The sequence below is a fragment of the Alnus glutinosa genome, chromosome 4 (genome assembly GCF_958979055.1).
Source record: "Alnus glutinosa chromosome 4, dhAlnGlut1.1, whole genome shotgun sequence".
NCBI lineage: Eukaryota > Viridiplantae > Streptophyta > Magnoliopsida > Fagales > Betulaceae > Alnus > Alnus glutinosa.
Window position 1 is genome coordinate 12525672 of NC_084889.1, and position 72089 is coordinate 12597760.

Sequence of the window (72089 nt, forward strand, 5' to 3'; positions counted from 1 at the left end):
CCTTGTCCTTATCCTCAAGGGCAAAATCAAAAAATCCTCTTTGTCATTCACTTCCTAGGCAGATGTCTTGAAGGTGGGTTCACTTCCTCCTCAAAAAGCCGCTTCAGGTTCTGTCGTGGTTGGATCTCCATCTTCTCCGTGTTTTGTCCGCAAGTTTAATGATATGTGCAAAAAACTGGTGTGAAACATGATGCATCTTGTGGGTCTTCTCAAATAACAATTCTCTTCGTGACCTGCGTTGATGGTGCAAACTATTTTGTTCAAACTTGGATGCAGATGTTGGTGTGGCCTTAACAACGCAGTGGTGTGGTATGTTTTGTGCTACTAAATTTTCTACGTGGTGGAGTGGCTGTTCAGGTGCCTTTGCTTGTGATGGCGTTGGGGTTGACACTGTTTGTGGTTTATGAGGGCATGAGACTCCATTTTTTTGTTCATCCAACAACTTATTTGAGAGAAGACTATAGAGTTTTTTCTCCATTATTTCCATCCGTCATCTGATTTCTTGATAAAGCCTTCAAACATAGCCATGACACTAACAAATTGCTGCTTAAGCCAATCTACTCTTGAATTCACCATTGAACAAGAAATTAGCTCTGATACCAAATTGTTACGTGAATGATTTATCAAACACGGAACATGATGAATTGATAGGTTCTATGCCTTAGATTCTGAAGAAACCTAGACCTTTTAGATTTTGATGGAACCTAAACCTTTTCAAATACAAGATTTGTGATTAATTATGCTTACTTTTTATTAATCACTCATGCATATAAATAAGAGAATTACAAAAATATAGAATAGGAGATGAACTCCTACATCTACCCTAAGATAAACTCCTAATACAAATAAACTACTTGGAGATAACTCTAACTCTAACTTGGAGAAACCAAGTACTAAATTACTTCTACACCATAGTTCTACAAATAATTAAAAAACTTTGACTTAGATAACTGTAACTATCTTTATTTAATTAAATTAAGATTACCCTAAGATAAACTAATGCAAGTTATGTCAATGTCTTTTACATGTCGTACAATTTTAGGTTCATAACACTGGACAAATGGCTTAGGAGGGCATGATACCATGGGATGAGTATTTAATGAATGTGCGACTGTTATTGCGAGAGCAGTTCTTTCACTGTGCATATGCAGGATCAGGTTACTGGCTGCTCTGATTTCTTACTATGGCGATGACACCAAGCCGCTGCATGTTTGAACTTGATAAATCATATAATTTCATATATTTTAAGGTCAGATTCCTGTCAAAATTTGGTAGTGGTATTTTTAGATTGTTCTTAAATGATTTGTATAAATGGTTTTTGGTTTTAAATCTTATTCTTGTTGTCCTTTGATCATTATAGATCTCTAGTATCTTCAAACATTTTTTTGGATTTTGGATTGGATCTAATTTAGAATGGATATGAGGTTTTGGGTTTGTCTTCCAAACGAGTAATACCGTAAGGAGGACCCATGTTCTTCTTGAATTTTCTCAAAATTGATGTGGCATTTAAAAACACCACAAAATGTATAATAGATCACTATTGAATTTTGATTCAATCTTAATTTTAAAAGTCACATCAAGTAATGCTATAAGGAGGACATTCTCCTTGTGTCATCCCAAATGTCATATGGCTTTCAAAATTATTATTGAATTTGAAATTATTATTATTAGATTTTGATCCAATAGTAATTTTAAAAGCCACATGACATTTAGGAGGACGTCCTCCTTCTAGAATTACTCATTCACATAGAGAGAGAGAGAGAGCCGCATTTTTTGTGCATTTTGTCTTTTTGGGTTAGCTATAATTTGAATTGGAAAACTTTTTATGAGTAAAATTTTATGAATGAATCAAAAGTCAAAATTAAGTAAATTTAAAGGATTAATTACTTAATAAAAAATATAAAGTAGAGTGCAATTACAATTGTTTAGTGGAATCAATTGTAATTAAATAGTGACCGGGAGAGTCAAAATTATTTTGGCTAGTTTTTATTTTTCCTTTAAATTCTTCACGAAGTTGATTTAATTTAATCAGATCAGGCTTTTTATGTATTGAGCTGGTTATTTTTATTTAATAAAAAAACATGGAGTAGAGAGAAACTGTGCATCAGATGCAAGTAGATTAGGCTTTGGAATAAAACACTTGCCTACTAGCAGTGCCGTAGTTAATTGACGGAATTAAAAACTCAATTTGCTAATTGAAAACTGATGAAGGGATGTCTTTAATAATATTGCCTAAACTTAATTACTGGTGATGAGTTTTGTTTGCCAGAATTGAAAAGTTAAAAATATTCATGATTAATTGAGTTGGAAAAATTAAATTATATATGACTGACTAACTAATATGACGTACTTGTTTCTCTGAATTCGTTTTATTCTTTAGTTTCTAAACTGAAATAAAATGATGTTACCGTTGGGATTGTTCATTTGCTGACAATATTTTCTACTCAATCTTCACCAAGAAAACCAAAGGCAACCTCACCGATCTTAGACCTGGTTTGAACTACAATAGGAAATGACTTGCTGAGTATGTACTTCATAAAGTTGGTGAATATACATATATATATCTCCTTAAGTTTATCGGGTATTTTTTTTTTTTTTTTTTTTTTTTTTTTAAATTTTAATTTTAAAATGGTAAATTACACTTTACCCCTTTAAAACTATAGAAACAGCCTCTCCAGTTAAAATCGATTGGAGAAGTCCGTTATAAGTTAAGGGCAAAATTGTCTTTTCATATATATATATATATATATATATATATATATATATATATATATATATATATATATATATATATATATATATATATATATATATTGACAATTTTACCCTTTATTTATAAAGAACCGACTCCTCTCCGGTTGAAATCAATTACAGAGGATCCAAATCTGAAATCTATCACTCTATTTGCACTTGCAGCTCTAAACTATAACTCACTGCTATTCGACTTAATTATCACTACTTTTCATAATCAATCTTGTCCTTAACTTTATAGAATTCAAAGCAAACTTAACAACAAAATAAAACACACAAGATGCTAAGATTTAACATGGTTCGACTTAACAAACTTACATTCATAGGTGGAGATGACCATAAGGAAATTCAATATCAAAAGAAAAAAAAATAGTAGGTATAAAACCACTCAAAATTTAAAGTCTCAATACACCCAAATCACTCTTACACAAAAGAAATGTTATATGTACTTCCAAATGTTTATTCTCCAATGTGAAATTTATAGTTTAACCTGTTCAAAATTTAGCCGTGTGTCTAACTATCACATGTAGAATTTAGTCTTTAACGGTACATTTAGCATTTCATAACTCTAAAAAGAAATAAAAATAAAATAAACTAAACAACTGGTTGTCGCTAGCTTCAATACTTAATTCAACTATTCATTACAGATTTTTACAGAAGTCCCAATATCGTAAATTGGTTATCAACAGAAGATATATTGGTGAGATCTATGCATGTGTGTCTCACATACATAAGTCCCACTAACATGTCTGGTTGTGCAAATATTGTGTACCTTTATATTAGCAAAAATCATTGTGTAAGAGCAAAAATCATTTTTCTATCAAACATCCTCGTATATTTTGTGTTCATTGAAAAGCATAAGAGGTAAATGTTGTAATTTTCTACCTAAATTACTAGCATATGTAAGAGCCTACATGCCTGAATAAATGTCTGAACAACTAAAAATTTATTTGAACAGCTAAATTTCATATGAATTCACTCACAACATGCTAACCACAAATTATTAGAGATTCTATTTATTCTCACTCAGCAAACATGTATATCGCTTTGCCCAAAAGTAATTTTCAAGTACTTGCTGTCAAATAAACACTTTTTAAGGTAAAAGGAAAAATTACTATTTATAATTGGAGGTGCACGGAAATGGATCCCGGTGGCCGGCGAGAGGATCCGTTTTTGACTTTTGAGTCTTTGAAGAACCTAGGCGCCTTTTGGCAATTAAAGGTAGTTTACTTATTTATTTATTTTTAAAGAAACAATTAAAGCTAGTTTGGTTAAACAATCAGGAGTAATGATAGGTAAGAGCCATCTTGCCGGCCCCTGCTCAGCCCTTTCCTACGTGGAAAGGGCCATTTTAGTTTTACAGTATTTTTTTTTTTTTCAAAAAAAAAAAAAAATTCAAATTTTCTATTATACAGCAAAACCAGTTCAGGGGCCCCATTTTTCTCATTTTTGTCTTCCCCCCAAATTTTCTCTCCCTCTCTCCAGCTACCCCAAAATCTTCCCACCGTCGACCACCGTTCGGAGCTTCGTCGTTCTTCCGGTTCCGGCGACCAGTTTCGCACGAGCCCGCTACCGTCGTTCTCCATCTCCGGCCGTCTTTCATCTCCGACAGAGCGACCGCCGACGAGGTCCCCCACTGTCTACTTCCATCTCCATCTCCATCTCCGGCCACTAGGTACTGCCAGGTGCCATCACCGTTGTTCTCCATCTTCGGCCAAAGCCCACCCACCGGCCGTCTTCCAGTTCTAGCCCTCTTCCATCTCCGGCCATTTTCCAGTTCCGGCTTCCCCCCAAATCCGTCTCCTTCAAGTCTAGGTCTCCGTCAAGTATTAAAGCAAACACCTTTCCTTCATTTTCTTCCTGTCTCGTGTACTGAGTAATTAGGCTTAGTAAAATGCTCAATTATTATTCTGTGATGTTGAAAGTTTATTTGTTCTCTTGCTTCAATCCTGTGGCTTCTTCTGGGCCAAAGAAGAAAAAAAATTTCTCATTATTTTAATTTTGCTTTTTCATGCAAAAGTTGATGAAATTGAGATTAGAATAAGTTGTGCCTAACATGGACTTGCACAAAAGTACAACTGCTTTCCTTTTGCAAATTCTGCTGATTAATAGGAAAATTTAGGCTTCTTTTTGACAAAAAACAAAAAATAAAGTTGAGCTTCATAGATTTTTCTTTTTTCCCCTAAGGCTACAGTTATAAAATTTCCCAAGCATATCATTCTTAAATGTCCACCTGCATTGAGGGCTTAAAAAAAAAAAACCTGCAAAGCTTGCTTTTCAAATAATATTCTGTCAAAATAAATGGACTTGGTAAAATGCTCAAACATGATATACTGCTTCTTTTGTATCTTTCTGTATTTATGGGTCTTACAATTGAATTCATTCCTCTGCTAAGCTAAAGAATTTTTTTTTTTTTTCCTATGATATGTCATAGAAGTTTGCTCATATTGTCTTGTTTTTTGAATTTTCAATTGAAGCACTACTCCTTGGTTATTAATGGAGGTCATTTAGACAATTCCTTTTTCAACTGATGTGTAGCATGACCAAGTGATTGAAACACAAAATAGTGTACTTACACAGGTACTGAAAGGAGGGAAAAAAAGTTCATATACATGCATTCGATTCATACTTGTTGACGAATAGTTTAATTTCATATATATTAATCATTCGATGTATTTGTTTCAGACGTTTGGGAATTCACAGTCATCATGTATTTTCGAAGGAGATTCTATATACTTGTCGTAAGTGGTAAGGTCTCTTTGATTAAAGTAAATTTCTTTTTTTTTTTTCGGGGAGGTCAATTGTTCTTACTAAAGTTAGCTTGTGTGCTAATTTTTATTTCAAGGCTCTAAGTGGTTATGTTCTACATCTCATTTGTTTTACACCCATTGGCATTTATCCTTATTTGAGTCCATATTTTTTTTGTTTTGGTTTGTGTCAAATCTGATGCTAGATTTGAATTCCATCTAGAGATTAATAGCATATATTAAAGATTGGATACTATATAATATTCAAGTTCGTTTTAGCCAACTTTCTTTCATATTGAACATACATTAAAGACTTAGCCTGTTTGGTCTAATTACATTCATCTCATTCTTGGTATGTTTGCTTTACTCCCTAAAACTGACTCCTTATCAATAGGATTTATCATTCAAAAATTTAATTGCTTTTTGTTTAGCTTTGATGAGGTGTATATTATGCTTTCCCCTAGTTCTAGTAAAAGACTGTAATCATGCGTCTGGGCTCATTGTGTATATCCTTCTGTTTCAGCCTTTCATAATCCATTCTTTTATGACAAGTACTTGTGTTTCTCTTGACCCTTTACTGTCTCCTACTCACACTCACGTCAGAAAAGTTTCACCATTGTACTTATCGCAATAATTGTTTCTTTGGATTGTAACTTCAATCAGATAGCTAGAAGGATGTACAAGTGCATGTGTGTGACTATTCTTTATTATATCTTCTTTTGCATGTGACTTAGATTCTAGCCAATTGAATGACATTTTACAGTGCAATGATCAAATTTATGATTTGAGATATCGCAATGCTTAGAGATACATATTACCACTATTTTTTTATCAATCGAGATATCATTAAAAGTGTAAGGCGCCCTTAGGTATACAAGAAGTAGACAAAAGAAAACATATAGTTGGTAGGAGCAAAAAGAACAAGAAACATATTACCACTAATTGAAATAGATATGTTCATTCTATAATATGAGGATGAGTCATCTGTTTGCTGGAAGAAGGTTGATTGCTGTAAAGAGATCTCCAAGATTGTCTGATATGCTTTCCCTGAAAAGCTTTGGTCTGTTGGGAAGTTCTAGTTGTGAAATAGAGTTTCAATACTTTTCCATTGTTATTCAAGGGGCTCATTGTTATTCCAAGTATGGTTGAGTGGGGACAATTTAATTGCCCCCCATCAAATTTCTGAAACCTTTAGGTTTGTGTCATAATTTCTGAAAGTTTTACAATATTATTTTTGCACTGATTTTTTTGTTGGTTGGGGGGGGGGGGGGGGGGGGGGGGGGTGTTTCAAAACTTATTGTCAAACAAATTATAAGATTTCAATCAATCTTTTTGGGCCCACAAGTCTGTTTGTGTTTTTTAATTTAGGCCACATAGTTCTGACTCTACTCAATGAGCATAAACTCTCTCTCTTTGATAGGTCCAAAAAACATTTAGGCAATTTTTTACATCAATTTATTCAGTTTTATCAACTATTTATTTTTGTATGTATTTTTTTATCAGGCAAACTAGTGATCCTAGAAGTGGCTTTGTCATTGCGGAGAAGGGATAACTTAACTATGTTGATCTGGTTGCTTTGCCTAGAAGTGGATTTGTTCAACACCAGTTTCTACATTATTTTGAAACTTTTTCTATGTAAATTTGGATTTCACTTTATGAATACCGCATGCCTTTAGATTTAGTTGTTAATTGTGTATGTATATATATAGCAGCAATCAAAACCTAAATGATGGGGTCTTGGTCTTTTTTCTTTTTCTTTTTCTTTTCCTTTTTCTTCCCATCAAATGAGACGTTGGTTGTGGCGATTACTGATTGGTGTAATGGAGAGGATATTTTGAAGTCAACTTGGGCAAGTGTTCCACAGTAAATGAACTTGAAAATGAATGAAGTCTACGTACATATAGACTTGAAATTGTGAAGAAAAAAGGTTTTTGATAGATGGCCATTTGTTGGCACATGCAAGTTGCGGTTCATCCATATATGGAAGATAGAGAGAGTCCATTGAGTTGTGGGGAAGTTTTGTTTCTTCCCATGTCAATTGAGTTGGTTTGGTGCTAAGAGGGTCCATCCCAAGCAAGTAGTTCGATGGGGTAAGTGAGGTGTTTCATCATTTCAGACGTCTTTGAAATGGAAGCCACAGTCTCTTCCTAGTTCCCTACCACATCCACTCAATTCTTAACAATAATTTCCTAGTTTTAGGTCTCTAAAACTTACAAAACTCAGTTAAAGAGACCAGCCAAAATCACCCAACAACTAACCAAAAGACCAAAGAAACTGCAGGAACAATTCAGTTTAAGACCAAAAGACAACAATTAAGTTTAGCATACATTTAGGAAATTCGTACAAACAGAAAAAAGTCTCTTACAACTGAATTGTTTCCATAATTTCATTTTAACATCAAGTTAGTATGTCTAGGTTCACTATAACTACAAAAATAAAAGGCTAAAAGCAAAATGACAACTAACAACAAAACGCGAAACATCTTCTTATTATGTTGCGCTAATTGCTCCTTACATTTTTTTTCAAACAATTCCTCAACTTTCTCTTCCATTTCTTTCAAAAAAATCACAATCATCGGCTTTCTGCATGAAAAAAAAAAGGGTCAACAAAAATGTCATAAACTACTAATGACGAAATATAACATAAAGCTAATTTCAGAATATAACAAAAATTACCTTGTAGTTATTACATCCATACCACTTTTTAGCGGTATTGGATGTGGTCCAAGAGTTCCTTAGACGTGCAGGAATTCCACACTTACATAACGGATGACCGCTTGACAAATCACTTGTTGTAGACATTTACTTGTGCCTAAATTCAGAAGCACATGACATGAGAATCTTCAATATATTGAATTGGGGGGCTAAATTAATGTTACTCAAACAAGAAATATACAATCATAACCTTAAGATAAGTGACAAGCTCAGATTCCACCAAAATCCATCTAACATAATAAAAAGAAAAAAAATCCTCAAATTCTACCAATCTTCTATGCATGCGGTTATTAACGAATAACTAGGAGGATCAGAAAATTAAATAAAGAAATAACGAAGCACAAGCACATAAAAACTGATCATATGAAAATCAATTTTTTTTTTTTTTTTTTTTAAGATAAGATCATTCCATAATGCTGGACATGTCAAGTACATAAGAGAATATTTGTCAGAAGAAATCATTGAAAAGGATGGGACAAAATTACCGTATCAAGTCTATGCAGTTATACAACATTACAACCATGATCAGCTTGCATAAAGAAGAGAAGAGGATGGATGAATTATGTGCTTTTGACTTGTGCAATTAGAGACAGAACAGAAAACATACTTGGCATAGGATGGTTTGAAGTCCAAAGATTTAAACAGTACATGTGGAGCGAATTTAATAAGAACAAAAAGGTGGCATGGAAGAAAACCAACTTCTTTCACAAACTATTCAGATTGAAGGCAAATACAATAAGAACAACTTGATGCATGCGATTTAAGATGACCAATTAAATTTTATAATAATAGTAATAAGAAAAACGGCTATGAGTCTGGGCATTTGGCAAAGAAGCTGAGCCAATGAGTATAAGATATCAGATGCACAGATGCAATTGTGTGCATGAACATCTCTTCCAATCTTTTTCAGTTATGATTCAACTACTTTTATTTGTTTGCTAAAGTGCTATAATTATCTCCTAAAATCTTTTCGTCAGACCATAATATATTCAATGAGCAAACATGCTAAAAGGTGTTAAAACTACTATTTTACAGCATTATTGCTTTTTCTTTGCACAATGTGAGTCATTTGTTATCTATTTTGACTAGGTACGCAATATATAAGATGTATTAGGACCCAAATCAAATTCCCATTCACAAAACGCAGAAGATTTCCAGAACGCAACTCTGACTGAAAATTGAAGAAATTTAAGATACATAGAGTAAGGAATTGGCTTGTTAAACAAAAATAATGATGAAAATCATATGGAGACTTGGCATACATGACCATGAATAACTTGACTTAGCACAAACTCTCAGATACACCAGCATCAAACTCTCAGATACAATCAAGGTTTCACAATCCACATAACACAAACATGTAAGAAGGCATTTTATAACCAGAAACCCAATAGCAAAAAACCACAAATCACAGCAAGAAACTAAAAAAAAAAAATCTGAAAACAAAAATTATTTTTATTATTATGTTACAAAAATTAAAGGTAAGCATGAAGTGTCCAACATACCATTTTGAGGGTCCATTTCGATGGGCACAACATCATCAAGTTCAATATATGTCAATGAACAATCATCTTCGTGTTGTGAAATCAAGTCTAATTGTGATAAATCCATTTAAAAGTTTCTGTAACAAATAAAGATTCATATTAATGCATTATCATTTAGTTCATAATTACAAGAAAAGCACTCAAGAAACATAGCACTCAATAAAGGCCTAAGCATAAGAACAATATCAGGTTATTAATTAAATGGGGGAGGGAATCAAAAAATCGAAAAACCACAAAACAATATCCAATCAGGTGTTTTGATATATCCCCCATTTCAAATGCGTTTAAGCAACACAAGATCAACAACATTCAAAATTTAATGAAAAATGAATTGTCTAAATGACCTCCATTAATATCCAAGGAGTAGTGCTTCAATAGAAAATTCAAAAAACAAGACAATATGAGCAAACTTCTATGACATATCATAGGAAAAAAAAAAAAATTCTTTAGCTTAGCAAAGGAATGAAATCAATTGCAAGACCCATAAATACATAAAGATACAAAAGAAGCAGCATATCATGTTTGAGCATTTTACCAAGTCCATTTATTTTGACAGAATATTATTTGAAAAGCTTTGCAGGTTTTTAAATTTTTTTTTTTTTTAAGCCCTCAATGCAAGTGGATATTTAAGAATGATATGCTTGGGCAATTTTATAACTGTAGCCTTAGGGGAAAAAAGAAAAATCTATGAAGCTCAACTTTATTTTTTGTTCTTTGTCAAAAAGAAGCCTAAATTTCCCTATTAATCAGCAGAGTTTGCAAAAGGAAAGCAGTTGTACTTTTGTGCAAGTCCATGTTAGGCACAACCTATTCTAATCTCAATTTCATCAACTTTTGCATGAAAAAGCAAAATTAAAATAATGAGAAATTTTTTTTCTTCTTTGGCCCAGAAGAAGCCACAGGATTGAAGTAAGAGAACAAATAAACGTTCAACATCACAGAATAATAATTGAGCATTTTACTAAGCCTAATTACTCAGTACATGAGACAGGAAGAAAATGAAGGAAAGGTATTTGTTTAATACTTGAAGGAGACGGATTTGGGGGGAAGCCAGAACTGGAAAATGGCCGAAGATGGAAGAGGGCCGGAACTGGAAGACGGCCGGTGGGTGGGCTTTAGCCGAAGATGGAGAACGACGGTGATGGTGCCTGGCAGTACCTAGTGGCCGGAGATGGAAATGGAGATGGAAGTAGACGGTGGGGGACCTCGTCGGAACCGGAAGAATGACGGAGCTCGGAACGGTGGCAGGCTCGTGCGAAATTGGTCGCTGGAACCGAAAGAACGATGGAGCTCGGAACGGTGGCGGGCTCGTGCGAAACTGGTCGCCGGAACCGGAAGAACGACGGAGCTCCGAACGGTGGGAAGATTTTGGGGTAGATGGAGAGAGGGAGGGAAAATTTGGGGGGAAGACAAAAATGAGAAAAATCGGGCCCCTGAACTGGTTTTGCTGTATTCGAAAATTTGAATTTGAATTTTTTTTTTTTTGAAAAAAAAAAAAAAGTACTATAAAACTAAAATGGCCCTTTCCACGTAGAAAAGGGCCGGGCAGGGGCCAGCAAGATGACCCCTACCTATCATTACTCTTATTTATTTCTCTGGATTTTCTGGCCCACAAAAAAAAGAGAGAAAGGTAGGAGATATTTTATTCTCTTTTATTATTTATTAGCGGTTGAAGAGAGGCGGCCAATTGGGTCAAACCAATCGGAGCATTGCCAACCAGATCCCAACTAACATTCTCCATTTATAGCAAAAGACGAAAATCACCTTTCATTATCTCCTGCTTTCTTTGTTTATTTTGAGGCGTTATTTGTCATTGAGCAGGTGGACCGTGGACAAGTAGTTTGTCCCGCATTGCCAACCATTCTCACTTTCAACTTTCAACCAACAACCAAACTAGGGCTTTTTCTGCACCTTTTGTTTCCTTTTCTAAATAAGCACGTGTCTAATTCTATATGAAAAATGCTACACTTTGTAAAGAATTTATTTTTTTTAAATGTGTCGTAATCTTATAAAATGGTGACATATTTTTTACAATAATAAATTACATATGATTGTGACACAATATTTAAAAAACAAATTTTTTTTTTTTTTTTTTGAAAAGTATATCATTTCTCATTGTATATATTATCAACCGGTTTTTTTCTTATTTTTCCTCCTCCTTAGTTCAGTCTTTTTAATCATTGAAGAAAAAAAATGGAATTTGATCTCAAATTTTTTGTACTAATTAATATACACCAAAATATTTATATTCCGCCGTCTATTTCGGTATATATTTGTTGAATTGTCATGTTCCAGTCACCCTGAACTAAAAATAAACAAAAAAAAAAAAAAAAAAAACATTTTCATTTTTTGCTTTTTGCCGTCCGCCTAACATTCTTGCAATTTGACCAGCAATGATAGGTCAATTCTCACATTTGTTTTTTTGGATAATTGTATCATTGGTCCTTAGGGTTAGCATAAATATACATCACTCCATGTGATACAAAAAGTTAATGGAGGGTCCATGTGGTAAACTATAATTACGAATTACACCCTGAACCCGTTTTGGTTAACCAAGTTAACAAATTCTATTAGTTTGTTATGTCATACCCAATAAAAAATCGACAAGTGTCTATTACAATAAAAAATAAATAAATAAATAAAACTTAAAAATTATTTTATTTTATTTTTTAAAAAAATAGAAAATAGCAAATGGGTAGTTGCCAGGGGTGACCCGACCACGTCTAGGGGTTGCCACGTGGTCACCCCAGGGCCTGGGGTGGCCACGTGTTGATTTCCTATTAGGTATGACGTGACAAACTAACGGAATCAGTTAACTTGGTGGACGGAAAACGGGTTCAGGGAGTGATTCGCAATTATAGTTTACTACGAGGACCCTCAATGAACTTTTTGTATCACAGGGAGTGATTTGTAATTTAGACCAACCACAAGGACTAGTGATGCAATTATCCCTTATTTTTTTTTCAAGAGAGGTCAATTCTCACTTGGGACATAATGCATGATATTCATACAACACAAGATATATAGGGTGGGATTCATGTGTTGAATCTCATTTATATGGGTCCCACATCATATGTCTTGTATTGTGCAATTGTGATGTACTGCATTTCATCTTTTCCTTATGGGCCGATCTTTCTATCCAAACCTTCTTCTTAGAAAATGATATATATATATATTAACGAAAGATTTGAGTATTTCATTAATCAAAGATTACGAACATAAAGTTCTTATATCACAAAACATAAAGTTCTGCAAAATTATACCACATGCTATGAGGTTATAAAGTCATAGATACAAATAATAAATAGCACTTTATATATATATAACGAAAGATTTGAGTATTTCCTTAATCAAAGATTACGAACATAAAGTCCTTATATCACAAAACATAAAGTTCTGTAAAATTATACCACATGTTATGAAGTTATAAAGTCATAGATACAAATAATAAATAGCACTTTATTGTAAAAAAAAAAAATGCAATATTTTTCAAATTTATTTTCTCAAAAGTGACTTTCAGATTATGTGTCACCATCTTATGAGAGATCAGGATCCTCTTAAATTATTTGTCCGAATTTAAGAGAATTCGGCCATGTGATTGTGAGAAACTACTTATGGGACCCACATGACAGAATAAGTGGTTGGGCAGCTCAATTTTTATTTGGTCAGGTGGGTCTCATAAGTAGTCTTTCACAATCACCTGCCCGAATTCTCTCAAATTTAGGAAAAAAATTTGAGAGGATCCTAATCCTCCTATAAGATGGTGACACATCCTCAAAAATAATAAATCTCATCCATAATTTAAAAAAATAATTTGGTAACTAATAATTTGCGCAATCCAACCCCTTCCCAAACACGTGTGCATGGCACACACAAAGATCCTTTTTACTCGCGAAATGAGGAGAACAAATTTGGGCTTTATTGACCTGATTAAAGTAATAATTTGTTTGAAATTACATGAATTAATTTAAAAATAATTTTAGTATATAAGAAGTTGGGTTTGGAATGGCATCAAGGCAACCTTACCCATCATCTCTTCTGGAGCTTGTTTTATTCCTCATAATAACTCAAGCCTTCCTATATGGTCCTTACCATGGATTCCTACTGTCCCATCCTTCACACCTATCCCTAGATTGCCTTCCATTTCCTCCAACCACCCCCTGGCCATTTCTGATCTTATTCACTCTCCTACCATGTCCTGGAGGCAAAATGTCTTGCATTTTTTGTTCGATCCCACCACCATCTCTGAAATTTTAAAAATCAATATCCGTCCACACTCTGATTCCCTTCTTCTACCGGTGTTTTCTCCACCAAATCCGTACATCACCTCATTAGCTCCTTATCTTCTTCCACTACTTCACCTCTCTCAAAATCTAGTTGGAAGGCTCTTTGGAAGCTTCAGCTGAACCATCGCCTAAAACTTTTTCTTTGGAAAATGGTATAGAATGTTATTCCTGCCAAATTTTGAATTTCTCAATCCATCCCTTCTTCCATATAAGACACCAGTTGCTCCCTATGCTCTTATGCCATAGACTCTCTTCCCCATCTCTTTTTCACTTGCCCCATTGCACGTGTGGTTTGGCACCAATCTTTTTGGCCTTTGGATACTATTGCATTAAATGTTACTAACATGACAGATTGCCTCCTTATCATTCTCCATCCACATCATATGCTTGGCGTCCCTCCAGCAGAGACTCATAGGTTCCAAATTTTTGCTGCTATTGCCTATGACTACCTTTGGTTTACCAGGAACAAAGCTTATCATGATGGCATAATCCCGAATGCTCTTAGCATATCTATTACTATCAACAGGACTGCTCTGGAGCACTATTCTGCGTGGACAACCAAATATGAAAAAACTCCTGCAGTCTGGAAAAAGCCCATCTCCTCCCTATTTTAAGATAAACTATGATACTGCTATCAGAGCCACCTTCTCTGCTCAAGCTGCAGTCTGCAGAGACTCTACTGGTTTTATAATCAAATGTATTTCCCTGATTAGCTCTCCCTGTTCTCCTCTTTATGGTGAGGCTCTTGGTGCTCTTCTGGCTGCCCGATTGGCAACTTCTTTAGGGTTATCTTCTTTTATCTTAGAAGGTGATTCTCTCAATGTCACTTTGGCGCTTCAGCATCCAGCAACTACTACAAATTGGTGAATTGCTTTAATCATCTCCAACATTCTCTCCATCCTCCCTCCAACTGCTAGCTAGCAACCTAGTCATGTTAATCGAAGTGCAAACTTCTGTGCCCACTATGTGGCACAGAAGTTTAAGATTCTGTCAAGTTTTTTGGGCTTTGCTCTATAAGAAGAAGTGGGTTGGAGATTTTGGTTGCAATAATCGGGTTTACTTGGTTGCTGGGTTCGACTATAGCTTGGGAAAACCCTACGGATTGGTTGTCTTGATTGGGGTTTTCGGTTGTTTTGGAGGCTCTGAATTTTTAATTGTTGTATTTGTACTTGCACGGATTTGTATAGGTGGAATTCTATATTGGGTTTTTTGGGTTGACCATTTTATTGGCTGTGCTATTTTTAGTATCTGGCATAGGTCACCTTGAAATTTGCCTATTTCCTTGTAATTACCCCAATTTCTGGCCCTTAACCAAGACTTAATAGAAGAGAATGTCCCCTCAATCACATGAAAATATTATCTTGGAACTGTCGAGGATTTTCCCAAGCCTCGACAGTTCAAACACTCAGGGCCCTTTTGTCATCTCCACAGTCCTGATATCATCTTCATTTGTGAATCAAAGTCTCCTTTGTTCCCTGATCAAAATCCTTTTTCTCAAATGGGTTTTCCTCTGTTGTTTCAAGTCCCTGCTTCTGGTTCTAAAGGTGGTCTAGTGGTGGCTTGTAAGTTAGGTATTGATGCAGAGCCTGTGACTCAGAATAACCATCAAATTTCTATTTTGATTTACTTAGATCCGATCTCTAACACCTGGATGGTCACTTTTGCCCATGTCCCTTCCATTTGGCACGATTGTATTTCATTCTGGTTAGATATTGAACGCACTGGTAATTGCTTTTGAGGCCCCTGGCTTCTAATAGGTGATCTTAATGCAATTCTTTCTTCTGTTGAGAAATCTGGTGGTCGACGAAGCCTTGGATCTACATCTTACAACAATTTCTTGGATTTTGTTCAATCTAATGGTCTTATAGACCTTGGCTATTCTAGCAATCCTTTTACCTGGAACAATGAAAGACAAGGGCGGGAAAATCTCTGAGAAAGGCTTGATCGTGGGCTCTCTAATAAGGATTGGGTCTTTCTTTTCCCCAATGCCCAGATTTCCCATCTTCCTGCTTCCTCCTCAGATCATAATCCCATTTTGTTGTCTACTTCAGGAAATACTCCCCATCTACCCTAACCTTTTAAGTATGAGGAATTTTGGACTCGAGATCTTTCTAGTCATACTGTTATAGCTGGTGCCTGGCAATTTAACCCCAATGGTTCAATAGCTTTCTCCTTGTGCAAAAAATTTAAAGCCACCAAAGCTACCCTGAAGATTTGGAATACTCTTCATTTTGGTAATATTCAAAAAAAATCAAGCATCTTTTGGAGCAAATTAATTCCATCCAATGTGCAGCTCCCGATCCTTCTTCTTCGACTATAGAAGAGAATCTCCATCTTAATCTTCGAGAAGAAAGTCTTCGGAAACAAAAATCTCGGGAACTTTGGCTCACCAGCAATGATCTAAATACTAAATTTTTTCATGCCTTTACTGCGATCCAGTGCAGGAATACTATCAAAATGGAAAATGGCTCGTTTTTGAATAACGGGAATGATATAGGCTCCTGGTCCAGATGGCTTTACTGGTCTTTTTTTTCAAAACTTATTGGAAAACAATCCGTATCAGTGTCATTCTTTTTGTCCAGAGTTTTTTTTTCCGAAATGGTTTTCTCTTCAAAGAGTTTAACCATACTCATTTAGCCCTTATTCCAAAGATAGATAATCCTCTTAAAGTGACCCAATTTAGACCCATCAGTCTTACTAACTTCTCTTATAAGATTATCTCCAAGATCTTGGCTAACCGGTTTAAGTCTTTGCTTCATAAAATTATTTCTTCAAATCAATCTGCATTTCTCCAAGGCAGGCCTATCCAGGATAATTCTATACTTGCTCATGAGCTATTCCATACTATGAAGCAGAAAAGGGGTAGAGGTGGTCTTATGGCTCTGAAATTAGACATGGAGAAAGCTTTTGATAGAATGGAATGAAGTTTCCTCTTTCATATTTTGAAATCTTTGGGCTTCCATTCTAAATAGATTCGTATGATTGAGCAATGCATCTCTACAGTGTCTTTCTCTATTCTACTGGATGACTCTCCTTTTGGCAGATTTTTCCCACAATGTGGTCTCAGACAAGGGGATCCCCTATCTCCTTTCCTTTTTATCCTTGGTTTGGAAGAACTGGCTGGTAACATTAATGGCATCAAAATCTCTCGGCATAGCCCTTCAGTTTCTCATCTTCTGTATGCAGATGATTTGATGGTGTTCTCTCGGGTAAATTCCTCTGAAGCATCTAGTATTTTGAATTGTTTGACAAAATTTTCCTCTTGGTCTGGGCAAAAGGTAAATATGGAAAAATCTTCTCTGTTCCTCAATAAAAACAGTACTACTGCCATCTTAAATTCCATCCATTTTATTCTTAAACTTAAACCCATCCCTACCAATGCAAAACACCTTGGCCTCCCCCTTTTCTTTCTCAGAAACAAGAATTTGGCCTTTGACGATCTTAAGCTTAAGATCCTCAACAAAATTTCAGGTTGGAAGGCTAGACTCATCTCTCAGGCTGCCCGTACTAGCCTTATCCAGACTGTTGCCAATTCCATCCCCAGCTATGCAATGTCTCTCTTCTACCTTCCCAAATCCTTTTGTCATAATATAGACTTTATTTTGAGAAAATTTTGGTGGGGTTTTCCCTAGGATAAATCCCATAATTTATCCTTATTAAGTTGGGATAAAATTTGTTCTCCTAAAGCGGTTGGGGGCCTCGGTCTCAGGTCTCTAGAATATCAGAATATTTCTCTCCTCTCCAACCTTGGATGGAATATGTTACATGATCGAGGCTTATTTTGGGTTGAAGTTCTTGCTTCCAGATATCTTCGCAATGAGCAATTTTTAAATTCAAAACCTTCGCCCACAGATTCCTGGTTATGGAAAGGTATCCTTAAATGTATGCTTTTTGTTCAAAAGGGTGCTTGTTGGATGATCTCCTCTGGTCTGAAGTTGAAGATTTGGGAAGAACCATAGATTCCAAATATTGAAGGTTTTAAACCTACCCCTCATCCCTCTCTCCTTTCTCTTCCCAACTTGAATGTTTCTGACCTCTTCTCCTTCCCCTCTAGAGGTTAGAGTACCCCCCTTATACTTTTTCTCTTTGATGCCCTCACGGCATCTAAAATCCTTGATATCCACCTTCCTCACAACCCTTCTCCTGATAAATGGTCTTAGATCCCTTCCCCAACTGGCAGATTCTGGGTTAAATCAGCCCATGAAGTGATCAATCCTTTATCTAGTTCCACCATCTCCCCCCTGTGCCCTTCAGATTGGAAGTTGCTGTGGAGTCTTAAGATCCAGTTTTGACTAAAGCATTTTCTGTGGAAATTAGCTTGGAATATCTTGCCTATTAGACCTAATATTTTCAGGTGTTTGCATCAGCAGGACCCGGATATGCTTTGTTGCCCTCTTTGCCAACTCTCAGTGGAGTCTCTTCAACATATATTCTTGAGTTGCCCTTTCTCTAGAATTATGTAGCAGAATTCCCTCTGGCCATTACACACGGTTTCTTTCTCTTATATGCCTTTTGTTGATTGGATTAAGGCTTTATTTCGACCTCATTTCTCTCTTGGCATCCCGGTGCAAGATGTGCATAGTTTTCAAATTTCTGCTTTGGTGCTAATGGATCAGATTTGGTTTGCTAGGAATAAACTTATTCATGAGGCCATTACTCCTGTACCTTTCAATACTCTTAAATGTATCAAGAACACCACTCAGCATCACTTGCTAGCTTGGTAGAATAGTAACTTGGCTGATTGAGATCCTCCTCCCTTAGGTTCTTTTAAAGTCAACTTTGATGTGGCCATTCGTCCTACTTTTGCAGTTGCTACCGCAGTTCTCCAAGATCACTCTGGAAAATTTCTGGTAGTCAATACTCTGAAGCTGCCCCCTATGGATGCCTTGATGGGTGAAGCCCATGCAACTTTATTGGCCTCCAGATTGACTGTCTCAATGGGTTGTTCCCCCATGATCATTGAATGAGACTTTCTCCTCACTATTCTGGCTTTGAAAGATCCTTTGCTTTTCTCAGACTGGATCTCTGCACCGGTAATTTCTGACTCTCTTGTTCAATTGTATTCCTAAAATGTTTGGAGTGCTCTTAAGATATCTAGATGTGCTAATCTTGATGCACACCTTGTAGCTGGATGGGCCGCTTCCCACCTTGTGTTCGGAAGCGTTCCCACTTTTTCACATTTCATTTCCTCTATCAAATTAAGGAGTGGAAAGGATCCTCCTTTGTAATTTTCCCCTTTCCCCCCTTTTCCCATATTTGAATAGAAAAAAAGAAAAAGAAAAAAGAAATGACTTCGTTTGATAAAAAAATCTAAAATCTAAAATTTACCTTTTAACCTTTTTTTTGTTTTTTTGTTTTTTTTTTTTTAAGTTACTTTTTTACTTAAAAAAAAAAAGACCGAAATTTCCTACAAATCGGTTTGTATGAAATTTTCTACAACCCACATATAAGATTGACATGTGTCCCTTACTATGTGAGAATCGCATTTTTTTTTTGAATGGAGAAATGGAGCTCCTTGTATTCATTCTAGTAAAAGCCCAAGGGCCTGTCACAGTGAGTAGAAATACAAACATCTCACACTCTAAGTCAGAAAATCTGACTTGGTTGCTGCATACAACTATACAAATCTTACAAGAACTAGCATTTGATCCACTCTCTCACAATAACGCTCAACTACTAAAAAGACAGGGCTGATCCAAGCTAACAAGCCCTAAAAAACAGATCCATAATATCTGCAAAAATTATAGGCAAACTTTGAAAAAACCTAAGAAATACAAGAGAAGAAATAACACGATAGAAAAAACCAACACAGATCCGACCAAACAGGGAGCTTTTGAGCCATCGGCGACGGCGCGTGGGTGACACGTGCCGGCTCTGGAGATCTCCTCACCGCAAACAACCACCATGGACCACCAAACACCAGCCACCAAGACCTAGAAGATGGGACGTGACCCTCGCGCGCTGACCAGGGAGACAAAACTCCCTGACACGTGTTGGTCACACGCCGTGAACGTGAACTCCGACAAGGCCGTAGAGAGTAGCGGTCGGATCTAAAAATGACGGCAAAGTCGACGACGAGGCGTGTGTCGAGAGAGGACCGGCAGAAAATCCTAGATCTGGCTTCAAACAGTGCATAAGAACGGAGAGAAGAGCGGCCAAAGATCGCTGAAGACACGATCGGAAAAAGACTCCCCGAGGACTCATAATGATGCCTCCCTGCCAAAAGAAAAACAAGAAAAGAAACAAACATAAACAAACTCCACCGGATCAAGGCCGGGAGGACCAAAAAACTCCAATGGATCTGACCATGGAGAAACAAAAGAACCAAACTAGCCCAAAAGGGCTAGGTTGGAAACCAAAAAACTAGGAGGAGGGAGGCGTGAAGCATGCCTCCCCACAAACAACAGTCTCTTTTAGAAACTTCTCTCTCTAGAAAAAACTCAGAGAGGGCTGATCACAACTGGTTTGTCCACTGGTGGATTGGATCACTTTTTTTTTTTTTTTTTTTTTTTTTTTTTTTTTTTCACATGTTTAAAGGATACCTGTCTTTTTTATATATGGGTTATAGGAAATTTTTTTTTTTAAAAAAAAAGTTTAATACGTTTTGAGTGAGGTTAAAAATGAAAAATGAGACATTTTTTTTAAATAACTCTTTTGAAAGTGTTTCTATGGACTTCTAAAAGAGGCTAGGCTAGTTTGGCAACCCATTGTCATTCTCCCTCTATTTCTTTTCAATTCTTCCAAAAATATCAAATCAAAAACATTCTAACTTTTTTACACTTTTTATATCACATCAACTATATTTTATTATTATTCAAATAAAAAAATCCATTACAAAACAAAACTTTTTCACTTTTCTATAAAACATTCTCAAATTTTATATCACATCAATCACTTCTTATTCTACAACACATAAATATTCCACAACACAATTCCCTATAAATCTAACGGATAAACACTCCCATCACAAAGCCCGCGTGTGTTTCCCAGCTGTCGTTGACTAGTTGGCTTCCTTAACACCGCATACGTGTATGGCTGTGTACTCTAACTCTTTAATGGGAAGTGTCTAATCATATTCTTCTTATTAAATTACTCGCAACAATTAAAAGATTGATAAATTCTTTTCTCTTGTATTTATCCTGTCTCACCGAATTTACTGTATTTCAAGGAGTAGATTTCCACTTATCTTAATGATTCAAACAAATCATGAGTCCGAACAGTTAACAATTGAGTAATGTTTTTTTATTTTTTATTTTTTTAATATTTTGAGAGTGAAATTTGAAATAATCACTTTCGTTTTACGATGCGTGACTTCTATTCAATTGAACTATTTTAAGAAGACTTTGTAATTTCTTTTTTTAAAAATATAATAGAAAGAAATTGTGTAAAAAATGTTTACAACAAGCAATTTGAACACGGCTTGTTCAACTAAAAGTCTCATATAAATGACAAGGCCATCATCTTCGCCATCTTTCGAGGCTTCTCATCCAAATCAACCGCAATTAATTATCTTCCGTTAAAAACTCCAAATTACAAGGTCAGCGGTCGTCACCCCTAACCTTCTGATCCGTCCATCACCATTGATGTTCACATGCTGATCTACCAAAAACTACCCAACAAACAAATTACCCATCGAAGACACGAAGAATCGCTATGCTTATGTTTGGATGTGGAGCAACTTTCAAATATTCCTAGATTATTTGGATTAATAGAATATATATAATAAATATGTTAGAACTGCGTCCACATCAGTTTGTCCCTGTTATAAAAACCTACTCGTCTTTCGAGGTCTACGCCCCCTTCGATCTCCTAAACTACTCGTCTCTCACTCTCTCCTAGGCTCCTAGGCCATTAGCTAGGGGAATATTAGTTGTAATTCTCCGATGGGGAGCATCATCCGCAGAGATGATGAGGATCTTAACAGATCACTATTGCCAGAATCAACGACCCCAGAAGATGGAGCAAAAGCCATAGCTGAAGATCAAGATCAAAAAGGCCTCGCATCAAGGGTCTGGATAGAGACCAGGAAGCTATGGCGCATTGTGGGTCCCGCCATCATCAGCCGCGTCATTTCATACAGCATGAACGTTATCACCCAAGCCTTCGCTGGTCACCTTGGGGAAGTTGAACTCGCCGCCATTTCCATTGCCAACACTGTCATTGTCGGCTTCAATTTCGGCCTCCTGGTAACTGATCAACGAATCTCTCTGTGGGTGTTTGTATGAATTTTTGGCTTTTCTAACGTTCGCTGTTGGGTTTTTGGCGATCGATCAGTTAGGGATGGGAAGCGCGCTAGAGACGCTGTGCGGGCAGGCATTTGGTGCCAAGAGGTACCACATGTTGGGAATATACCTGCAAAGATCATGGATTGTGCTCTTCGTCTGTTGTTTCTTCCTATTGCCTTTTTACGTTTTCGCTACTCCGCTTCTGAAACTCCTAGGACAGCCCGACGACGTGGCAGAGTCGTCAGGAGTCGTGGCCTGTTGGCTAATACCCTTGCACTTCAGCTTTGCGTTTCAGTTCCCATTGCAGAGATTCTTGCAGTCCCAGCTCAAGAACTCAGTGATTGCGTGGGTTGCTTTCGCGGGTCTGCTGGTTAATGCTTTAACCAGTTGGCTCTTCATCTATGTGTTTGATTTTGGGCTTGTGGGTGCGGCTCTTTCTCTGGATATCTCGTGGTGGGTCTTGGTTTTTGGTTTGTATGGGTATACTGCGTTCGGTGGGTGTCCCCTGACATGGAGTGGTTTCTCTACGGAAGCCTTTTCTGGGCTGTGGGAGTTTCTCAAGCTCTCTGCTGCATCTGGTGTTATGCTCTGGTATCTCCCCCTCTGTTTCAAGCGTTTCTTTGACTTCCCTTTCTTTCCATTTGGCTGATTCTTTCGTTTATGTGGGTGTTTTTGGGGGGTTTTGCAGCTTGGAGAATTGGTACTATAGAATACTGATATTAATGACAGGGTTCTTGCAGAATGCCACTCTTGCTGTCGATGCCTTGTCAGTCTGGTATAAACGTGATTTACTTTAATTTACTGTTTATTCACACACAATCGGTTGAAAATATTGATGTTTCAAACTCTGTGTCTTATGTATTCAATTTTGCAGCATGACCATAAATGGGTGGGAGATGATGATTCCTTTGGCCTTCTTTGCTGGTACCGGGTACATTTTTTCAAACAGTTTCTGAACATATCTAATATTGCCACACTCTGTAAACATATTATTAATCATGGTAAACACATAAAAGATACAGCACAAGGCAATAACATTAATCATCATAATTTATATATATTCTATTACAAGAAATCATTTTATGTGATCATAGCTTCAAAAGGAATTCCTCCTTTAAAATTCTGCCCAGAGACTGTGCCCCACCATGAGGCCCCTTTGTTCCCGAAGCTTTGGGGCATGCATCCACATGTATGGCAAATGGATGGGAAGCTTAGTAGCTTTTGATTAGCAGCTAAGTAAGCTATATTGATTTACCGACCAGAATATCCCTAATGCTTATTGGGGATATAAATTTTCAGTAATTTATTAATAATTTAAGTAGTTAATTTATAAGAACTTTTATGAAATTTATTTATTCGAGTAGATCTCAGACAGCTCACCTAGACAAATGAGCCTCATCAAACTGTCCACCTACTTTCTCACATTTGTTTGGGATATGGAGCCTCCTTAGCCACCTCCAATAATGTCATTCTCTTTCTTTAAATTGTATTTGTCCATTTATGTTTATAAGCAAAGACTTAGATATATGATTTTATGTACGTACGACAAGAATTGCATAATTGGCTTAATTTCACTAAGAAGCTGACAACGTGAACGAAGACTAATTGATTAAAATAAGAATCTGGTAGCCAGTTCTAAGAATATTTAAAAATTGATGAAAGTTCACATTAATTTCTCTAAGAAGCTAACACGCTTTTTATAGCTAATTAATTTTTTTTTTTTTTTTTTAAAATAAAAATAAAAGCTAAAAATAAAAAAAAAGGTAAAAAAAATAAAAGCTTTAAAAAAATTAAAGAATAAAAAAGGAGGTCCGTTTGGACCACCTCCAAGGGCTTGGGGTCGTTTGACTACCCCCAAAGAGAAAATGAAGGTGGCTGAACCATGGGGGTGGTTTGGCCAGGCCCACAAGGCCAAAAAAAAAAAAACAAAGGTTTAGGGTTTGGCCCTTGTGGGTGGTCACCTTTAGGACCATGGAGGCGATTCGGCCAACCCCACAAGGCGAAAAAAAAAGAAAGAAAAAAAGGATGGTTTCGGCTATTGGTGGCTAAACCATCCCTAAGGCCATGGGGGTGGCTGAGCCACCATTCATTTATATGTGTATATATATATATATATATATATATATATATATATATATATATATATATTTTTTTTTTTTTTCAGTTTTTTAATTTTTAATTAAGTATAGGATACGTATTAGCTTCTTAAATGTATTGATGTGGACTTCCGTCAATTTTTGGACGGAAGTTTAGACGGAGGTATAATATTCGTCTTTAATCATAAACGAGGTACCATCTTCGATACAAAATGAATTATATAGGGCAAAAAATGAAGTCGTTAAAACTCGTGGGGCAAAAATGTATTTAACCTTTAATTTTTTAACTAGCATTCTTAGTAGCATCATCGAAATAAGAGCCAATATGTTGAAAGACAAAAAAAAAAAGAAAAAAAAATTGAGAAAGTTACAATCATAGAAAGGGAAAGGATGATTTGGATTAGCAACTTTATGAGTTCATATTCTGTTGCGAGTTAAATTAGTATTATTCAGATATTTATGATAAATCTTTTGAATAGTAATAGAAAAGTTCTGGTTTAGTTTGATTTCTAGCAAACCAGACCAATTTGTACAAACCGCAACCAAACTATTGAGATTTTTCTTAGCTTCATTGTATTCCGGAGGAGTATTTGCTGGTATCCAATTGCATACCAATTCATCAGCAACGCATTTAAGAGCATTTAATTTCCTGTTTTCAATTTCTGAACTAACAGGAAGGAAATTGTAATGTAACTTACAGAGTTAGGGTAGCGAATGAGCTTGGAGCGGGGAATGGTAAGGCAGCAAAATTTGCAACAAAGGTGTCAGTAGTGCAGTCAACTGTGATTGGAATCTTCTTCTGCGCGCTAATCATGCTTCTCCATGACAAGATAGCATATATATTCACGACCAGCTCTGATGTGCTCGAAGCAGTTGATAATCTATCGTTGCTGCTCGCCGTCACCATTCTCCTCAACAGTGTTCAACCCGTTCTATCGGGTACCCTACTCTCTTATCTTTATGCTTTGAAGACCAGCATCAAACATGTGATATGCCATATATATATATATATAGCATTCAACCTTTTTCTCTTTTCTTTTCTTCCCCGTGACAGGAGTTGCTGTCGGATCGGGTTGGCAGGCATGGGTTGCATATATAAATCTGGGCTGCTACTACGTTGTCGGGCTCCCGCTTGGAATTGTATTGGGATGGGTCTTCGACTTGGGAGTAAAGGTATATATGTGCAACTTCTCTCGTCCCCTTTATTTCCATTTTACAAAAATCTTTAACTAAGCAAGCGACCCATTTGCCCATTATAGCAGTATCTCTTTCAGAATTTCTGGACAATTAATTTTTCTATTGAAACTCCGATAGCTGAAGATTTGGGATTTATTCTCAATTGGGTCGTCTTGAACTTTCAATTTGATGAATTTGGGACCTAAATTCGTTAATCTTGTTATATGAAAAGCAAATTTAAAGACCAAATTGACAATGTAGAGAATTTTCCATGTTTGAGTAGTTGTGTTGAATGAGTTGTTGATGTGGCAGGGGATCTGGGGTGGAATGATTTTTGGAGGGACTGCCGTCCAGACGGTGATTTTGGCTATCATAACAGTGCGATGCGATTGGGAAAAGGAGGTATTTTTACTTAATTTGAGAAATACTATTATACTTGTTGCATCTTCTACATTATTTTATATATATATATATATATATATATATATATATATATATATATATATATATATATATATATATATATATATATATATATAATTGAAAAGGGAAAAAAGGGACATTATTACATGAATGAACCCATTTCTTTTATTCCTGGATTTTGCAGGCTGAGAAAGCCAGTATTCGTGTAAACAAATGGTCAACTCCTAATCCAGAAGATCAGCCGGTGGTCCGAGATTAATCGCAGGTTCGATGGATTTTTCCATTTTAAGGTGCATCAACCTGGGGCCTTTCCGATCTCTCCTTAACTACTCTTGCCCTGCTGTTCCAGTTTTGGATGATTAATTTTTCTGAGTCTTGTAAAATGGTGTTGCATTCATATTCAACGACCATGTTCACAAATTTTTACGAGCAATAAAAATGTGATTCTTAACATTTTGCAACTAGTGATACCGCAAGTATGACCTCAATTCGTGGGTAGTTGCGTAGGTTACAGTAACCCTCGAATTCATAGTAGAGAACAATAAAAAAAACATGAGCTAGTCCATATATTAGTGTGTACGTACCCTCAGATTCTTCACTCCTTTTTTCCTCTTGTCAGAATCTGGCTAGATTTGGACTACCTCTGAAGGGAATTCATGAACTCTGATCAGAATCTAACGAACTTTTTCAATGATTAAAAAAAATTTATATATGACCATCATTTTCGGTTGTACCAAATACCACTATTTATGTTAGATTATAAAATTTTAGGATAATTGTTAAGAATTACGCTCGCAAGATCACCAAGCCCGTAACCAAACAAGTGGCCCAACACCAAACAGATGGCCCAACACTGACGGCTGACCAAATGGGAGTCAAGCCCATGAGCTTATCAAGATTGAGGGGGGTACTAAATCCCTTCAAGCTAGGAGGCACTTGCCACTTAGTGAGGGATGAAACCGCATCACGTACCCTAAAACCGAGATACATGGGGTGTAACGGTTCAAAGAATCTTGGATATTGCTCCCAATATCCTGGGATCCATACTAGTAAGCAAACAATTTTGGAAGCTTATAAAGGACCACCTGATACACACAAGAAAGAGGTTGGAATTTTGATATACTATTTTCCTCATACCTACTAGTTGTTGACTTAAGCATTAGAGCTATTCTCCGCCAGAGTACTCTTGGCAAGCTCTGATTTCTCATTCTTGTTGTTGTGCATGTGTCTATCGAAAACTGTTCTAACAAAAATTAATTACCACCCTCTTAACATAAGAATGGTTGCCACTTGCCAACTATTCACATTCAGACAATAACACATAACATAAACCCAAAAAGGAGAAAAAGAGATGGGCAAATGAATCAATTAAGTATAGGTAAGTGCTCTTCACACTTATTTTATACTACTAACATGGTGGAGTAATTCTATTAATCACTCAATACTGATATGGCATGTCTCTTCGATCAAACATTAAAGAAATGTGTTATTTGTACACACTGGGTGTGTACATATTATACACGTACTCATATTTGATGTGAGACTCAAACCGTATATATATACATACAATATGTGTACAAATATCACAAACCAATTTCCATTAACTAATAATTGTTACAAGGGACCACGGTACATAGAGATGGGGAAATGACGGCCGGCAATTCTGACCGTCACCCGATAATATGAACAAATACCCACTTGGCGTTCGAGGCACTGTCAATGTTGTCTTGCCAAATACTTTCGTTGTCTCACTATCACGTTTTTGAAATAGGGCCGAAGCATCACTGTCACGTTGAAAAGTTTTTACAACCAAGTGGAGCGTGTATATCTTTCTGTAGTGTCGTCCAAGCATTCAAGCAAAGAATTTTTGGAAAGCTCATCTGTACTGAGTAGGCATAAGTAGTATTTTTGGAGAGCTCATCTGTAGTGAGTAGGCATACTTCTTCGATGGGGAGCACTCTCAAAAGGGACGATGGGGATCTTAATCAAGCCCTCTTACCAGAATCGTCCATAAAGCACGGAGATGATCAAGATGATCAAGAACCTATGCACCTTGCGTCAAGGGTCTGGATTGAATCCAAGAAGCTATGGTACATAGTTGGCCCTGCCATCTTCAGCCGCCTCCTTAGCTTCTCTATGAACATCATCACTCAAGCCTTTGCTGGCCACCTCGGCGACATTGAACTCGCTGCCATTTCCATTGTCGTCAATGTCATCTGCGGCTTCAGTTTTGGCTTCCTGGTATATATTCAACTCTCTGTCGGCTTAGTTTGTTTTTTTAATAAATATTTCTGATTTCATCCATAAAGATTGAAACAACTAGAGCATCAAAACTCTAAAGAAAAAGAGTGGGAACCTTTGATACTATAATTTCACGGACACTCTCCGGAACACAATCTACCCATATCCGATCTGTGTCATGCATATTTAACCCCATCTTTTGCAAGCCTAGGGGTGAAAATTTGGAGCCGGTTTTTGGTTATTGACTAAAACCAGTAACCGGCTCCGGGGTAACCGGTTAACAGCGTTTGTTATAGCCAGCAGTTGCTCAGTTATCCGGACTGAAAAATGAATACAAACGAAAATCAAAGAAATCCTAGATGATAAGATCAAAGGAAAATTGAAAAGTCGATAGCTTTAATGCTTTATCGCATACTTCGCAACCAGTGGCTTCGGAGAGGCTGTTGATGCAAATAAGGGGTGTTGCCAATGGCATCAATAAGCCCATTTCTAGGCTTCTTTGCCTTCTTCTTTGAGAGGCGCAAGTCGCAAGATGGTTATTTTGGAGCTGAGCAAGTGAGAGAGCATGGCGAAGAAGGTGGAGATTACAGCAGCAGCAACAAAACCGCGGAACACTGGAACGTACTTTTACTCTTTTAGCTGGTTGAATTGATCAGGATGGGATGTGCTTTAAGGGTATGTTTGGCGAGTGAATAAACGGAACAGAATAGTGAGGAAATAATTTTTGAATTAGTAAAAGTGATAGATGTGATATAAAGTAAAAAGAATTTATATAGAAAAGTAAAAAAATTTTGTATTGTAGTGATAAAAAAATTATTGATTTGATATGAAAAGTGAAAAAAATTAAAATGTTTTGATATTAATTGTTTTTGAAAAATGTGAAAATAAAGTTCAAATTTTTGTATTGCTTGCTAAACAAGGCCTAAATTACAAAAGAAACCATTGGATATGATAAGATTTAAGAGAAAATTATATTCTAAAGGAGGATAAAATTGAAAAAAATTGAAAGATGGCTAGATACCTTAAATTGACACTTCTTAAAAGTGATGAAAGATTTTGCGTTATAAGTAATGTTTTCCTTAGAATATTTATTAAATTATTAAATTCATACTTTTCTATCAGCTTAAATTTTTGCGATAAAAAGTCATCATTTAACATGGTATGTGAGTCAAAGGTCATGATTTCAAACCGGGCTACACAATTTACTTCTTATTTCAATTAAATATTTTATATGTTACGTTTTATTTGAGTCTACAAGTGAAGTAGAGTGTTACTGTATTTGATTAAAGGATTAAATTTACCCTTTACTACAACCTTGAGGGCACGTTTGGGTGTTCAATTTTTTTTGTATTATATCCTACTATTTTCAAAATTGTGAATATCAAAAAAATTTGAGTTTTGAAATTATGTTTGAATGGTTCAGAGAGATATATATATATAAAACTAAAAAACTGATAAAAAAAAAAAAAAAAAACAAATGGGTGGTCAGCCACTCCCAAGCAATTTTGGGGGTGGCTGACCACCCTCAGGAGCTGTTTGGGGGTGGCGCAGCCACCACCAAATTAGACGCGGGTGGCCAACCACCCTTGAAACCACTTGGCCACCCTCTAGGGGGTAGATCGCCTACCCTCGAAAATTGGCCGGTTGTGGTTTAACCACCGTCCATTAATTTCTATGGTTGTCAATCCACCAGCGCCACCCCCGGACACCTGGGGTTGGTCCGGCCACCACCCCTAGACGCCTAGGGGCAACTCGACCACCCTTAGGGTTTTTTATTTTTATTTTTCGTTTATTTATTATTTATTATTATTTTTGAGTTGGGTTAAATTTTTTTGAGTTGGAGTTAAAAACGGGTCAAAAAGTGGGTTGGGTAAAATCCGAATACAATTTTAATTTTTAAAACCCACCCAAACAACATTTTCAAACGTTTTTGGGATAAGTGGTGATTTAATATAGTTCTAAACTTCAAACTCTATCTCCATAATGTACTTCAAATTTTAATTAAATATTTTCATTGTTAAATCTCATTTATTACGATAAAAGTTTGAATCCACACGCAAAAGAGTGTTTTAATATAATGAGTTAGCACGCAACAAGCAATGCAAATTTTTTTATTTTTTGATTAAATGATTAAAGTTACTGTTTCTGTGTTTGATATTTAGTTAGGGATGGCGAGCGCATTGGAAACACTGTGTGGTCAGGCTTTTGGGGCGAAGAGGTACCATATGTTGGGCATATACCTGCAAAGATCGTGGATTGTGCTCTTCCTCTGGAGTATCTTGCTCTTGCCCTTGTACCTTTTCGCTACTCCGATTCTGAAACTTTTAAGACTGCCGGACGATGTGGCGGATATGTCAGGGGTGGTTGCTTTGTGGCTCACACCCCTGCACCTCATCTTTGCGTTTCAGTTCCCATTGCAGCGGTTCTTGCAATCCCAGCTCAAGAACTTTGTGATTACGTGGGTTTCTTTAGCCGCTTTACTGGTTAGCGTGTTGATTGGTTGGCTCTTCGTACTTGTGTTGGACTTTGGGATTGTTGGTGCAGTTGTTGCTTTGGACATCTCCTGGAGCGTTTTGGCTGTCGGATTGTTTGGGTATCTTCTGTGTGGCGGATGTCCTTTAACATGGACTGGTTTCTCCGTAGAAGCCTTTTCCGGGCTCTGGGAGTTCATCAAACTCTCTGCTGCTTCAGGGGTCATGCTCTGGTTATCTATTTCTCCATTTTCTCTCTTTATTTAGAATTTGTTTCTAAATTATTCTTCCTGATGACACTTCAGATTATGATCTGTCTTTTGCTGGTGATTCTGGTACAGCTTGGAGACCTGGTACTATGCAATACTAATGTTGATGACTGGGTACTTAAAGAATGCCACCATTGCCGTGGATGCCTTGTCAATCTGGTATAGAAATATTTTTCCTGCCCCTTGCTTTGTTTCTGTTCATTATGAAAAACAAATTGCACTAAAACTAATAGCGTTGTTGATAATTCTTCTCTTGCAGCATGAACATCAATGGGTTGGAGATGATGATCCATTTAGCTTTCTTCGCTGGTACCGGGTACCAGTTCTCATCCCTTCTCTCACTTTCTTAATTAAATGTTACAGAAAGACGAACATACCATTTGGGTTTTGGAAATTAATTGGCAAAAAGTGTTTGATGGTTTACTCACAGAGTAAGGGTAGCCAATGAACTGGGAGCTGGTAATGGAAAAGGAGCGAAATTTGCAACTATCGTGTCTGTTTCCTACTCCACCGTGATTGGACTCTTTTTCTGTGTATTAGTCTTGATATTCCACGAGAAGCTCGCTTACGTGTTCACATCCAGCACTGATGTCCTCGTCGCATTTGATAAGATGTCGTACCTCTTAGGTGCCACAATTTTGTTGAACAGTGTTCAACCAGTTTTATCTGGTGAGTTTCTGCTCTCCAAATAAATTCGGCCACCAATCCGGGAAGACGAGTTCTACATGAAATTTCTCACATTAATTATTCAAATTATTAGCAAATTCAACATATAATTATTGTGAATCTCCATAAGAAAGCCATTTTCTTGAATGTAACAGGTGTAGCTGTTGGATCAGGATGGCAAGCGTCAATTGCGTATATAAATCTGGGGTGTTACTACATTATTGGAGTTCCTCTTGGAGTTCTGATGGGATGGGTCTTCAACTTGGGCGTTATGGTATGTTGCTTCCGCGTATGCTTTGTTCCAATACTCGTACTTTTTTCAAATTAGTGGCCGACAATTAGGGATTGAGATTTAGGCAATTAGCTGTCTAAATTACTAGTAACTATGACAATTAATGAAAGAGAGCATATATATATATATATAAGACCTAACTACCCAAATAGGTGGGCGTTTGGGGTCCTATATATAGTTTTCACGTTAACTGCTCAAATTGTTAGCAATTTGGATCATGCCAAAACATCTCAGGACCGTGTTCTTGCAAACTGTCCCAAGTATGTTTAACCGCAAAAACCGCTAACAGGGGCAATCAACTAGGAAATCTTGTCCCGAAAAATATTGTGCTAAGTACAAAATCTTCTTCACAGACCAAGAGCAATCCTCAAAAGGCCTCATCTTCTATAAATTCCTATTTTTGATAAAATTGAATTTTATCCAACTGGAATGACCATTATTAGAGCAAATAAGCTACACATGCCTCGCTTTATTCCATATATAACTTCATATATACTTTTAACACCCAGACCTTCCTCTTTCTTGAGAGGCAAACAAAATTCCAAGCTACTTTAACTGATCATGAGCAATTTAGTTCAGCACTCCATTTCCATAAAAAGGACCTAAGAATATATTCTATTAGACTGATCACTCATCTGGAATGAATGCTAATGAAAATGGGGCATAGCAGGGTGTTTGGGGTGGGATGATCTTCGGCGGGACTGGCATTCAGACTGTAATATTGGGCGTGATAACAGTGCGAACCGATTGGAAAAAGCAGGTATGCTTTAACATGCATTATATTATATCATGCATGTGTTATCTTCTTCTATATGTAAAAACTGATAACCAACCACCTGGGACTGCAGGCTGAGATTGCTAGAAAGCGTGTAAGTAAATGGTCACACCCTAAACCAGATGATCATCCGGAGGTCCAACATTAACAACTTCACTGATGAAATTTGCCTACCAATATGAGGGCTTTTATTTCTCATCTGAAATATATATTTCATTCCTAAGATATTTAGTAATTGGCAACATAACTAGCTGATTAATTGTTGGCATGCTTAAGGAGAAAAAGCACATTAGAGGAATGATTGTAATGGAAGGAAATCTTTTATTAATTGAGCTCCAGCTTGTGTCTTGTTCATAAGACACACTTGAATGTCAATATATGTCCTAAAAGGAAGATAAAGGGTCACGTATTCGCATCCTATGACCTCTTACAAAAATATATCTCAAGTACCAAAAGATTATATATATATATATATATCCCTAATTGGAGCATAGGTTTAATTGTTTTTTGATAGTAGACGAGCATTCTATAAATTATAACAATTTAAGCACAACGTTCTACATGGATAATATCAGAAAATAAAATGAGGGAATTCCTTAATGAAAATCCATTCCTCACTAAGATAGAGGGCTTTTTTCGCAAGACTGTGGGCAGCCTCATTGGCGATTCGCCAAATATGAGTGACCTTCTACTATTAGAGATCGTTTAAGACCATACAAGCCTCCTCAATTAAATAGTCATATTTACTCCAATTACAACCTTCTTTTTGTAGGGCCTACACTACCTGGAAAGCATCTCCTTCCAATTCCACTCGTTGATAGTCCAGCTCCTTACAGAACAGAGTAGCTCTCCAAGCTGCAGTGGCTTTAGCAATATATCAGGGTCAGTAATATAATATTTTGGAGCTAACAAGGTAGCCAAGACCTCACCCAATCAATCTCGAATTATTGCCCCAATACCCATTTTCCTGTTGTCTTTGTCCACAACCGTATTCCAATTGACCTTTACAAATCCTTCCCAATGGCCTTGCCAACTCAGGTTCGTGATAGGGGCAACTTTTGCTCGTGTTTGTTAACGGGAATTAGCACAATAAAGAGAGTCAAAAAGATAACCAAATGACCGAATATAACCCCAAGACAAGATAACATAACATACAAAAAGGACTTGCAGGAGTGAATCTGGAGACACGAAGTGGGGAGCTTGCTGTGGGAATGAGGTAGATGGTGGCTTGGACTTGAACAGCCACAACATGTTGGCTTGGGTGAACGACGGGGTTGATGGAACCGGCCGCTGCAGGGGATGAACATAGGGCTGCTGGCAGAGCAAATCACCGGAGGGTTGCTTCGTGGCACAAATCCGTTGTGAGGTGTTGCTGCTGTAGATCGACAGTGAGTGAAAGATCTGAGATTCTGAAAAGGTGTTGAATATCAAGAACAAGACAATCAAATAAAAGAAAAGAAAAACTCACAGGACCATTGAATCAAACACTAGCGTTAGCTTATTGTTCTGATACAATGAAACATAACATAATAGAATGGAAAACTAAAAATAAATATGCGGAATAATAAAATAAGAATACAAGATATTTTATGTGGTTCGTTCTATGACTTACGTCAATAGGATAAAGCTCTAAGGCTACATTATACTCTTATTGCTTGATATTTTCACAATACAATATACTCATATTTATAGGAGGATTTGGGTAGATAAGTATGGTAACCAATCAATGTGATTTGATTACAAACAAATCAATCAAATCAATAAGATTTAATCGATTATAATTACAATAAATTGTTCAAATCAAATCCCATAATGTATGGAGAGTATATTCTCTAACACTTAACAACAACAACATACCGAAAAACTGAAAACTCTTTTTCCATTAAATTCGAAAATCACACCCCAAAATCGACACCCATCTGAAAATCAACTGTTAGACAATATCTCCTCAACCTCTCCATCGCATCATCAAGACCAAATCAGATCATCCAATCAGGAAAGACAAATCCCACTAATCACTCACGACAGGAACCAAATCACCTAATCAAGGAAACTACCTCAAGCCCGTATATTCTGCACTCTGCAAGGAAACTCAAGCTGCTGCCAAATACCATGCAAACCAAGATGGCAACTCCAAGTCTACAAGGAAACTTAATCTCATTCCTGCTATCGACAGATTGTCTCCAACGTTCATATTTCTGTGTATTCCGTGTATAAATATTGTAACACTCACTGTGAATAATATGAAGTATTCTTTGCACCTATTCTCAAGTTCTTACATGGTATCAGAGCAACCCTAAAGCTCACGCATTTTTTTTCGATCCTATGGCATCCTCCTCTTCCGCTACCACCTATGTGTTCCCTAATCTCACTCCTTTGGTTTCCCTCAAACTCGAGGGTCCAAATTATATCACTTGGTCTTTTACAGTTATTCCAATACTGAAAAGCCACGATCTCATGGGCATCGTTGATGGATCCGAACCGTGCCCACCTCAATACCTTCCTTCCACTGCTGAAAAGGAAGAAGTCTCTGTGAATCCTGCCTTTTCCCTTTGGGTTAAGAAGGATCAATTTATCCTCAGTTGGATAAACATTACACTTGCTGAAAGTGTCCTCTCCACCATCTATGGTCTCCAGACTTCTCATCAAGTTTGGAAGTTTCTGGCCACCAAGTTTGCCTCTCCATCTCGCACCAGGATTGTCCAACTTCGTCGACAATTGCAGACCCTCCAACAAGGCTCCAAATCCTGTGCCGAATACGTGAACTTTGCCAAACTTTTGGCTCATCAACTTGCCACCGTGGGGAAGGCCATCGGTGACGATGAACTCATCACCTACATCTTAGGTGGTCTGCACCCCTCCTTTAATCCGTTCGTGGTCTCTCTCTCCCTTGCCACCAGGGACTCCTCTCTCACTGTTGAGGACTTCCTTACCGAATTGCTATCCATTGAACAACTTATTGACAATCAACAACAATCGATTGGCTCCGACTCCTCTGTTGCACTGCTCTCGCACAAGTCAACCTCCACCTCTGCCCCAAGGAAGCATCGCCCCCCTTCTCGCCCCACCACCACTCGACGCTTCCCTGCGTCTGTCCAGGCTACACCCCGGACTCCTCCACCACAACAATTCTCTCCCCGCGGTCCCAGCACTCGCCATGCTTCCTCTGCTCCTCGGTACTCTCCTTGCCAGATTTGCGGTAAGACAAGCCACCGTGCCTTGGACTGCTTCCACCGGATGGACTACGCGTACCAGGGGCGTCATCCTCCTGCCCAACTTGCAGCCATGGTGGCTCATAACTCTGACCAACCAGAAGACTCTACCTGGTATGCCGACAGTGGCGCTAATCACCACCTCACACCTGCTCTAGAGAATCTCCATATCCATGAGCCTTACACTGGATCCGACACCATTGCAGTTGGCAATGGCTCAGGTTTGCATATCACCAACACTGGTTCTTTCACTTTCAATACACCCACTGCAAAGTTACATATGCCCCTTGTATTTCACTGCCCTCAAGCTCTTGCAAATCTTTTGTCCATTAATCAATTCTGCAAGGATAATCACTGCTTTTTCAGTCTAACTGATTCTCACTATTTTATTAAGGACAAACTCAAGGGTCTAACACTTCTGGAGGGCATGAGTGAAGGAGGCCTTTACCCCATCAACACCTCCAAGGTTGTTCTCCCCAAAACTCGGCTGCTCAGTGCCTTGTTTGGTGTGAAGACCTCTGTCAGTGTTTGGCATTCCCGCTTTGGCCATCCTTCTTCCTCTATAGTTCATGCTCTTTTGAATAAACATCACTTACCATTCACTGGGTCCTTCTCCAATAAAGAAGTGTGTGAGTCTTGTCAATTAGCTAAGAGCAAGCAACTCCCATTTCCCTCTTCCCCTCGTGTATCTACTGCACCTTTGCAGTTAATTCACACCGATGTTTGGTGCTCCCCAGTTGTATCTCTAAGTGGTTTTCGCTACTATGTTATTTTTATTGATGATTATTCACGCTATTCTTGGTTATATCCTTTATCTCTTAAATCTGATGTGTATGTTACTTTCCTAAAGTTTAAATCCTTAGTGGAGAATCAATTCTCTTGCAGCATTAAACAATTACAGTCCAATGGGGGTGGTGAGTTTCTCTCTAAGCAATTCACTTCTTTTCTTGAAACTAATGGTATTTTCCATCGTATCAGCTGCCCGTATACAGCTCAATAGAACGGACTAGCTGAATGAAAGCATCGCCATGTCGTCGAAATGGGACTCTCGTTGCTTGCACAATCTGGACTTCCTCAGACCTACTGGGTTGAATCATTCCTCACGGCTGCCTTCCTCATCAACAGGCTGCCAACACCACTTCTACAGCATTACTCTCCCTACTTTATGCTCTTTAATCAAACCCCCGACTACTCATTACTTCGCACCTTTGGTTGTTTATGTTATCCTCTATTACGCCCTTACACTTCTAACAAATTGATGTTTCGCAGCAAACGGTGCATCTTCTTGGGCTATGGCATGCAGTACAAGGGCTATCGGTGTCTTGACCCCATCTCCAACAAGGTCCTCATCACCAGACATGTGGTGTTCGACGAATCCACCTTCCCTGCCAAACTAGTCCCCCCCATCTCCCCTGCTGCCCCCTCCTCTGGCCCTGTCCTCATCCCTGCTGATGCCATTCCTCCTGCCCTTCATGACACCGTCACTTCCCTTCTCCCCACCTCTGCTCCCTCATTGGCTCATCCCTCCCCTTCCTCCCCACCCGCTCCTCCCTCTCCTCCTCCCAGCTCTCCTCCTTCCTCCCCAACCCAGGTTGTCTCGCTTTCCCCTCCTCCTTGCCATCCTGTTCCCCTCCAGGCCTCCTCCCCTCCGGCCCCCCCTCTCCCTTCCCCTGATCCTCTCCCTATGGTCACCCGTTCCAGAACAGGTTCCCTCAAGCCCAAAGACTTCTCGGATTATAAACTCTATTACTCCACCCGTCATCCCCTTAAGGCCCTTTCCACTGTCGTCACCCCTGCTGAGCCATCCTGTTACTCTCAAGCTGCCTCCTCCCCCGATTGGCGTGCTGCTATGGGCCAAGAATTCGATGCCCTCCTTACCAATGGTACTTGGACCCTCTGCCCTCGCCCCCGGCATCACAACATCGTCCGCAACAAGTGGGTCTACAAAATTAAGCGTCGGCAAGATGGCTCCGTTGAGCGGTTCAAAGCACGCCTTGTTGCAAAAGGCTTCGATCAACGCAGTGGTATTGACTTCACAGAGACCTTCAGTCCCGTCGTCAAATCCACTACCATCCGTGTGGTTCTCGCCATTGCTATTCACTTCAATTGGTGCATTCGTCAGCTTGACGTATCCAATGCGTTCCTCCACGGCCACCTCACCGAAGATGTGTTCATGGAGCAGCCCCGTGGCTTTGTGGACCCTGCTCACCCTCACCACGTCTGCAGACTACATAAGGCCATCTATGGCCTCAAACAGGCACCCAGGGCCTGGTTCACTCGCCTGTCTCAAACCCTCCTTGATATTGGTTTTCACTCGTCCTCAGTTGACACCTCTCTCTTTACCTATTTTCACTCTAATGTTACTTTGTATCTCCTTGTGTATGTAGATGACATCCTTCTCACTGGCACTGATCCTGCTGCCTTGCACTCCATCATCGCCAAGCTTCAGTCCGTGTTTGCTATGAAGGATCTTGGCGACCTTGGTTTCTTTCTTGGCATGCAGGCCCATCGTGATTCCCATGGCCTCCACATTCGGCAATCCAAGTACATCATTGACCTCCTTCACAAATCCTCAATGGCGGGTGCCAAACCTTATGCTGCACCCACTGTCTCGGGCTCCAAGCTCTCGGCCTTTGCTGGTGATCCACTATCCGACTCCGACACTACCATTTATCGCCAGGTTGTGGGTGCCCTGCAGTACTGCACCATCACTCATCCGGACATTGCCTACTCCGTCAACCAGTTATGCCAGTTCATGCACTCTCCGTCATCCACTCACTGGATTGCCGCCAAACGGGTGCTGCGCTATCTCAAAGGCAGCGTGGATCATGGCCTTCAGTTCAGCAAAGGCTCTCTCACCCTTGAGGCCTTCTGTGATGCTGACTGGGCCGGCGACCCAGATAGTCGTCGCTCGACCACTGGTTTCGGCGTCTTCCTCGGCCCTTGCCTTGTCTCCTGGTGTGCCAAGAAGCAGCTCGTTGTCGCTCGTTCAAGCACGGAAGCCAAATACCGTGCCCTGGCTACTGTCACCACTGAGGTCTACTGGCTCCGCATGCTCCTCAAAGACCTTCGTATCTCTCTCTCTGTCCCGCCGACCATTTGGTGTGACAACATCAACGCCCTTGCTCTCGCCTCAAACCCTGTTTATCACGCTCGTACCAAGCATGTCGAAGTCGACTATCACTTCATCCGTGAAAAGGTTGTCAATAAAGACGTCCTCGTCAAATTCATCTCCACACACGATCAACTAGCCGACATCTTCACCAAGGGCTTGACCTCCGTTCAATTCTGTCTTCTTCGTACCAAGCTCAAGGTTCTCTCTGCACCACCTTCAGCTTGCAGGGGGCTGTTAGACAATATCTCCTCAACCTCTCCATCGCATCATCAAGACCAAATCAGATCATCCAATCAGGAAAGACAAATCCCACTAATCACTCACGACAGGAACCAAATCACCTAATCAAGGAAACTACCTCAATCCCGTATATTCTGCACTCTGCAAGGAAACTCAAGCTGCTGCCAAATACCATGCAAACCAAGATGGCAACTCCAAGTCTACAAGGAAACTTAATCTTATTCCTGCTATCGACAGATTGTCTCCAACGTTCATATTTCTGTGTATTCCGTGTATAAATATTGTAACACTCACTGTGAATAATATGAAGTATTCTTTGCACCTATTCTCAAGTTCTTACATCAACACCCATACGAAAATCGCACCCAAAATCGATACCCGTATGAAAATTACACCTAAAATCAATATCCATCAAACCAAATGGTCCCTCTGCGCCTCTCTTTCTCCGTATTGGAACAAATGATGAGAATGCTTCACATAAGAATGAGGATACAACGGATCAGCTCTCAATTTCAAATCAACGCAATATCTTCGCAACACAAGATTGCGTCAGCAGAGCATTCCTCTCAACATCAAGAAGTTCAAACCAACGTCTTATACTCAACAGAAGAATGATGCAGCTGAGATTGTGTTTAACAAACGTTTGAAAGGGGAAAGGGGACTTGGGCTGGAAAACAAATCAGGGAGGGGGCGTGTGCGTGGTGAGGGAGTGTGAGAGAGAGAAGTGGAAAAAAAAGATAGCTCTGCTAGAGTTTGTAATAAAAATTAGTAGCTAAAATAAATAAATAAAAATAATATTTTGAGTAGCTAAACTAGCCATGATTGCTGGATATGCTCTGACTGCCCAACATCTACACGCAAACGTGAGTGTAATAAATAAGCTATTTCAGTTTTTGACAAGAGACAATCTTGTCGCAGGTTTTATGGTTCAAATGCGAAGACGATCCAAGCACGACTTCCATTGAAGGTGATTGCTTTTCTGAAGCACGTACTCCCTATATTTGATTCCACGATATGTTAAGCTGTAGCTTTTAGAATCCACCAATTCAGGCGCAGGGCTAAACACAGTGTCCAATGGTGGCCCTTGTGCTGTTCCAAAGGAAATTCTTGTCTCTTTGTTGTTTACCACCACTCGGTGCACCACACTCTTTGTACTTTCCATTGGTCAATATCTGCACATAAAATTCGTTAAAGTATGGATTAAATAATTAAATTTATCTCTTTCTATCCGTTTAATAGGGGTATACATGCGGGCATATATTAACCACCCGCATCCGCTATCCGTTATCTGCCTTGCAGATGCGGTTAGCAAAAACTACTATGTGCAAATGCGGATACGGATAACGATTTTAGGGTATGTAGATGTGGTTATTAATTGCATACCCTTTATGTATAATATACATTATATTTAATAAATTCACCAAAACGACGTCGTTTTGATTTTGGATTAGGTATATATTATGTTTATATTGGTTTGATTGATTGTGTTATTTTCTCGTATAACACTTAGGCAAAATAGCAAAAGTAATGTAAAATCAATATATTTTCAAAACATTAGGGCTTAAAAAAAATTAAAACAAGCCCAAAATACTAAAAATAGGCGTAAATTATTTTCAAAATCGTTTAAAATAGGCCCTAATAGAGATCTAAAGAAGGCTCAAAATGCCCATTACCTAATATGTGGATAGCGTATAATAACTGCATTTACTAACCTCAATAACTATGCGGATGCGCTTAGTAAATTAAAAGCATGAGGCTGATGTAAATGCAAATATCTAAAAGTGATATTCGTATTTTGCGGATGCGGTTGAGAATATTGTAAATAATGGCATCCGCATCCGTATCCGCATTTAGACCCCTATTGCTTAAGCTGTTAAGATATGTGATGATTTATCATAGTATCAGAGTCAAAGATCATGAATACAAACTCGACTCCAACCATTAAACTTTGTTTCAGTTGAATATTCCAAGTACACGTAAAGCTTAAGCTTCTGGCATATTAATTATGCAAAAACAATCCTTAATTAATTGGTGTCAAAATTTTGTTGCAACAACCAGTAAATGTACCTCCATGTGATCTCCCATATTAACAAGAAAAGAGTTGGGCGGGGGATCATTGACAGGAACCCACTTGCCATTGTGCATCAGTTGAAGGCCGGAAAGCTCATTCTGCATAAGAAGGGTGAAGGAGGCCGTGGTCTGTATGAGGGGGCAGAGCAATTGCAACGTCGGGCTCCGGGCACGGCGGGTACAGATTCACAATGAGCAGTTGAGAGCCCAGCTCAAAATCAAATCTTTTCTGCATGTAGCTTTCTTCCAATCCCAAGCTTTCCGATATTCCTCTCATCAGTTCACTGGCCACTTCTCGGCTTCTCTTGCAATATTCTTGTACTGTTTCACTGGAAGCATAAAAATTGTGCCATGATTTAGACTCACATGGATTGGTCGGAGTGATGTTATACATCACCCTATTATATAGGGTGGTGGAGCAAGTGTTATGGTGGCCGGACCACGTTACATAAATTTGGAGAGAATAATGGTGAGATTAATAACATTTACGCATCCAAGTGGCATTGATTTAGATTGATATGGATTGGCCGGTGCATGTAGATCACATGTTGACATGTTGTGGTAGTTTGTGATTTCTTATCAGTCTTTAAACTTTATGCTAAGTTTGAATGGATCTTTCCAAACTTAGCATATATATAAGTTTGGATGGATCTTTCCAGGCTAGAAAAAGCTAAGTAAGGTGACACTGACTAAAACGTGGACCCGCAGCGAGAAAGTGATTTAATACCGGCCTTGATGTTAGAAGGAGCTAATTAAAAATTTGAGTCGTTTGGGTCTACAATTTTAAAACAGAAAATTGTTTAGGTCCATTTGAGTTTACAATTTCAAAAAGTTAAAAAAATCGTAGTGTCAAACTCATTCTTATTAATATTTAGGTGCACTTAATTGAATATAGTTTGGGACTTAAATCACTATAGGAGTACTCAAAATAAAATTTAACATATTTATAAAATTAAATTTAAGATACATACCTGAAACCAGCGGGTTTATGAGGAGCAGTGAAGTTGGGATGAACCCATACCTTTAGATAATCCCTCCAGAAAAATGCTTTGTCAACATTTGTGCTGAAGCTTGTTCCGTAACTAATGGGATCAAGTAATTGCTTTCCTGAAAACTCTTTCTTTTCCTCCTCGGTTAGGTTAAAGAAACTTAGGCATCCCCTCAACATCTCATCTCTTAGCGTCTCTGGCACACCATGATTTATTATCTTTGTTGGTACAGTTTCCGGTATGGTGTGAATTTGCACGTTCCTTTGATGTTCTTCACGCCTCTCAATAATTCTGCAAAACAACAAAAACTAGGGACCCTTCCAGGGATCCCGCTCCGATGCCTAAGTTAGCTTCTGTGAGAAAATAATACTCTGTGCATAAAAACTGAGTCCTCCTTTATACCTGGGGTATGAGCTTATTTATAGGTAAAGTGGTGGAGTCAAAGCTGGATTAGAATTCCTGCTCTTTGTCGATCTAGAACTGCTGTCAGAGTTCTAATCGAGATCTAGAATTGATATCAAAGTTCTAATTGGACTCTGATCCTTTATTAGACTTCTAATCTGATATCTTCTTAGACTTTTGATCTGATATCTTCTTAGACTTCTGATATGATCATTATTCTTATCTTATCATTATTCTTATCTGTTTGGACCTTATTTGACTTTCGAATCTCCTCTTTGGATCGGGTTGAGTGGGATTTATCCCCAACAATCTTGAATACATGAAAGAGTTAGATCATAATACACACCTTGAGAATGAATACAATCATATGCAAGAAAATATATAAAACTTCCAAGAGATTACCAGAAAGAAACCCCAGTCGCGGCATGCATTGCCAATGTCTTGGATGACTTTGGACCGTTGATTGGGAGTACCAGAGGTCAGGAGGGAAACATCTATGGTTGGGATCATCTCTGCTTCCGAGGAAATGTACTCATTGGGGCTTTTATCAAACACATAATTGGGTGGGACAGAAGTGAGACAACCTGACTCGATCTACTTGTGCTTTGACGCTCAACATATTGGTTTTTGTGGGTGAGAGAGCTTCAACTCTTAAGTTAGTCATTTGGTGATCTTATAAAGAAGTGCAAAGAAGCATATATAGTAGCTGAGGACTCGTTAGAGAGTAGAGAAAAATCTAGCCACGAATTGTTGATGGTACACGAGCATGTGGCACAGAATAAACATACTGAAATATATACCTAGATAAATATGACATTTTACGTGGTATACTCTGGTGGTCGCCCTCCAACAGTTGTCTGTGTGACTGTGTGTGCCCACAATTAGTTACCAGACAGAGCCTGTTAGAGAATAAACCACTGCCACAAGTCACCAAGGAGCAGCAAGCCCACGCCAGTCAGCACAGCAGCAAGCCATCCTCTGCAGCACAGCACGCACCACTGCCACAAGTCACCAAATCCATTCCTAAATCTGCCTAACCATTCCTCTATCTCAGACCATCTTCATCCCACACCTACTTTGTATTTCTCTTTTAGTTTTTCCTTTTGTACTCTGGTTTTTAACTTTTCTTAAGGCTATATATTAATCTATCTTGTAACCAAACAATGTAATGAAATCAGCAACAATCTAGTCCTTAATTTTACCTTGTGTTTCTTTACTTCTTCCCTCTTCTCCTTCTCTGTGTTCATTGTCTTCCCTTTATTATTTTTCTATCACGGTATCGGAGCATTCAAGGCCAACGTTGTTGGTACAGTTTTCGGTACGGTGACGTGTTGCCTTATGATTCGTTAGCCTTCCTTGATATTCTCTCTTCTCATAATCTGCAAAATAATAAAGGGCTTGTCGGGGGTGCCGACCGGACCCCCACTTCGATGCCTAAGTCAGTTACAAACTTATTGACTTTTCTGGAGTACTTAAAATCTCAGAGCTTAGAGAATATGAGTTTGTGTAAATACGTGACGTAGTAGTCTTACTTATAGGCTCACAGTCCACAGTTGTAAAACTGCTGGAGTGCTTGGAGCATAATCTGATTAGGAGTCTGAGTCCTAGATCACATAGTCTTTTGTCTTATCTTCATAGAATTTTAATTGGGCAGTAGAGTCTAAATTGAATAGGACACTATCTCTTCATCTGATGCCATACTATTAGATATCTTATCCCATATTTGATGGAATATAAGTCTATCTCGATATACTCGGGATAGGAGTCTTTTTGGAGATAACGATAGGTCCTGTACTTAAGTTTGATCTAGACGGGCTGACCCAACGAGCTCAACCCCCAATACTACTTTAGGCTCACGTGTCTTTGGAGTTGATTATTTTTCCCAACAGTTACCCCCCAATTCTCTTATTTGAATTTATAAAGTAAGAGAATTAAATAACTCACTTTTTGAATATGGATCTTCTGTAATTTATATCTGACAATTGCCATCTCTTTCAAGGTTCTTCATAAAGAAAAGGGTTTAACGCACCTGAAGCTTTTGCTTCGGTGGTGCTTCGAAGTCCGCTTACATAAAAATCACTGTTGGCAGGCGCTCAAGCACCGAGATGATACATAGCTTGAGGTGCTTAGGCACCGAGGCGATACGTGTCTCAAGGTACTTAGGCACCGAGGTGATACATAGCTCGAGCTGAAGTGATACATAGCTTGAGGTGCTCAGGCACCGAGGTGATACATAGCTTGAGGTGCTCAGGCACCGAGGTGATACATAACTCGAGGTGCTTAGGCACCGTAGTGATACATAGCTCGAGGTGCTCAGGCACCGAAGTGATACATATCTCGAGGTCATACATGTCTCGAGGTACTCAGGCATTGAGATGATACATAACTCGAGGTGCTCAGGCATCGAGGTGATACATAGCTCGAGGTGCTTAGGCACCGAGGTGATACATAGCTTGAGGTGCTCAGGCACTGAGATGATACATAACTCAAGATGCTCAGGCACCAAAGTGATACATAGCTCGAGGTGCTTAGGCACTGAGATAATACATAGCTCGAGGTGCTCAGGCACCGAGGTGATACATAACTCGAGGTGCTCAGGTATCGAGGTCATACATGTCTCTAGGTGCTCAGACACCAAGCTGATACATAGCTCGAGGTGCTCAGGCACCGAGGTGATACATAGCTTGAGGTGCTCAGGCACCGAGGTGATACATGTCTCAAGGTGCTCAGGCACCGAGATGATACATAGCTCGAGGTGCACAGGCACTGAGGTGATCTCTTCAGATGAGTCTACGTGGCTTCGGAGGCTCAGATTGGCGTAGAGGCTTTGGTTTTTTGAGACTTACAGTGGCTAGAGGCTTATAGTGGCTTGAGGCTTATGCCGGCTCGAGGTTTTGTGCTTGGCATATCGAATCTTCTGATCTGAACACCATGTAGCTTGGTTTCACTTGTGAATATCTTTATTTTTGAACTTTTTAATTATTGAATGCTTTGTTATGGAAAAAGATTTTTCATAACAAATCAATTCTGATTTATCCACTAACAACTTGAACAAACAATCGGTTTGCGTAAGTTATGATCGAGGATGATGGGAAAAATATTTTGTTTAACCTCCGAGACTAAGAGGAAAAGTTTTTTTATTTTTATTTTTATTTTTATTTTTATTTTTATTTTTATTTTTATTTTTTATTTTTACCTCCGGGACTAGGAGGGAAAAATCTAACTTTGAGCTATCCTCCTTAACTTGAACAAACAATCAGTTTGTGTAAATTGTTTTTCGAGGAGGATATGAACAACTTTTTACTAAAGAGATGAACTTGGTTATTTTTTGTAGAGGTGGTATCCCCATATGGTTTGTTATAGGGGTTGTCTCCTCGTAAGGTTTGTTATAGGGGTTGTCTCCCCGTAACTTTAGTCCGCGACCGCGGGTTCATTCGTTTGAGGCGGGTAGTCAGGTCCTCTGGTGTCCCAGATGATGCTGTAAAAGAGATCTCGAAATTCGAAGTGAGCCTTGGGGCTTCAACTTGTAAATACTTGAACTTTCTTTTTGAAATGTATCTTTACTTTTTTATGTAAAATTTTTTGTATTGAACAAAATTCCAATATTAATGAATAAAAGTCTTGGACATTTTGACTTTCACTTTCCTTATCTTACTAATCCTGAAGTGTTCTTACATCTTAGCTGTTACCCCTCAAATAACTTAAGGAATTCAAATTCTTCTAAGTTATTTTTAGAGTTAGCTGTAGAACATTATAATTTTTCAAATTGACTTTAACATCTTTACTTAAAAAGAGAAAGTTTATCACTTAAAATCTTTTTCCGGGACATGTTGCGGTTTCTTATAAATCTTACTTTTTATACTAGAGTTAAACCCCAAAACTTGAACAAACAATTTGTTTGTGTAAGTTTTTACTAAGAGGATTTTGAAACTATTGATTACATTGAGGTGTTCAGAATCTTACTTGATGATTTTTTAAAGAGGTTTTGTCCTCATACCTTCATCTGAGTTGCTTCCTTTGAGATTTTATTGCGATAGCTTGACTCAGCCTCGGTAATATCTCCCTTTATAACACCTCGGGATTCTTACTTTGAATTACTTTCTAGTCTTCATCTTCATTCTTAATCTTTGTCTTTGTCAGATCCTTATCTTTATCCGTATCTTTATCCATATCTTTTGCTGAGCTACCACCTTTAACTTAGGTGGGTAGTCAGGTACCCTGGGTATTCCCCCAATACTTGATTGAGTTCTTTGGGGAGGAAGTCGGGCAGATAGTTCCCTAGGTATCCCTCCAATGCACGACTGAGTTTTTTGGGGAGGGAGTCGGGTAGATAGTCCCCTGGGTATCCCTCCAATACTCGACTGAGTTTTTTTGGGAGGGAGTCGGGTGGATGTTGATGCAGCTTTATCATTTTTGGATAAGTTTGATGAAGAAGTGCTTTATTCTTCCTTTGAGATTAACCGAGAGACTTGCCTTGTTTTCTCTGCAGGGTTGTCTCCCTAGCTCTCGGTGTTGGACTAACCGAGAGACTTACCTTGTACGTGTTGTAGGGGTTGTCTCCCCGTATCTTTTATGCAAAAAGGGTTAACAAAGTACTACATATACTAAAATCAAATAGCAGAATGCATAGTGGCACTATATTCTTTTGTCATCCGCTGGGATGATTTTGTGATCCTTGTACTCATGACAGGAGTGAGGTCTCAACACATGAGTTTATTTTACTTAATACAACAATCCAATTTTTGATGAAAGATCCGTGATAAAGAGGCAATTTTGTGGGTTGACTCCTAATAAAATATTTTATGGGTTTTCATTAGGAATCATCAAATATGAATTATTGCAATAGCACAAGTGTTCTATTTTACCAATATATATATATTCTAGGCAAAGTAAACATGTGCATGCGTATATATTTTTCTAGTTGATAAAATAAGAACCAACATTTTTTATTACTTTAACATAAATCATGTTTGTAAAAGAAGAGTATGAACTTATCTGGTGAATTTGATGAAGATGAACCTTCTTACTTGGAGTTCCTTATCTTGCATGCCACTCGATATGGGGCTCTTTGGGAGAGTTCCTCAAACTGGACCCTCGGTTCGGATTGGTCCCTCAGCACGTGACTGTGCACTTCGGAGGATGGCAAATCTAGAGGGGTCCTCGGAGTGTGCCCTTCGGAACTAGAAGCTCGGGCATAGGGTCCTCGAGATAGTCCCCTTGGAATAATACTCTCGGTATGTGTCATCTCGGTACATACTTTTCGCCTTGGTAGAACACCTTCGGGTCTAGCTTTTCTCCTTGGTAGAACACCCTCGGATCTAACTTTTGTCCTCGGTAGAATACACTTGGATCTAACTTCTCGGAATATACTTTCTTCTTGGTAGAGCACCCTCAGATCTAACTTTTGTCTTCGGTGTATACTTTCTTCTTGGTAGAACACCCTCGGGTCTAACTTTTTGGAGGGTTGCCACCTTCGGATAAAACACCTCAGAGTATACTTTTTTTCCTCCTCTCTTTTTTTTTTTTTTTTTTTTTTTTTGACAGGAGTTCCTGTATTGGTGTTATACAAGAAGACAAGTATATATATATATATACACACACAGAATCATGTAGATCTGTGTCCATCAAGGACGATCGGTGTAAAAATATAGTAACTTTCTCTTCATTTTTCATTGTCTCTGCCGAGAAGTGTTAACAAAGCACATTGCTGGTACTATAGACGAGTGCATGCCTCTATTGTTAACAATTAATTTTGATGCTAGAGAACCAGATCTAGAGATATATTTTTACTGGCTCAAAAATCTGCTTTCAAATTTGTCTTGTCTCATGTCTCCATGGCTCAAGAAAAGAGATATTGTGCAAATTCTCACATGTTTGCAAGTTCAGCATATATAGCAAAGTCTAGTAAATATGCGTATCGGTGGTGTGCCATTTTTTTTTGAAGCATGCTTGAACGTTATGAATTGCAATAAATAGTGATGTCTACAAAACAAATCATGGACTTATCTGTGAATTTCGCGAAGATGAACGGCATTGTCGGCACAACAGCTGTAAGAAGATTCGAATGATTTGAGGAGTTTCTTCTCATTCCCGAGGCTTGTGTATTTTGTAATTCTACACAATAGCCTCTCCAATAACTTGTTCAACTTCATTTTTTAAGACAAATAGATCCATAGCATCGTGACAAATATATAGAAGTCCATGGGAGCCTCATTTGCAATATCACCTTTTCTTTGGGCATAAAGTATACGGCTTTCATCTAGAAAGGAAATAAGTCTGACAACTTAAAATGTAATTTCCAACTTTCTGGATCAGTTCATTGTCCAATACGTTAAGAACACTTGCAACAAAGATAGCAGTGTAACAAGCCCGAATATCAATTTCTCTATGCTCGTAGTCCTCTAAACAAAGCGGCAAGGATTTTGAAAATAGAGTCCGAGGCTATTAACTATTCGGAACCCAGATCTATGTTGGAACAGTTCCGGTTTTGTTGACGAGAAACGTGCAGATTGTTCAAATACTAATCTGTAATTGTACATCCATGAAGTCGAAGATCTCCAGGTAGGGCTCATGAGGGAAAGCGGGCATTTGCAGACTTTGTATTTCAATTGCTTATCTAATTTTTCTGACGAAGGCGAGCACTGATTTGGTGCTAATTGAATACTGATACGTCATAGTTGAACGTGATCTACTATGTACGACTGTAGCTTTATATAGATTTGTCTTGGACTATTGATGATCTTTGAAGGAAGAAACTACAGACCAGTTTCAGCCATGATTTTATTGCGTAGTCACCGTTGCAGATTTTTTTTTTTTTTTTGCAAGAAATGATTCGTTGTTCTCACAGACGGTGCCAAATTGTTGGTACAATTTTTGATACGGTGACGTGTCGCCTTGTGATTTGTCTGTCTTCCTTGATATTTAGTCTTCTCGTAATCTACAAAATAATAAACGGCTCATCGGGGGTGCCGACTGGACCCTCACTCCGATGTCTAAGTCAGTTACAAATTTATTGACTTTTTTGGAGTACTTAAAATCTCAGAGCTTAGAGAATATACGTGTGTGTAAATACCTGACGTAGTAGTCTTACTTATAGGCTCACAGTCCACAGTTGTAAAATTGCTGGAGTGCTTGGAGCATAATCTGATTAGGAGTCTGAGTCCTTGATCACATAGTCTTTTGTTCTATCTTCATAAGCCTTATCTTCATAGAATTTGAATTGGGCAGTAGAGTCCAAACTGAATATGTAACACCCCGTATTTTAAGATATTAAATAAAATATCTTAAAATATGTTTTAAAACCTAATAATAAAGTAAAAGAATAAATATGAATATTTATAAAAATAAATATTCATTTAGAAGTCTTTATAGTTTTAATTTGATAAAAACTCAAACGGACCTTAAACTTTGGAATAACGAAAATAGGGTCAAACGAACTCCGTTTTTGTCGATTCAAAATCCAGAACGCTCGTCTCGAAGTTCTCTAACTACCCTCCGAATTTCATAATTTTTAGACTTCGTGAAGAGTATAAAAACATCCACGAAAAATTATACCTCTGAATAGGACGAAAATTCAGTTATGTTATTAGTGGACCCATTTCTATTTCTATAAAAACCCAGCCAAGCCCATTTTAGCCCAGCCCAGCCTCCATATACGTTGATACTGCCCAGTTACTGCCCAGTTTAATTAGAAAGAGAATCAATTAGTTAGAACTAAACTACCTGTCCCTTAGAGATAGAAACTAATCATGATATTCTGAGAATCTGGATGACTTTGAGACTCCCTGTTCATCTTGCTCAGCACGTCTACCACCTGTAGACTTTCCCAACCGTCGATCAAATGCAACTAAGAGAGATCCTAACCAATGAATCTACTATAAAAGAGGTGCAGCCCCACTCGGATTCATGCCCAACCTCCTCTTCTTCCTCTGTCCTACACTCTATTTCTCTGTTTTTCTCCCATGGCAGAAGCAGGAACTCTCCTCTCATTTTTCTGTCTTGGCCTGAAACTCAAAGAAAGGCAGTAGCAAACTCAGAAAAGAAGAAGAAGCAGAAACTCTCCATCTTCTACGTTTCCCTTCCAACCCGCAGCAACTCTCTCCTTCCTTCTTCTTTCTTCTCTGTTCTCCTTCTTTCCCGTTCTTCCCTTTACCCTCTCTTCCCGAGGGACACAGGGAGTCTGAACGAGAGAGTGAGAGACCATGAGATGGAGAGAAGAAATTGAGTAGGAGACCCATAAACCGATTCTCCTCTTCCCTCTGTCGTTTTACCCTTAAACTAGCAGACCTTACTCTTCCTCTAGACCTAACAGGAGTAAGCTCCAGCTCTTGAAAAGCCTTTAATTTCCTTCAAATCAAAACCATCACCTCCTTTACTCTAGGTAAGCTCTCTCTGTCTCTCTGCCTCTCTCTCGGGTACCTGCTGTGTTTGTGTGTGTCTTGGACTCTTGGTGAATAAAAGAATAGAAGAAGAAAGAAACAGGAAAGAAAGAAAAGAGTAGGAGAGGAAAAGATATAGATAAAGATAAAGTTAAGGAAAGAAAAAGAAATAAAAGACAAAAGGATAAGGACCCATTTTTCTCTCTCCCTCTCTCTCCCGGAAGTCTCTTTTCTCCTTTTGTTTGGTTTTATGTATTTCCTTATAGTCTATAGAAGTAAGGGACTTAGCTAATGTATATATTTATACATATATTTCTCTTTGTGTGTGTGTTGGTGGGTATAATAAAAGGAACAAAGAAATGAAAAAAGAAAAAAGGAGAAAAGATACAAAAAAAAAAGAAGAACGGATATTTAGTTTTATATAAAATGTTATTTTAATATTGGAAATTTCATGAGCTTTATTTATCTAATATTTTGTGTTGTATTTTTTAAATAGGGCTTTTTAAGTGGTGCGAACAATTTATAAAATACATCGTTGTAATGCCGAATAAAAAGTAATATTTTACAAAAGCACTATTATGCTGCCTAAAATTCTAAAAGTACTTTTAGGCATTAGTAACACTAATGCCGTTATTCCACCCAAATTTTATAATAAGATTAAAATAAGGATTATTTATATTGTATCGCTTGTATACTTTTAAAATATAAAGCTCATTAATTATATTAATGGAGTCACTATGTTGATTTGGTACAAAAATAGATAAGCTTTTATAATACCGTTTTACTTAAAAGGATATTGTGGATATTAATTAATAAATGCCGTAATAATGTCCGAATAAAATATGTGGTAAAATAAATAACCTATTTTATGCCATTATAATATTTAAGCGACATTAGAAATCGGGTTAAGTGGTTTAAAAGTCGAAAATGATAAAAGCGTCAAAATAAGTTCTTAGTATTTTATACTAATTTATTATTGCATGTATATAATTATGCAGTTATCATTCCTGTAAATACTTTCTGAAGCAGGAAAGAACTGTGAGTATTCTTACTTACTGAGGATCATACGTGGTTGTTTTCTATAATGTTGTGATTTCTGCTTTATTTAATTATATGCATAGGAATAGTATATTGCATACTGTTAATAATTCTGATGCAGGATTAATAACAAGTTGGTTGTTGGGATGACCAATGGACAGGCATACCGCCTGTGCGAAAAACAATAATAAGTACAAGTTGGCTGTTGGGATGGTCAATGTGCTAGGCAAGTTATGGTTACTTAATTGACTGTCGGGATGGTCAATGTACTTGGTTGTCGGGATGACCAATGTACTAAGTATGCTACTTTGACTACTAGTGCGGAAAAGTTAAGAAAACATGTAAGGGAGTCTGTGCTCCAATAACTAGCCGCTTAAACGAACAGAGATTTAATGGCCCTGGTATGAGAGGAGTGCAAGAAGAAAATAAATAAGACTGTGCATATAAAACTGTCATTACATCATATCATTGCATCGTATATTGTTAATTAAATCAGTAATCATCATATTATTGAAAACAGTAGACTCACTAGGTATTTTTGTATTATTGTTTCTCTCTGTATTATATATTATTACAGGTTATGAAGAAGAGGAGTATCAGGATGGTCCAAACCTTTAGGTGATTTTGGTAGCAGTGTTTAAGGCTGGGATGCCTCCATTTTGTGGACTGCAGTGTTCTAGTCCTTTATTATATTATCTTGAGAACGATATTTATATTTCTGTTGGTATGTAATAATATTATTATGAATATAATATTTGTAAATTATCCGTGCCATATGTGGCACAAATACTATTTTAACGTGTAAATATTTAATTATACTCTTTATATCTATTTTGAGGTATTTCAGTTAGAAGCTCTGATGTGTTATTTCTTTCCAAGTCTGTTGGATAAAAAAAAATATATATTTCGCTGCCAATTTATAACTCTGATGATGTCGTAATGTCACGTGAAAATCGAAAAATTTTCACTTACGCCTTTTTGTAAAAGGCGGGGCGTTACAGAATAGGACACTACTTCTTCATCTGATGTCATACTATTAGATACCTTATCTCATATTTGATGGGATATGAGTCTATCTTGATATACTCAGGATATAAGTCTTTTTGGAGATAATGTTGAGTCTTGTACTTAAGTCTGATTTGGACGGACTGACCCGACGGGCTGGACCCCTGATACTACTTTAGGCCCATGTGTCTTTGGAGCTGATCATCTCCCCAACAAACGCCAAGTCTCTTTCGATCCTTCCCATGGCAACCGTAAACCCCTCATCTTCAAACACTTCACCAACACCCAAACACTATCCCTGGAAATCGGTGATCCTGTCCAATGATCCAGTTCTCTCCATGAACTTTCCATTATTCCTTGCTGAAAGCATTGCTGCAGCTACTTCCACAGCCTTCCTCCATTGATCATACTGCACTTTAATCTTTCTCAACTCTGCTTCCATTTTTGAATTCCAACTCTTTGTAAATCGATCAACACCCATAGCCAATCCGAGTCTCTGTCCCACAGCCGTCTTAGCTTCTAAGACGATACTACCCCACACCGGCCTTGGTTCCAACACACAAAATAGCCAACCCCATTTCCAGAGAAACCCACATCATACCTTCTTCCTCTTCCTTTTTAACTCTATCGCACTTGCCCACAGACCTTTTCTTTTATCTTCTCTCAGACCTTTCTTCATTTCCCTTTTCTTATTCTCTACTCTCTTTCAGGAGTTTTTGTCAAACACCTTTACCACACCCGCACGTCCAGCCTGTCCTCTTGTAGTCTTGCTTTGTACTCCTTCAACAACCTTATTTGCTCTGCTTCTTATTTGCTCATGGGGTGGCCGAACCACCCCCAACGGCCAAAACCCTTGACCAAATTTTTTATATTTTTATTTATTTTTTCTGCCATGGGGTGGTTCGGCCACCCCAGACCGGTCAAGAGGATGGCTCCCCTTGGCCACCTCGATGGTGGCCACCTCAACCACCCCTCTTCCTTTTCTTTTTTCAATTTTTTTTTGAAGTTTTTAATTTTTTAATTAATTTATAAATATTTTTTATTTTTTATTTTTTTTTTATACTAAAACAAACGTCAACCTTTACGGGTTGACACCTGGCGGGCCGTTAGTTTTTGGACGGAAAACTTGACTAAGGTGCTAATTTGGTCTTATCCCAAAACGAAGGTACCATCTGTGATGCGAATTGAAACTCAGGTACTAAAAAATAAAGTTTTCAGAACTCAGGGACCAAAAACGTATTAAACCTTTAAATTTAAGTAAAGCCAAACCTTTTGAAGCATTCAATGCAAAAAATAATATTAAGAAAACTTTGACATTCACTTTATGCATCTTTACATTTAAAGAGAGATTCTGATAAATGCTAAATTTAACTTTTAATAGAGAGTTTGTTAAATGATAGTTTTTTTGTGTTTTATTAAAAATTTAAAGAAAATCCAAATTTAATTAAAGAGCTCATCGTGTATTTTCTTCAAATGAAATAATATTCTAGAACATATATTTATCAAGTACATTGATACTCTTCACACTTATTTCATATCGTCTAATGTTGGGTACTTTAAGTCTTTAACAAGCTTTCCATATCAGATATTTCAAAAAAAAAAAAAAAAAGGGAGAGAAATTCTAGGTTTTCCAAATTTGTTTCAAAAAATTAAGTTTCCAGATGATGTGTCACTATCCCATCAACTTATGGCTCTATTTACTAAAACATTAGATCACATGGATGGTAACAGATCATTTAGAAACAAATTTTTGAAGAAAAAGAATAATCAAAAACCTAGCATTTCTGAAAAGAAAAAACACAACATATAAGAAAAAAAGAAAAAAAGAAAAAAAGAAAATAAAAAGTAACTTAAAATAAATAATTGCGTGGATAAACGAATGAAAAGATTACAAATGGGATGACTGAGGACGAACATGCGTGGAATATATAAGACACCGACGACCGTGTTACTGCACAACCGACCAATTATAAGATAACATGGTCAAATGGATTTCTGAGAATTAGACATCTTTCGCATAAAAATACACTAAAATTTAGGGGTACCGCTGCAAACAAAAACCCCTTATGTTGTGACTTAATTACACTTCAGTTGAAACCGGCAAAGGAACCCGATTTAGGCCCACCCATGCACCAGCACCAGATCCGAACCGAACAACTTCCCCGACTGGGAAAAAGTGTTTCTGAACAGCGTTGACGCACTACCTGCGTCATCTCTCCTTCCCATCCTAACCATTACCAGCCTCATTTCATCTATCTTCTGGATCATCGCAAGGAGCTTCACCTTCGTCTCGCTAATCAAATCCCACAACCCATCATTCTTCTTTCGATTCGCGAACAACAACAACAACCTCTCTTTGCAATCCTCAAACCTCTTCAACGCCTTTAGCACATGAGTCATCTCATCGTAACTCAGATTCTCCACTCTGTTGCCGAGTTCCACAACTCGGAGGAAGATTTCCGACTGAGCCAACCTGTAATCTTCACTCACCATTCTCACCACCTCGTAAACCAAGTCGTTCCTCTGAAGGTGTAACGATTCCGGCGCTTCGCCAATTTGCTCTGCGAAATCCACAAGAACATCGAGCTCTCTTGATAAATCGGAGTTGGAAAAGGTCAGCGCCGTGTCTTCTTTATCTTCTTTATTATTGGCTCGCGGAGATGAACACAGGTAGTGACCCAAAACCTTAGAAACCATCAAGTTTTGCTCCAAGAAACCCGCGTACCATCTAACCCAACATGACAATTCCCACATATCCACGTCGGAATCGTCTCGGAACGTTGAGAGGTTGAGAAAGTTTCTGCCACCGGAAGAAGGATAGAAGGAGAGTTGGTCTTGGAGAATGAAGGAGCCCCTTCTGATAATGCTATGAGTGGTGAAGAGGCATTTTATGGCAACCGCAGCTCCGCGCGTGTCGTGCAGTCGATCCATGATCGCTTCGATGCATAAGGACGCGGTGAGGCGGGACCCGTCGCCGAGGGAGAGGACGCCGGCGACACGCTTCTCGGACGGAGGTCTGGACGAGTCGTGGGTGGTGGCGCGGAGGACGGCGACGTTTATAGAAGAACCGGCGCCGCGTTTGATTGATAGGGTTGCTTTGATCAACGAGGCTTTGTCTTTGAGCATGTGCATGAGATTTCTTAGCCTCTTTAGCCGGCCCATGGCAGGTGAAAGACTGTTTGTAAGGAGAGGGATCGGGGAGCTGACACGCGCTTAATTAGAGGTTTTAGGTTTAGTTATATCTCTAATAATAGACGTAGGTTGCGTACAAGTAGTTGTAAACGTGAAGAAGCATCCATGGTCAGCGTCCGTGTTTTGCCGTTTGTTGTTTTGGGCGGCGCGGTTGTCAACTTTTTGATAATAGCCTAATAGGAACATAAAACCATGACATTTGACTTCGATCTCTAGTTAAGATGTTCGATTATACCATTTTAGACAATTTCTACGCGTTATCAAATTTAGACTAGCTAGCAATATTATTGTTTAGATTATTTAGACTAGAACGGTAGCACCTAACACGTACGTACATACGTACACCTTCGGAGAAAATTAATAAGGAAAGATATATAGACGACTATTCCTGCTCTATACAGGTAATTAATGAAATCCAAATTAATAAGGGAACACAAATATTCACCGAAGGAAATTGCTAGCTATCTCAAGACCACCTATATACTGTAAGAAATTACATAAATGTCCCTTATGTCATATTTAATTTGATGTAACGGTTACGGCTTTTAATTACTGTAACGGTAATTATAATAAATGTATTCAATATGATTTAAACAGTTTTTATATTCCACATTATGGTTCATGATAATAACGGTTTTTTTTATATTTATGTTTATGATTTAATTCCTTGATGGGAGGAATAAAATCAGCTAACCATTAAAGATGAGGGTCCCTGGCCTACCTATATAAAGAGCCTTATTATCCATCTATTGGCACCGGTAGGCATAGGTCAGAAGATCTTCAGTCTAAAATTTTCTTTTTGCAGAATTTATGTTTATCGCTAAGGCTTCTTCATATGTTTGAGCAAAAATGGCTGGAGGTATTTATATTTAATTCCGCTGCTTATTTTATTGAATTAGCATTTTATTTACTATTATGCTAACATGTGGTATCAGAGCCTACCTCTATGCCAATTTGCTCAGCATTAAGTTATTTTTATTGAATTTCGTTCGGGTCAAATCCAATAGATGATATGGGAATAATGTTTGCTTAGATTTATGTTCCGTTCATGTATTGTTTTTAGCATCTATGCCTTGATGATTTATAATAATTGTAAATCATAAGATTTTGAATCTGTAAGTGCTTTGTGAGTAAAACATTTTTTAGTATTGTTTTGGCAAAACAAAGATTAAAAAAAAAAAAAAACTAATTGCTTCGAGTGCTTTGTAATCTCGAAATTTGCAAAACTTCAATATTTTAGCACTTACAGAACATGAAATAAGCTGCCATGAAAGTGAAACCCACCATAGCACCACCAGCCGTTGCTCCAAACATTCAGCACTGGCTATGACGAGAAAAGTGCCGCATAAGGCTGAGCGGCAGCCCACTAGTCTCATGAAACCACCTTGAAACCCAATGGGTGGTGTTTGGAGATGGTTCTAGGTGGATGGCCGACTGGCCATTGGTCATTCGACGGCAACAGTGTTTCAAGGCGGCCCAAGAACCTCACCGTAAAGCCCCATAAGCTGAGCTGCATGGGATAAGGGCCGCATAAGGCTGTGCGGCAGCCCCAGTGGCAAACCGCCGCATAAGGCTGTGCGAGGTAGGGGTATGAGGGTGGCGGCTACAGAGCTTCAGGTATTCCAGGTCAAAGGTTGTGTTTTCGGGTCAAGGGGATAAATTTTCGGGTTAGGGTTAATATGGGTTTCGGGTATGGGTTTTTAACAACAAGCCCGATCCAGTTTAAAAAAAAAAAAAAAAAACCTGGATCATCAAGTGGGCTGACCCAGAATTCCAACCCATTTTTAGCCGCCCATCCCGAATTAAAAACATTTAAGTTATTGTGGGGTTTAGATCTTGGGCTCTCTAAAGGTTTTAAGACTACTAAAACCATTGGGTCATAAGTTTTATTATGTCTTTATATTGTAATTTTATTTGTCTTATAATTTTTTCATTATTCAATATTAAAATTATTGTTTCTTTAATACTTGAACTTATGGATATATTCAACTGTTTAATTTATATTGTTTAAATATAAAATTGCTTGATGCCTAGACCCAAAAATAATTAGCAATACCATACATGCTGGTGTGTTTACAGTAATATCCAAGAATGCAATGTCTAGAAAAGTTCTGGCTAAGGAAAGTCTTGGGATTTAAGTGTGTCCGTTGTGACCTCCCTCACTTTCCTGGGAACTCACCTAGTTGCACATTGGAAAATGCTGTTTACCCTATTTAGGTATTGGTTTGTTATATTCTTAGGGCCATTTGTGGGTATCTATAAAGTTGATTAGATGTTAATGAAGTCGCAATTATTATGATAATTTTGGGAGAGCCAAAGCATTCCAATTTTTGAATAATAATTGCATCAAGATTACACACACGTAATTATCATAATAATTTTGGGAGAGCCACAGCATCCCATTTTTATTGATAATTACATCAGGATTACACGTATGAACATCGTAAAGAATTTTATTAGATGTTCATGAATTGCAGCGTAATTATTATAATTTTGGGAGAGCCATAGCATCCTAATTTTATAATAATTACATAAAGTTCGTACACAATTGAACTTCATATAGAAAAATTAACATCATGTTGTAATTAATTCATAAATTTAATTGCTTATCCCCACAGGGACGTTTTTATTTTTATGACTTAATTAGAATAAGATAACAAATTTAGCATTAAAAGTAAAGTTTCTCTTAGGCCCACAGGTACGGAGAATTTTATTTATTAATGTTTAAATTTATTAGTCTTATTAATAAAGGGTAAATTTCATGCGTGATGCAACCTTTGCCCACAGGTAGGTTGAAATTTACTATTTACTATTAAATTGGCATTGGCTAATTTAAAATAAAGTTACTTCATAGCATTAAAGTATTCCTTTGTTTATTTTTTTTTTTTTTTGGTTCTTGCAGTTATTCCTGTCACTCTACTTTTAGTAGTTGTATGTTCCAATACTTTATGCTAATAATTTTTCTGACTGGAAAAATGCTTTTATAGTCTCAAAAGTGTTTCTAATCCCATTATGGGAATGAAGGATATGATAGGTTAGCTTAATTCCCTAAAGATTGAGATTTTTTAAGTCATTCTTGGTATATTTCATTTTGAATTTTTTCTTCTGATTATTTTATCTTGTAGCACACATAAAGATCATTGGTTATTTAAAGGAACTTCTAACCATGTGTGTTCAAGAAGATGAGAGAATCCATAAAGTCTTCACATGATTACTCATGTTAAAGAAAATACCAATAAAGGCAATTATGTCCAACATTTAAAGCATGAGAATAAGGTGCCAATAAAGTATTTTGGTAATCAAGGTACTTATTTCTCTTGCAATAAAGAAAACATAAGTGCATATAAAGAAAAATTGCATGAAGAAAGAGAAATGACTTGAAATTAATAAAATCTCATTTATATAGTGTATAGTGAATCTCCTTTATTGACTCCTTTAAATATGTTATGGATTGATTCTGGTTAACAATCCATGTTGTCAACACAATGCAAAATTTTCTTAAAATGAATAACACGTGTTTACAATTAAAGGTTATTGGGATTTATAGATTAATTTTAAAAATTCAGTTATTTTTACCTCAATAATGTTTTAAATATTCCAAATTTTTCAAGAAAAAATTAATTTATATTTTAGTTTGTTAAATAAAATTTCAATTTTTTAACTTGAAATTTTTATTTAGGGTGGAATATTAATTGATGGTTTATTAAAATTTATCTGTATCCCAAGTTTGAAGCAAATTTATTGTTTATCTTTGCATAAAGATGTTGACGTATAGTGGAGTATTATAAATGAAAAATGCTCTTATCATGGCATTGGAGATTGAAATATATCTCCATAAAGAAAATAAAAGTCGATAAATAATAATTTATTGATTTTGGTACTTGTGTGGACTGCATAAGGGAAAGTATATCAACAAGACCACTAAAGATGCCAAAGAGAGCCTTTTGAAATTCTTGAGATAATGTACATTAATAGGTGTTGACCTTTTCATACTCAATGTCTAAATGGTCAGAGATATTTTTATCTCATTTAGTGATGGTCATATAAGGTTTATGTATCTCTATCTTCTAAAAATAATAAGGCTAAGGTATTGAATGCTTTCAATACCTATAAGGTAGAAGAAGAGAAACAACATGAAGATCATAAGATCTAAAATATAGGCAAAAGAGTATTATGGTAGGTACACACAAAAGGGGAATTGATTAGTAATACTAATCTTCTATTACCCTTATCGAGTAAAGTCTTAAAGACCGTTGTGTATATATTAAATAGGATTCCATCTAAGGTTGTCTTAAAGACACCTTTTAAAGTATGAAATAGATGGAAGACTAGTTTAAATTATTTACACATATGGGGTTGCCTTGCTAAAGAGGGGATTTATAATCCTCGTCTAAGGAAATTAGATTCAAGGACAACCAACGAATCTTTTATAGACTATCTAGTAAACTTTAAGGGGTTTTAATGTTTTATTATCCTTCATATAATCATAAAGTTGTTGATTGTAAAATTTCTAGAGGATGTTGAACCTAGTGGGAGTGTTTATCCTCAAAGATTTTACTTAGAGGAAATACAAGAGTTGACTAAGGCTCCTTCATATGAAGGATGTTTGATTGTACTTATGGAAAATCAAATTGATTACCTTGAACTACAATCAGTTTTGGAATTGTCAACTCATGAAGAATAGGTTCAGTTTGAATCTACTTAAACTTTGCAAAATGCAGAGGAAGTAGAATTAAGAAAAACTTATAGAATAAAGAGATCAACAATCTCTAGTGATTATGTTGTGTACCTCATGAGTCTGATTTTGAAGTCAGACCTAAAGATGATCCAAAATTGCTTTCACAAGCCATGACTGGAGATAATTCCACATTGTGATACAGTAGCTCATTTTGATCTAGAGCTACATCAAATGAATGTGAAAACAACTTTCCTGAATGAGGATCTTAAAGATGAGGTTTACATGGCACAATCTAAAGGTTTTATAAATAACAGTCAGAATGCTTGCAAATTAAGCAATTCTATTTATAGGCTGTGACAGATCTCTCATTGGTGATATACTTTTTATAAGGTTATTGCTTCATTGTTTATTGAAAACCTTATTAATTAGTATATACACCTTATGGTCAGTGGGAGTACAGTAATCTTTCTAGTCCTATATGTAGATATTATTTTGCAAATAGTGATTTAAGTTTGCTACATGAAGTTTCTTTCTCAAAGCTTTGAAATGAAGGATTTGGGTGAAACTTCTTATGTCTCTGACATAGAAATTCACAAGAGACATAAAGCACATTGACATTGTCTCGGAAGGCCTACATTGAATAAGTTTTGAGAAGATTTAGAATGAAGGATTTGCACCTTCAGTAGCAGCTAAGAGGGATAAATTTAATACATATTAAATGTCCCAAAATGTATTGGAACAAAGGGTAGATGAAAGGTCTTTTGTAAGTATCTGCATTATGCAACCTAATGTAAGCATAGACTTGCACTAGACTTAACTATTTGACTGACAATAAGATTACTGGGTCAATAAAGTACTGCAAATAAAGTCTTGCGGTGTACGCAAGGAACCAATAAGTACAGCTTAACCTAAAAGATACACTTTCCATTTGGAGGTGGTTGGTTATTTATATTTTGAATTTTATTGATTGTGTAGATAGTAGAAAGTCTACTTTATGGTATATATTTTCTTATTGAGAGATATATCCTAAAGATGCAGAAAACAAGCTATAATTGCTACGTCTACCAAGAAAGTTAAAATTCTTACATGCTATGAATTTGGTACATAGGCATGATGGATGAGACATTTTGTTGAAAGTCTCAATATTGTCGATTTATAGTTAGACCATAAAGATATTATGCGGTACTATAGTTTTCTTTTATAAGAATAAAGAGTAGAAGCATAAGTAAATCGACATCAAGTATCTCAGTACGAGAGATAACATTAAGAGACATAAATGGTCTATTGAGCATATAAGTGATGAATTAATGATTGCGGATCCCATGACTAAAAGTTTACCGGTAAAGAAAGTATAAAGTCATGCGGAATATATGAAATTCATTAATTCATTTTTTGCTTAGTTTCTCTCTATTTGGTCTATAGACATCAAGTTATTGTTAATAAATTTTTGTGCACATTTGTTATATTATCCATGGGGATAAAATTAAAGTTGGACCCGAATAACTTATAAGAAGTTCATTCATAAAGTATGATTGCCCATATAGTGCTCATTTAGGGAATATTTTATATGTAATACATGGAAGGGACAACTTATTATATAAAGTTTTACCGCCATGATTCATGTGTAGTATTCCTTATGTGAGTGGGAGGATTTCATGAATTATTGGAATAAATAAAGTAATTGTCATATTGAAGAACCGAACATCGTAAGGAATTATATGTATCATAAGGGTCAAGTGGGAGAATGTAAGAAATTACATAAATGTCCCTTATGTCATATTTAATTTGATGTAACGGTTACGGCTTTTAATTACTGTAACGGTAATTATAATAAATGTATTCAATATGATTTAAACAGTTTTTATATTCCACATTATGGTTCATGATAATAACGGTTTTTTTTATATTTATGTTTATGATTTAATTCCTTGATGGGAGGAATAAAATCAGCTAACCATTAAAGATGAGGGTCCCTGGCCTACCTATATAAAGAGCCCTATTATCCATCTATTGGCACCGGTAGGCATAGGTCAGAAGATCTTCAGTCTAAAATTTTCTTTTTGCAGAATTTATGTTTATCGCTAAGGCTTCTTCATATGTTTGAGCAAAAATGGCTGGAGGTATTTATATTTAATTCCGCTGCTTATTTTATTGAATTAGCATTTTATTTACTATTATGCTAACATATACTTCTTCCTGCCTAAAATTAGATTCCCCAATACCCAAACAATCAGTAGGGGACAAAGTAAGAAAATTAAAGTATAATAACTACAAAAAATTATAAATTAAAAAAAAATGTGGAAATAATAGTTATGTTAAGGTACGTTGTATATAGTTATCTTATATTTTTGTTATGTTTATGCAAAACAAGATTAATCCAGCAGCAGAGTGATGATGTAGAAGTCTTTAGCTTAATTCGATCAAATTTACAGTATTTTACTCTCTTCTTCTTCCTTTTTTTTTTTTTTTTTTTTTTTTAAAAAAAAAAAAGTAAGGTATTTTACTAATTAATTTGGGGTTATTTGGTCTTATTTGCTTGTGATTTGTGAATGGCTAGGGATTAAAGCCGTCAAGACTAATTTATATAATTAATGCAGTCATGGGAAGATCATTTCATTAGGCTATATATATATATATAATCATGAGAATGCATCTAGAATTAATTAGATCTGATTGAATATTGTTTTATGTTTAGGAATGTGTTTCTTTCTAGTTGCTGTTTACTATTTGGACTCACGTGTTCTGGAAAATGGAAGCTTTTATATTGAAATGAAGGATCATTCTGGAGGACGTGTACCGACCTTTTGCTTTGTTTTGTTTTGTTATTTTTTTGCAGATTAATAATTGTGATTTAGATAATTTACACCAAAAAACTAAAACAGTAATTGACAAAAAAAAAAAAAAAAAAAAGGAAAAAAGGATATATATATATATATATATATCTTTTTTTTTAAAAAAAAAAATCTTCAAAACAGTGGTCTCTATAATAGATATGATATTAGGGACAACATATTGTTGTCCTTGATAATAGCGACGATAAGTCGTTTCTTAATAGGTATTTTTAGCTACGATGACTCGCTAATGAGTTTTTAACTACGATGCTAGCGACGACACTATAATCTTTAGCGATGACTTTTTGTCATCGCTAAAGACTAGATTTCCTATTGTGAGGAGATGAGGGTATATATGTAAGGGGATTAGGAGATTGTGTGAAGCTTAGTCCATCCGATCCTCATCAACATCATTGCCAGTTAGGATGACCGAGCTTAGCTGCAAATTGGAAGAGGATAAAGATGTAACAAATGGGTAAAAAGTGGCAGTAAGTTCACTGACCATATAGGTAATGATTTCATAATCCTCAGTGACCTTTCCAACAGCGCCAAGTTGAACAACAATGTTCTTTGCATGTGCAATATAGTCTGTGCAACTTTGAGAACCTTGGTGGAGATTCCGAAGTTGTCATGTGAGATGTTGGACACGCAACGGAGAATCAGAAGCAAAGCGGTTGGATAAAGCAACCCGAGCATCATGAGCACGATGGAGAGACCAAAAACAGTAGGAAAGACCTTGTCAGACAAAGTGGCATTGAGCCAACTAAGGACGAATTGATCATTCTTCGTCCATAGCTGGAACTCGGGATTAACAGTGCTAGTGACCTTTCCTTCATAATCAAGAAGGAACTGTGATGGACATGGCTCAGAACCATGCATCTACAAAGCCCATCAAGTCATTAGTCTTCAAAATAGGAAAAAATTTAGATAACCACATTGAGTAGGAATTAGGTCCTTCTAGTTTGGTAGAAGAAAGCTGACCAAGATTAGGAGGAAAGAAAAAGGAAGCAGGAACGATTGAAAAAAAAAATGTATATTTAGATAGATGCGTGATCTAGGAGCTTTGATACAATGAACGCTTTTGAGCTTGAATACTTTCTATGTCATTATTGTATTGAATTTATAGACTGAAATACGTGAAATACGTACAAGGGATAATTGAAGTTTGAAATACATATGTAATCATATCTATATTTGAATGTAATTCTATCTACATTTGAATTTGAATATAAGAGGGAAAGTGATGCAACATGATCTTCTGCAGAATACAAGGAACATCAACCGTGTCATGTGGGAGACTTAGTCTTGGACTTATCTACTAGAATGAAGGTTGTTATCTTGACAGTAGAGGTTGTTGATATATCGTTAACATCCCCTCGCAAGCAAATGGGGGCAGGGCATACCATGAGCTTGTCATGTAGAAACCAAAGCGAGCAGGATTGGGGCCCTTAGTCAATATGTCTGCAATCTGATCAGGAGTGCTAATAAATTTAATAGAAATGTCTCAATTGATCACCTTGTCACGAATGAAATGGTAGTCAATTGCAATATGCTTCGTCCTAGCATGATACATAGGATTATAAGGAAGTACAAGAGCCCTGATATTATCACACCATAGGACAGGTGTAGAGAACAATGGGAAAAAAATATCCTTAAATAGCATTCTTTACCAAAACAAGTCAGTAGTGGCCATAGCCATAACACGATACTCAACCTCGGTGCTTGAACGAGCAACCACTGATTGCTTCTTAGCTGTCCAAGAAATAAGACAAGAGCCCAAAAATATACCAAAACCTGTCGTAGAGCATCGATCATCGGGTTACCGGCCCAATCTGAATCTTAAAATGCTTGAAGAGTAAGTGTACCTTTGGTATACCATAAACCATGATCAATGGTCCCTTTAAGGTATTGAAGGACTCTTTTCGCTGCAATCCAATGAAGAGAAGATGAACTATGCATATATTGACATAACTGTTGACGACAAAGGCAATGTCGGGCCGCGTCAAGGTACAATATTGTAAAGCACCCGCTGTTTGTTGAAATTCAATAATGGCAGTTGGAGAAAGCGGTTCACCAGCAGATTTTTAAAGTCGAGTACCAGCAAGACACGGTGAAGTGTATGGTTTGGCACCTAACATTTTGGTGTGTGAGAGAAGATCAGTGATATGATTAGCTTGTCGAAGATGCAAACCAGAAGAGGACGGGGTAGCTTGTATCCCGAGAAAGTATCCCAATGGACCAATATCCTTCAACTTGAACACTTGCTATAATTTAGTAATGAAAGAAACAATGTGAGAAAAATGAGTACCCGTACCAAGTATATCATCAACATAAACCAAGAAGAATATGCGAACAGATCGTTGATGAAACATGAAAAAAGAGGAGTCCACCGAAGAAGAGACAAAGCCAAGTTCCAAAAGGGCTTGTGATAAACGTGTGAACCACGCATGAAGCGCTTGTTTTAGGCCATACAAAGACTTGTGTAACCTGCAAAACTAAAAGGTTGAGCCATATAAACCTTTTCCAACAAATTTTCATAAAGAAAGGCATTGGATACATCCAATTGGCATACACACCAATCAAATTGTACTGCCAATGCCAAAATGACCCATATGGTAGAATATTTAACAATTGGGCTGAATGTTTCACTGAAATCTACCCCACTTTCTTAATCAAACCCTTTAGCAACCAACCGTGCTTTATACCGATCAATAGTGCCATCTTGCTTCTGTTTTACTTTTAAGCATGTAGGTTCTTGAGGAATTGTAACACTAGATAAGTTACAAACAGGATGTTTTGAGGAATAGTGCATTTGGAATCCAGGATATGATCGTGGCTTGAGATGCCCAGTTTTGGACTGTGTAACCATAGTGTGGGTTGAAATAGAATCATGAGAAGCATGGGAAGAGAGTGGATTAGGGGCAGCAACCGAATGTGAAGATGAAAGAAGTGGTTTAGTTTCGGGATAAGGAGAGGGTGGTACGAGTAAGGTATTAGTTGAGGAAAATGGAGACTAAGGAGGGGTTGTCATATCTTGCAATGTCTCAAGAGAAAGAGGAGAATATTGGGGAAGCTTGGACATCTGACATAGGCTTATGGGACAACATAAAAGAAGGCGTAGTAGATTGAGTAGGTGTAGATGGTTGTGTGTCAAAAGATGCAGGGTATAACAGAGTAGGGAGATCAACCGTGTGATAAGATGTGGGAATTGAGGGAGTAGCAGGAGAGTTGAGATTACCCTTTTTAGGAGGAAAATCATTTTCAGCAAAAGCCATATGCCTTGATAAATACACACAATGGGTAATAGGATCTAAACACTGATATCCCTACTGATGTGCACTATAACTGAGAATGATACAACGCTTACTCCGAAACATTAATTTATGAGTGGAGTATGGACGTAGAAGAGGAAAACATGCACATCCGAAAGTGCGCAAAGCAGTGTAATCAGGAGCTTAGCAGAACAATTTGAAAAAATTAGAGACATTATCAAGTATTTTTGTGGGTAACCAATTTATTATGAAAATAGAGGAGAGAAATGAATCAACCCAAAACATTGGGGCTAAGTGAGATTGAGCAAGGAGAGAGAGGTGATAAGTCTTGAAATATTCTATTCAAGACCCCTTAATTTACATTTGTTATATCTAGTTTGTGTTGTAAATATAACGTTTTGTTGTAGTTTTGTGTTTTGTCTTATTTTCAGGTCTTAGTTGAAATCTAGTTCAAAACACTTGAATTAGACCTGAAAATATATCAAGGGCGATTTGGTCATTTCCAGAGTTCAAAGTTGCTCCTGTCAAGTGAAGAATCGGCTAAGGCAAATCGATCGATTGACTTTATAATCGATTGATCGAATCATCAGTCGAAGAAAAATCGATCGTGTGAAATGCGATCGATCGAGACAGGGCAACCACGAATGCGATCGATCGACTTTATAATCGATCTATCGAATTTGGATATTTTCGGAACAATCTGGAACAATGTTGACATGTCCCTCTTCCTTGATATTTTAAATATCTTAGATATTTTCTAAATATTTCCTATATATTTTTTAGATATTTTTAGATATTTTCAGATATTTCCAAAATATCTTAGATATTTTCAAATATCTCTTATCTTATCTTATCTTATCCTATCCTATCATATCCTATCCTATCTTATCTTATCTCTTATCTTATCTCTTCTTTAGATTTTATTTTGTAAATCTCTTCCTCTATATATATGAGGCATGGGTGAGAGTAATAGGCATGCATCTTTTGGGAGCTTCGATTGTCTCAGGTGTATCTTAGTTAATTTTAATGCTTTTCATTTCGTTTTGTAATCCGAATTCTCTTTGATTAATATAGTGTTCTTAGTTTATTTAAATCTTGTTTTCTTTACTGTTTTCCTTTAATTTCATGCTTAAATTAGTTTACTTCATGTCTAGCTAATTTAGTTCTTAGGGTTTGATCAAAATCCAATTCAAAAACCATGAAGTGTTCTTGAGGTTCTTAGGATTTTCTTTAGATATTTGATGATTGTTAAGGGCTAGAGGATCTCAAAACCCATGCTAAAAGGTTTTTTTTTCAAGATTCCAATCTAATTATTCATGAAAAAGAGTTAAACTTGTCTATGAGTTTTCTTAGATTTCTTGAGTAAAACCAACGTTCTTGGAAACAAGAACGATGTCTTTTGCAATGATGCTATTTGACATGATGTGTGATTTCTCATTAGAGTCACCTTATAGGGTATGCTAGGGAACACCAATCATTTCACACCTTTGGTAGTCTAAAATGTTTTTCAATTGTAGTTTAAACTTTATGTGAAATGGTTTGGTGTGAAATTAGATATTTTATCATTGTGGCCTAATTAGGGTTTTCATGTATTGTGTATACTTATTAGGATGTGTTGTAGAGTAGTAAGGTAGGGAGCATTAATTACTCCACACCTTTCGTAGTGTAAACGTTTTTCAATTATAGACTAATTTTTACGTGGAGTAGATTAATGTAAAACTAGGTGCTTTATAACTTCGTCTTAACGAAAGTGTTTTCACGTCGAGGTCGTCATAATGGTTGATGCCCATTACGCGCTCATATCATGCATGTTAGGAACAACCATATAGACTTTAAGCATTTCATTGGTTGAGGATTGGATAAGATCAACACCCTAAGTTTTCTTTAAGTTGTTTTCAATTTTCGCTTTCATTCCTTCACTTTATTGTTGTAGCTTCAATTCTACAACCCTTGCTTTTATTTTTACTCTTAAGTTAAGTTAAATACGTTCTTTAATATTTCGTTACGCAAAACAACCAATAATCTCTGTGGTTCGATCACCCTTACTATAGTACAATTGATTCATACTATCGCGAGTGGTAAAACATATAAATGTAAAATCCACGTATCGTGTCGTTTGAGTCCCGTACCAATTTTTGGCGCCGTTGCCGGGGATTAACGGTTGTTTATGGGATATTTAGGATTGTATTTAGTTTGATTTAGTACATATTGTAAATTGTGTCCATAAGCTGTTTTTGGTTCTGTATAAAAACTGTTTTTAGTGTTTTTGGTGTTTTAATTCGGTGCTGTCTGTTTTCTGCAGAATTCTGTTTCTGCAGAAAATTCGATCGATCGACTTTCTGTGACCTAAATTTTCGATCGATCAACTTTCGATAGATCGACATAAAATTAGATCGATCGATTTTTGTTTTGAGCAGTACTGTTTTTCTGCTGACTCTAGACCGAACCTACATTTAATTTCTTACTGTCCTATTTATATTTAGACTTTAGTTTTGTTTTAGATTTATTTTCTGCATTTCTCTTGCATTTTTCTTTTTTGCAGAGAATAGATCAATCGACTTTAAAAGTGATCGATCGAAATTTCGATCGATCGACCAAACATTCGATGGAGCGAATTTTCCTGCAGTAGCACTCCAGCTGCTATTGCACTGCCTCACTGCAGAACCGATTAGTTTTCTTCCTTTTTCATTTCATTTCATTTCTTTTATGTACCTTGTATATATAGATTAAATTTTGTTGGCACATGTTTGGTCGTGGTTCATTATCATTGCCTATTTTTTCATACGACCCAAACTTAGAGTGGATTTCTAGACGAAGTAGATCCAAACGGAACTCACGTCTAAGAGCCCATTCTAATTCACCAATGGCTGAAGAACCAAAGCCTGTGCTGTTGAGGGACCACTATGTTCCCTCAACATACACACCTACTTCAAGCCTTCAGTTGCCGGACATTACGGCGGCTCATTTTGAAATTAAGTCCGGATTCATTCAAATGCTTCCATTATTTTACGGACTTAGTACTGAGGATCCTTATAAGCATTTAGATGAATTCATTGAAATCTGCTCCACCATAAGGTTGCAGAATTTTACAGAGGATGCTTTAAGGATGCGTTTGTTTCCGTTCTCTCTTAAAGACAAAGCAAAGTATTGGTTAAATTCCTTAGCGACTAACTCTATTACTTCTTGGGCTCAGATGCAACACGAGTTCCTTAAGAAGTACTTTACCATAGGGAAGACCAATCATATGCGAAAAGCCATAACTGGTTTTTCGCAAATAGAGGGAGAACCATTTCATGAGACTTGGGAGAGGATGAAGGACCTTTTAGGAAAGTGTCCACATCATGCTGTTCCCAAGTGGTAGCTTGTACAGTGCTTCTATGATGGCTTAACTGAGCCTCATAGACAGATGGTAGATGCCTCATGTGGGGGTACTTTTATGTTAAAAAGTGAGGATGATGCATGGACACTTTTTGAAAATCTTTCTGAAAATTCTTTACACCATTCATCATCCGGTCGTAGGATAAACGCTTAGAGCCAAACTCTTTATGAGGTATCCCAACCTTTGGACTTAAATGCCAAAGTGGATGCCTTATCTAGAAAGTTAGATCAATTGTTAGCATCTGGTTTTGTTCTTGCGACTGCATCTCATATACACACACCACATGATGCATGTTCATTTTGTTCTGATCCATCATATCAGGCCGGAAATTGTCCTATTATCGGACAGTCTTCTGAGCCTCCTTTTGAGCAGATGAACGCAGTTTACTCTAGACCGGTTAGTGATCATTTTAATAATTCTTATAACCCGGCCTTGAGAAACAATAGTAATATGTGGCGGCCTAATGTTCCACAATATAATGGACTGCAAAACCAAGCATATCAGCAGTCTAACAATCAATATTATCAGCCGCCACCTAATAGTCATCCTCCCAACCCACAATAGCAATCAGCCCTTCCACCTCCTAGAAATTCTACATTTGAGGAAAAGGTGTTGACCAGTCTCAGTAAATTTGAGTCTCAGACTCAAATTTTGAATTCCCACTCTTAATCTATAGCAAAGCTAGAAGTCCAACTTGGACAACTAGCTAAGTCCTTTAATGAGAGAGAGATAGGGAAGTGTTCTAGTCCACCTGTTGCAAATCCTAGGAGTGGAGGGGTAGCCATTGATCCAAAGGTGGGAGAGACGAAGACTGAACCAATAGGGCAATTAGAAAAGGAAAAACTTGCCAAGGGTAAGGGAGTGTTTACCGAAGCACCGCACTCCACCACACAATTCCTTGAGGCACATTTTAAATATGAAGTGCCATATCCACTATGTCTCAAGGATCCTAATTGGAATGGGCATGAAACGATAAATTTTGCCCAACCACTGCCAGACACAAATCCATTCATTAGCAGTGAGTTCTGATGGGTCTGGCTGACGACGTTAAACTTAGAGCTCCTGGGAGGCACCCCATTCATTTTGTTTCATTGTTTATATTTCATTCTGTTGTTATTTTTAATCTTTCACTTTCTTTTTTTAGTTTTATTTTTCAGGTTAAGTGTTCCTACCTCTAAGTTTGGGGGTATGCTTTTAACCATACCTCCCCATTCAGGTTTTCTTTATCCCTTAAACATGCTTTCATTTTATACACATTGGGGACAATGTGTTATTTTCAGTTTGGGGGTATAGAAGTACACTTTTACACTTAGTCAGAATTTTGTAAAACAAATTTTCAAAATTTTTCAAATTTCTTTGTGAATATCTATGTTGTTTTGTAGAAATTAGTTGATTAATAATTGTGATTTGCTTTTCATTTACAATTTTAAAATTTTGAACACATGATCACCAATTAGAGATTCTAAGTCTGCTTAATTACTTTTGGCTATGAGATTCACTTGTGAAATTTGAAAAATCATGACATACATTGGCATATTGTTTGTGGGGTATGTGCTTAATTAATACCTTGCATATTTGTTTTGAGTGTCTCGGATAAAAACCAAGATTACTT

General features: G+C 37.3%; 4 protein-coding genes, 1 long non-coding RNA gene and 1 pseudogene across 6 annotated transcripts in view; 3 read left to right on the plus strand and 3 right to left on the minus strand.

Annotated features, from left to right (window-relative positions):
• Nucleotides 1-1354, plus strand: part of LOC133865405 (protein DETOXIFICATION 27-like) — a 6380-nt gene extending 5026 nt beyond the window's left edge. For both annotated transcript variants that reach the window (XM_062301808.1, XM_062301805.1), the window contains exon 9: nucleotides 1043-1354. The gene's annotated coding sequence lies outside the window, so the exon portion shown is untranslated. The remainder of the gene's footprint in view (nucleotides 1-1042) is intronic.
• Nucleotides 1355-7995: 6641 nt separating this feature from the next.
• Nucleotides 7996-11151, minus strand: LOC133865473 (uncharacterized). Its single transcript, XR_009899747.1, has 4 exons — nucleotides 10781-11151; nucleotides 9718-9833; nucleotides 8174-8309; nucleotides 7996-8080 (listed from the first exon to the last, which is right to left on the minus strand). It is a non-coding gene; the product is annotated as an uncharacterized LOC133865473 (long non-coding RNA).
• A 10646-nt stretch (nucleotides 11152-21797) lies between these two features.
• Nucleotides 21798-26413, plus strand: LOC133866508 (protein DETOXIFICATION 27-like). Its single transcript, XM_062303059.1, has 8 exons — nucleotides 21798-22228; nucleotides 22317-22858; nucleotides 22956-23042; nucleotides 23142-23198; nucleotides 25064-25302; nucleotides 25418-25536; nucleotides 25852-25941; nucleotides 26147-26413. Exons 1-8 carry the CDS (start codon nucleotides 21926-21928, stop codon nucleotides 26219-26221), a joined length of 1512 nt encoding a protein of 503 aa, XP_062159043.1. The 5' UTR covers nucleotides 21798-21925; the 3' UTR covers nucleotides 26222-26413.
• Nucleotides 26414-27798: 1385 nt separating this feature from the next.
• On the plus strand, nucleotides 27799-33051 carry LOC133867429 (protein DETOXIFICATION 27-like). The gene is made up of 8 exons (XM_062304193.1): nucleotides 27799-28203; nucleotides 30366-30907; nucleotides 31016-31102; nucleotides 31203-31259; nucleotides 31374-31612; nucleotides 31765-31883; nucleotides 32572-32661; nucleotides 32750-33051. Exons 1-8 carry the CDS (start codon nucleotides 27910-27912, stop codon nucleotides 32822-32824), a joined length of 1503 nt encoding a protein of 500 aa, XP_062160177.1. The 5' UTR covers nucleotides 27799-27909; the 3' UTR covers nucleotides 32825-33051.
• A 7120-nt stretch (nucleotides 33052-40171) lies between these two features.
• On the minus strand, nucleotides 40172-43951 carry LOC133866135 (2-oxoglutarate-dependent dioxygenase 19-like; annotated as a pseudogene).
• Nucleotides 43952-54975: 11024 nt separating this feature from the next.
• Nucleotides 54976-56360, minus strand: LOC133865218 (putative clathrin assembly protein At4g40080). The gene has a single exon (XM_062301580.1). The coding sequence runs from the start codon at nucleotides 56285-56287 to the stop codon at nucleotides 55241-55243; it is 1047 nt and encodes a 348-aa protein (XP_062157564.1). The 5' UTR covers nucleotides 56288-56360; the 3' UTR covers nucleotides 54976-55240.
• Between the last annotated feature and the right edge of the window lie 15729 nt (nucleotides 56361-72089).

Excerpts from the sequence above, each read along its gene's own strand:
- LOC133866508 (XM_062303059.1), top strand. The coding sequence starts at position 21,926 with ATGGGGAGCATCATCCGCAGAGATGATGAGGATCTTAACAGATCACTA. Across the intron at positions 23,043-23,141 it reads GTCGATGCCTTGTCAGTCTG|CATGACCATAAATGGGTGGG; the intron begins GTATAAACGTGA and ends TCAATTTTGCAG. Across the intron at positions 23,199-25,063 it reads GCCTTCTTTGCTGGTACCGG|AGTTAGGGTAGCGAATGAGC; the intron begins GTACATTTTTTC and ends TGTAACTTACAG.
- LOC133865218 (XM_062301580.1), bottom strand. The coding sequence starts at position 56,287 with ATGGGCCGGCTAAAGAGGCTAAGAAATCTCATGCACATGCTCAAAGAC.
- LOC133867429 (XM_062304193.1), top strand. The coding sequence starts at position 27,910 with ATGGGGAGCACTCTCAAAAGGGACGATGGGGATCTTAATCAAGCCCTC. Across the intron at positions 28,204-30,365 it reads GCTTCAGTTTTGGCTTCCTG|TTAGGGATGGCGAGCGCATT; the intron begins GTATATATTCAA and ends TTTGATATTTAG. Across the intron at positions 31,613-31,764 it reads TGTTCAACCAGTTTTATCTG|GTGTAGCTGTTGGATCAGGA; the intron begins GTGAGTTTCTGC and ends TGAATGTAACAG.